The sequence below is a fragment of the Malus domestica genome, chromosome 05, assembly GCF_042453785.1.
Source record: "Malus domestica chromosome 05, GDT2T_hap1".
Lineage (NCBI taxonomy): Eukaryota > Viridiplantae > Streptophyta > Magnoliopsida > Rosales > Rosaceae > Malus > Malus domestica.
Genome location: NC_091665.1, coordinates 31,829,763 through 31,890,710, shown reverse-complemented (window position 1 = coordinate 31,890,710; position 60,948 = coordinate 31,829,763). Strand labels below are relative to the sequence as shown.

General features: G+C 37.6%; 4 protein-coding genes and 1 pseudogene across 4 annotated transcripts; 3 read left to right on the top strand and 2 right to left on the bottom strand.

The window, feature by feature from the left end:
- The first annotated feature begins 288 nt into the window (after nt 1-288).
- On the top strand, nt 289-935 carry LOC114825239 (large ribosomal subunit protein uL1-like; annotated as a pseudogene).
- Nucleotides 936-9,198: 8,263 nt separating this feature from the next.
- LOC114825238 (ethylene-responsive transcription factor ERF096-like) lies at nt 9,199-9,918 on the top strand. Its single transcript, XM_029103658.2, has one exon. The coding sequence runs from the start codon at nt 9,224-9,226 to the stop codon at nt 9,656-9,658; it is 435 nt and encodes a 144-aa protein (XP_028959491.1). The 5' UTR covers nt 9,199-9,223; the 3' UTR covers nt 9,659-9,918.
- Nucleotides 9,919-16,746: 6,828 nt separating this feature from the next.
- On the bottom strand, nt 16,747-20,753 carry LOC114824905 (ethylene-responsive transcription factor ERF098-like). Its single transcript, XM_070821877.1, has 3 exons — nt 20,663-20,753; nt 20,489-20,610; nt 16,747-17,523 (listed from the first exon to the last, which is right to left on the bottom strand). Exons 1-3 carry the CDS (start codon nt 20,751-20,753, stop codon nt 16,927-16,929), a joined length of 810 nt encoding a protein of 269 aa, XP_070677978.1. The 3' UTR covers nt 16,747-16,926.
- Nucleotides 20,754-22,951: 2,198 nt separating this feature from the next.
- LOC139196206 (uncharacterized) lies at nt 22,952-26,806 on the bottom strand. The gene is made up of 5 exons (XM_070821876.1): nt 26,661-26,806; nt 26,157-26,214; nt 25,588-25,716; nt 25,112-25,381; nt 22,952-23,347 (listed from the first exon to the last, which is right to left on the bottom strand). Exons 1-5 carry the CDS (start codon nt 26,804-26,806, stop codon nt 22,952-22,954), a joined length of 999 nt encoding a protein of 332 aa, XP_070677977.1.
- Nucleotides 26,807-42,001: 15,195 nt separating this feature from the next.
- On the top strand, nt 42,002-43,131 carry LOC114824904 (ethylene-response factor C3-like). The gene has a single exon (XM_029102611.2). The coding sequence runs from the start codon at nt 42,104-42,106 to the stop codon at nt 42,863-42,865; it is 762 nt and encodes a 253-aa protein (XP_028958444.1). The 5' UTR covers nt 42,002-42,103; the 3' UTR covers nt 42,866-43,131.
- The last annotated feature ends 17,817 nt before the right edge of the window (nt 43,132-60,948 follow it).

Genomic DNA, 60,948 nt, shown 5'->3' with positions numbered 1-60,948 from the left:
CTCCCTTCCTCTCTTGGATTCAGCTATATTCCTATTATGGTTTCGAAGGCTTTAATTTTAAATTTTCCCCCAACTTGGTTAGGATCCGTTTGTTTTTGGGAAAGAAAAAGGTAGCCGATGGTTCACCAGTATAAAAATAGGCTTTAGTATTCTCACATACGCACCTTCAATTCCATTTACTTTGCATTGGACGACTTCAATTGTCTTCCCGTGTTTCTTTTGTAGTTGTACGCTTCTTTTATCTTCAGGTCAGAATTCTTCGTTGGTCAGGCAACTTAAGCTTCAGCCATGAGCAAACTTCAGAGTGATACTCTCCGAGAGGGTGTTTCCATCATCATGAATGCGTCCAAGGAAAAAGAACGTAACTTCAGCGAGACTATTGAACTTCAGATTGGGCTGAAAAATTATGATCCCCAAAAAGACAAACGTTTCAGTTGTTCTGTTAGGTTGCCACACATCCCTTGTCCAAAGATGAAGGTCTGCATGCTTGGAGATGCTCAGCATGCTTAGGAGGCCGAAAAGATTGGGTTGGACTATATATGGATATTGAAGGGCTGAAGAAGCTAAACAAGAACAAGGGGTTGGTTAAGAAGTTGGCGAAGAATGCCTTTTTGGCTTCAGAAGCCGTTATTAAGCAGATTCCCCGTCTTTTGGGTCCTGGTCTCAACAAGGCAGGAAAATTTCCAACCCTTGTTACTCACCAAGAATCCCTCGAGTCTAAGGTTTCCAAGACAAAAGCAACGATCAAGTTCCAACTGAAGAAGGTCCTTTGTATTGGAGTTGCTGTAGGGCATGTATCCAAGGAAGAGAAGCAGATCTTCCAAAACATGCAATTGAGCGTTAACTTTCTTGTTTCTCTGTTGAAGAAAAACTGGCAAAATGTAAGGTGCTTGAACCTGAAGACTACTATGGGCAAGCCATATCGCATCTATTAAGTACTTTCGCTTATTTTGGGAATTTTTTAGGGAGTTTAATTTGTTGTGTTTTCTCTAATGCATTATTATCCCTTTATAATGTTACTTTTATGATGTAATGTTTTTGTTATGAATTTAAAGATTTTACTTGTTACGAATAAAGGTTTTACTTCTTGTAGGATGTAATGGTTTCATTTGTCTATACACGAAGTAGAGTTGAGATGAGTTTTGCATGTGAAAGTTGAATAAGGCATGCATTACTACTCCTCTCTAGGATTCAATCGTGTCATGTTCCTATTATGTTCTGGAAACCTTAATTTTAGATTTTCTCGACTTGTTTATGAGTCCGTTTGTTAATTAGAAAGGAAACTAGCCAGAACTGCATTGACTAGCATAAATATAGACCTTAACTTAGTATCATTTGAGAATGAATTCCATATAGATGGGAAGACGGATCTTATATGGACTAATAAGTAAGTTAGGGTACCGTTCATATTTTCAATTGGTTTTATGGTGAAAACATCAACTTTCTTTATGACCAGAGCTAGGTTATCCCATGTGTGAAGTCCCAATAGTCACGTGTTTCACGCCACCCAAGTTATGTTGTCCACATGTTTGGCCTAAAAATTCACCACACGTGAGGGACATGTTAAGAATAAATGCCACATTGATAGAAGAATGGACCATGCATAGACTTATAAGTAAGTTGGGCTACTATTTATATTACGAATTAGTTTTATGATGAAACCTTAACTTTATTCAGTATCCTCAACAAACTCATGATCTTTAATTTTTTTTTTTTAATTTTAAATTTTTTTTTAGGGTTGATCAATACTTTAGAGTTAACATGTGATCATTGTTTGTTCTCAAGTGACATTTACGCTGATTTTAATGATCAAGATGGATTTCCAAACAAGTCACAAGTGGATGGAATGGAAGCCTAGAATATGAACAAGGGAACAAGTTTGTGAGGTCTGAAAGCTGCTACTTACCTACCAGCTGGTTGAAGCCGGTCAAAACCAAACCGACGGCTAAACAAAGCGAAGAAGGATTGAATGAGATACCATGCCCGCTGGCAGCTCCAAGAAAGTCCCGCCTCCTAATTCAACATCTAATAACTTAGGTAATGGAGTTTGCTCTAGGGTGTTCTGTATCCCAGTCGTACTTGATTTGGAAGCAGTTTCCCCACACCATGTTGAGAGACAGCAAACTGGGTTAAGAATGAAAGTTAGGCTACCAAGAAAAGCATACAATAAAATCTAGATTTTGGTGTTTAATTTGTGCATTTTATATGTACACATATATAATGTTAGACTACCAACACACACACTTATATACATGGGTCACAATCGGGGGACACATTTTGTAGTGTATTTTAACGATTCAATCGTTTATTTTGTACGTCTTAAAGATCATGTATACCAAAAATACCTAAATTCGAAACTATATGACCATTGAATTAAACAATAATCATTTTAGAGTTTCTTTGCAATCATATTCGTTCATTTTCTTCATTACAAAATGTGTGTATGTGTGTGTAAAAAGACGAGTGTAAAAAGGTTACAAAGTTGATAGGCCAGTTGGACAAAATAGTATGCTCAGTGCTCAACAACAAGTTCAAATGCCATGTAAAGAGTGATTGTGCTCTAAATTTAAATAGTGATTTTTCATTTTACGGTAATATAATATCTTTCACAGTATCATTTGTAGATGAATTTTTTTAATTTAGCTCTTTAAAATACAACTTCAGTTAAAAAATAAAATTCTGTTAAAAAAAACAAATGCAACTTTAGTTGTTTTACAGCATCTCTTGAACAAGAGATGAAGAGATGCCGTAAGCACTTACCTGATGCTATGTGCGATGTTGCAACTGGGTTCATACGGTGTAAATGAAACATGTGACATTATATATGTTAATTAATTTAAAAACCTATTCATTCTGTGATCTCATCGATTGAGTCACTCTACTGTTTTGCACACACCTTCAATAATTAGTGTAGTTTTTTAATTTATGTGAAACAACGTCCTTGATTACGAAAGTAATTAGTGTAATTTTATAGGGAAAAGGATTCTTGTTGGATTCTTTTTCTGGAGATCTAGACGGTCTTATAATCGTGGCCGTTCGTTGTAGATTGTCGTTAGGTACTATTTAAAATAACTTCTAACTGCACGATATACGATAAACGGATACAATTACAAAATCTCTTAAATCTTAAAAAAAAAAATCTGACGAGAATCCTTTTCCCTTTTATAGGACCACGTCATAAACCAAACTTATTGTTTGTATGGTCTGGATTAAACTAAACCCACTTGTTAATATAATACTTTTTTTTTTTTTGGGAGTTGAAACGATAGCAACTTTATTAGAATTAAGAAGATGACATACAATCATCCAATAGGGTACCTGGATTAAATCCAGAGGGTCCTCGAACCAATGAAAATTAGAAGGAAAATCTAAGGCCTACTTAGCCATTCTATAGGCTGCACCATTGGCGCCCTCCTTTTTCCTGAAATCAAATCAATTAAAAAGAAGGAAAATTAACGACAAGTTTAAAAAAACTTATCTTTTAACCAAAAGTTTTTTTTAAATGTATAGTGAATAGTGCCAGTTAAAGGTAAAAAAGTGATTTTCGTTAAAAGTGAACAGTACCGGAAGTGTTTTGTTAAAACTTCCTTAAAAAGATGGAGATTGGGGAATTAAAATTTCTGACCGTTTGAAAAAAATTCACTATTATCTAATTCTAGCGTGCCCAAGAAGCAGTGTGGAGATTAAAAATAACCTAAACAGGCCAAAACCATTGCATTGCCTCGTTCACTTGATCAAATGTCCCTAAAAGTATACTATTAAGACCAACTCCAATGAGTAAGTTAAAACTTAAAATTATTTTAAACTCACCCAAAGATTCTACAATCATCTGGTCAAAAAAGGTTTCACGTTGAAAGTTATTTTTTTGCCAAATTTAACTTAGAAAATTAGCCAAGGTTAGTGGTTGGGACACAGCAGTGAGACCCAATTGTTTACGTTGTCAGCTACTTGCAAAAGAACCAACCAACAACTATTTTTTTTGATAGGACAACCCACGTGGTTGGAATCAACTCCAGATTCAATTTTTTTTTTTTTTAAATCAAAATTATAAATACATTAAATTTAATGATTGAGATTGAATATAAACAAACCTACCAAATTTAAATCCAGCGGTTAAAACAATTAAAAAAATTGTATACATCAAAATTCACCAAAAAAATTCTATAAATACCTATGTATTTGTTCAAATATCCACAAAAAATTCAACACAATCATTTTAATACCAGTAAACGACCAAAAAGTAAACCTTCCTTCCTAAAGCTATGAAATGAAGGAAGAAAACAACGATGGTCTACGATTAGCTAGCGCGCTCATCCCTAGCTTGGTTCTTCCACTACCCCCCTTCGTCAAACAATTTTTCTTTTTCTTCTTTCTATTCACCTATATATTTGTGTTTAAGAATGGGGTAGGCTCAAGGTGGTTTAACCATACGAGGCCTATTGAGTCTATTTAATTTTTTACATTATTCAATGTTTTCTGTATTATATAATTAATATTGCTATGTAAACTAAAACAAAATTTGCACACTAAATAATGTGTCACCAGTAAAAATAAGAACTTTTATCAATGTTTAAGTAATAAATTAATCATCAACTTCCATGTAATTTAGTTTACAAAATTTAACATACAAATTTAATCGCCCTAGCATTACCTTTCAACTTTTTATATAATATAATGTGAATAATCTCAGTAAGCCTTGTATGGTCTGTCCTTGTGGCTGGCTAGTTAATTGTATTTTGGGGAAATGTATTCTCTCCGGATCCTTTCCACCTAATTCTCATCATCAAACAATCTGAGCCCTTGAAATTTGATCAAATGGCTAAAGTTATTATAACTTTAGCCATTTGATCAAATTTCAAGGGTTCAGATTGTTTGACGAGGAGGATTAGGTGAAAGTGATCCCGAGATGATCCATTTCCGTATTTTGGTATCTTGCTCCCAGGCTCCTGGTTCACCAAGAAAGGAGCGAACAAAAACAAACATAAAACATGGCACTACATATTATGCTTAGGATGTCTGCTCTTTTATTGTTTGTATACTAATTCGTAATTATGAGAGAGGAATTAAATTAAGGAGGAATTGAATTAAGGAGAAATGGGAATAAGGAGAAGGTGGTGCGGTGGAGCTGTAAGGGATCTGTTGGGGTGGGTTGGTGGTGGGTCTTGGCAGTCTGGAAGGTGGTGCAGTGGTTTGTGTTCTAATCGTGGGAGGCAGATGGAAGGGGCTACATTTGAAAGGTAATTTCTTCCAAAATTCAAATACCTCATCCAAGTCAGTATTCCGGGAATATCAAGGGTTTTTTTACAGGTGTTGGATGGAGCCTACTACTTTTTTCATTTCCAGATTTAGTAAACGCGAAAATCACCTGAAGAATTCGATTTCCTTTCTTCTACCTCAATTCCTGTTTTGTAAACATGCCATGAGGACTTCCACTCACTGATTAACATCAGCATATAATCTTGTTGATTAACAACTTAAACGTATGCAAGATTATCATCCTTATCGTCTGCAAGCCAAATGATCTCACTTTTGAACAAATTTAACACATAATTTTTCTCCTAAATTTTGGACTTGTCTTGATCTATAAGGCCATCTTCAACCGATCAGGCCAGAGGGCCATATGGCTAAAAATAGCCTGAAATGATACAAAAATTGTCTCTAACCAAAGGCTAGGCCAAAGGACATGTGGGCCCCACCAAGCCAAAATTGTACAATCAGGCCAATCGGCTGGCCTAAACGAGCCAGCCAGCCCTGAACCGGCCCAACATTCAAACCCTAGCAACTACCTGGCGTCAGCATGACGCCAGCCAGCAACGGCTAACTGACGTTAAATGATCGCTAGATTTGGATTTTTTTTTTTTTGGGACAAAATTTAAAAAAAAAATCTAATTTTTTTCCTATAACTACCTAAGCAATTAAACAACATTAAACAACACTACACAACATTAAACAACACTACACAACATTAAACAACATTAAACAATATTAAACAATATTAAATAACATTAAACTTAAACAACATTAAACAATATTAAGTAACATTAAACTTAAACAATATTAAACAGCACAATCTCCACCCTAGTACTACTTGGGGGAGTTATTCAAACTTAAACAACATTAAAAAAAATTATTTAACAACATAAAACTTAAACGCTTACTCCATGCTTCTTTTGGCCTTAAGATGTGCTACAAGATCCTGTTGTAGGTACTTGTTTGTGGCATGCAAATGTATCATCCTATGGTGCCTCATGTACTCATTTAAAGAGATATTACCAGTTCTTGTATCCAAAGGTAAATTAGGCCCATCATATATTTTTGGACGAGCCCTCATTGACCTATTTGGATCATCTTGGTCGTCATCAGACTCTCCATCAATATAGCCATCTCATTCATCCTCCACAATCATGTTGTGTAATATGATGCACGACATCATGATGGAGTTCAATTTTTTTCGACTCCACCCTCTTGCAGGTTCCTTAATGATCTTCCACCGTGCTAGTAGAATATTGAAAGCTTTCTCAACATCTTTCTAGTATGCCTCTTGGTGTAAGGTAGACCACCTTTGGGCATCATCCATAGGGTTTCCAATTACTTGGACAAGTGTCGCGCACTTCGGGTAGCTGTCATTTGCCAAGTAATACCCCATATTGTACTGACGTCTGTTGATGTAGTAATCAAGTTGAGGTGATTTACCTTTTGTCAGGTTATTGAAGAGGCGTGAACGCCCAAGTACTGTAATGTCACTTTGGGATCCTGGGACTTCAAAGAAAGCATGCCAGGTTCATGTGTCAAACGAGGCAACCACCTCTAACACAATCATTAGCTTTCTCGATCTTCCGCTAAAGCCTCATTACCATCTGGAGGGACAGTTCTTCCACTGCCAATGCATGCAATCTAATGACCCTATCATGCTTGGAAAGCCATGATCTTTAGCTTTGCGAATGAGCCGATCCAGATCTGCTTAATTTGGTTTACGGAGGTACTCATCTTTGTAAATTTGAACAACTGTGTGACAGAATTCAGCAAGATTATCAAGGCATATAGACTTAGACATACCATATGTATCATTCATCACATCAGCTGGGGAGGCATAGGCCAGTATTCGGAGTGCAATATAAACCTTTTGATGAGATGAGAAACCAGGACGGCCTGCTTTATCCATCATCTATCAAAAGTATGGATTGACATGTTGGACATCATGAAATAAACGCTCGAAGACATGACGCCTCATCTGGAAATGATGTCTGAAATCCTCTTCGGTGTACAACGAGTTGGGGTTGAAGTAGTTGTTCATTAGAGTCTCATGCACCATCTTTCTATTTCGTGGTTTGTAAGAACGACCAACAAGAGATCCACCCTATTGAGGTTGTTCTTCAGTTGCCTCACACGCCATGATCCCAGCCATTGCTGCCATATATGTTGTGTTTCGCCATGCTTTATCTTCTTCATCGGACTCCTCATCTTCTCGTCTCATATGCGTCCATTTATCTTCCAATTGGGAATTGGATAAAGACTCCCAGTTGGAATGCAAAGAGGATCCAAAGTTGGAATTCATTGAAAACTTGAATTGAAAGAGATATTGGAGATGGCAAAGATGAAGGTGTGTGAATTATAGCCAAATATCCACCCTATTTATGAACATTGGAAGCTGAAGATAAGAAGTGTCACCCAGATAAAAATCCTATCTAAAATTCGCACAACCAATTACATATCGAAATGTGGCACTCGAAATTGTATTCGAAAAATTATTGAGATTACATATCTACAAGAAATCTGGAGAGTTACTCACATATCGACACATGGCACTCGAAATCCTATCCGAAAAATTATTGAGATTACATATTGACAAGAAATTTGGAGAGTTACTCACATATCAACATGTGGCACTCGAAATCCAATCCGAAAAATTATTGAGAATACATATCAACAAGAAATCTGGAGAGTTACTCACTTTAGCGACACATGTCACTCGAAATCATATCCGAAAAATTATTGAGATTACATCTCAAAAAAGTATTGAGATAGTCCAACAAGGCTATGTTTGGCCTATGACTCTTTGGCTCCCTAAGTTGGAGATGATAAGAAATATGGTCTGACACTATTCATTAAAATATTAATTTCTGGAAGGGCTATAAGGCTAATGGGAGCCCTCTGGACCTCTTTCGGTTGAACATGACCTAAGCAAAATTAATGACGAATTATGAAAATGTAATTGCACGACGATACCAACCCTCTCTCATTTATTGTCCCCAACACATAGGAATCATTGGCACTAAAATATACACAAAAACCATCATCTTCTGGAAAAAAACTTCTATGTGACTGAAACAATTAGCTGATCTCAAGTTCCCAACCAATAAAAATCTAATACGTGCCTATTTTCTTGTTAAAATTAAAAAAATTTGCCTCGTTTCGTATTTTATGATAGGCATAAATGAATTGGTCAACAATTTTTTCTAACATATTCCTAATGTAATAGTTTAAAGAAACAAAAATGTTACTTACTACATGTTTATACAATCATTCGTACTATCTTTATAATAGAGATGAGATCAACATGTATTGGTAGACCCTACCTCTGTTCAAGAAATGATACAAATGATAGTACAAATAAATGGTAAGTGTAGCATTTGACCGCCAACTTCACTCCAACCACCCAAAAACCACCCACCTCTATCACCACAATGTGATTTCACCGACGCACTCCATCTTTTCTCTCCTGTCCTCTTTTTCTTTCTCATGTTATCTCTCGTTCTTTCCCACTCTTATTCGACTTGGAACCAGGTGGAATACTGGATATACCTTAAGACTTGTCATCACCGACTTCCGATTTAAGATCCCTTCCGTTTGTGTTGCCGTCGCCGACCTCGAGTTAAGACCCCTTCAGTTTAATTAACCAAAACCCAAATGTTTATATAACTACCATTTTGAAGGAATTACGTAATCTAAAAAATTATGACACTGCCCTATTTGAAAGTGAGAATGAAACTACAAAAAAATAATAAAAAAAGTCCTGTCAGATACCCTCGGAATTGACCGCTTCTTGAAAGCCATCATGCACCTTGTATTCATTTGTCATAATACTTTGCACCTAGCAAACAATCTTTATCAAATGGCCATCTTGGTGAGATTTGTCAACTTCTACTTATACCCAATTAGGCACGTGTCCAAAACCCAATATAAATTCAAGAGTGAGGATTCACTAGTTTCACTTTACTAGGCCATGGAAAGAGGCGGCAAAGATAAAGAAGAGGGACAGAAAGATGTGAAGTATAGAGGTGTGAGAACAAGGCCGTGGGGGAAATTCGCAGCCGAAATACGCGATTCGACGAGGCAGGGAGCTCGGTTGTGGCTTGGCACCTTCAACACTGCTGAAGAAGCTGCAAGGGCTTATGATAGAGCTGCTTTTTCCATGAGGGGTCCTCTTGCAATCCTCAATTTTCCAATTGAATATGATTTGAAAGATGCTGATCAGTCTGCTGCTGCTGTTTCTTCGTCTTCATCTTCTTTGTCGTCGTCTTCGAGACCCCATAATGTGACCAGGACGGAATCCGGAAGAGAAATCTTCGAGTTTGAGTGTTTAGATGATAGTGTTTTAGAGGACCTTCTTGATTTTGACAATCATACCAAAACTAACGAAGAAAAACAAATTAAGTAGCATTCTTTAGTATTCTGGCTCTGTAAATTTAAGCACCCAAATTGTTCCGCACTCTATTATTACAATGTGCCTTCAGATTTTCTCAGTTGTTCCATAAACAATGCAAATGTAACCCGAGTTTCTTTGTTCCGGCGGCGGTGTGGGTTTTGAGTCGTTTAGATGAATGATGTAATAAAACACTGATGCGACTGCTTCCGTGTGAGTACAGAAGATGACATGTGTTATCAATCTATTGATCAACTATTATAGTGGCTTTTTTTTTTTTGTCTTAAATCCAACAATTACTTTTGTTGCTATAGTCACACAGTAAATCAAACATAATTTGATATTAAATTTGCCTCTCGCATGTACAAGTCAAACCTAAAACCTACCGGTGACTACACTATATTTGAAGACTTAAAGTCATAAATATAATTAAGACCTATTTGTAGCTACGTCCCATATAACTCGAAAGTTTCCACTTTATTCCGTGAAACTTAAAATTCGCTCCATTTTACCCATTGGAACTCGATTTTGATATCATTTTGCCTCGTGAAACACAAAAGCTATCGTAATGCCCCACCCCCGAAATATTTATTTTCGGGAAATTATTCCAATGATAGGCCCAATTCAATACTCTTGTTTAATTTACTACCATTACACATTATTCTTTAATTAAAGTTCCTTAATTACTCACAAAAGGTCAATATTGTTGTTTATATTTTTAATTTAACACCAATTTTTTCTCTTCATTCTAATTCCCAACAAGAGGTCAAAACTCGATTATCTAAGGCTGCATCTAACTCTGTTAGGCTGCCTATATACCCTTAAGCGGGATCAAGCCTTTTGTAGTTCACCATTCATCATTTTGTCCATTTCCGAAAATACTCTAATAACGAAAATATTCAACATTAGTTTTCACAATCGAATCACACCAAATGGTTACCAAAAATGGGTTTTAAAATATCAAAATCTGCATGATACAACAACATCGACCCATTGGCCACGCGCCATCACTGGTGGCGGTCGGCTGCCCCAACTAGCCGGAAAATTTAACTATTTCCAAAAATAACCAAATTTTACAGGAAAGTAGATCTTAGTGAAGGGAGCAATTTTCATACGTGTGGCCAAGTCCAATTTGGCCAGGAAACACCTCAAATTTCCCACGAACCGCCGAAAACCCTTGAAATAGGTGGTTTCGATCTGTCACCTCCGGTGCTCCACCGCCCCCAAGGTTGGTTGGGCTTTGTTCCCTCCCTCACTAGGAGTCAAACTATAGTGGTAGTCGACCGTGTTACTTTCCCAAATGGCGGAATTGCCGTTGTCCACCTCGTAGACCCATCGGTGCGGTTTTCACAAATACCAAGCCAATTTTCATCAAATTTGGGATGGAAATGGTAGAGGGGAGGTTGGGTAGGTGTTTGGTAGAAGTGGTTGACCATGAATCGCAGGAAAAATGGGCAAAAAACCCGTCGGATATCTCAAGCCTTCTAGATCAAGCCAAAATTACAAAAATGTCCCTAACCTTAAACGTTAATAACTCTTTCGTTATAATTCTGTTTCACGAACGGTTTGCTTCTACGTGTTCGTGAGATCAAGTTCTATTTAAAAACATAAATTGTGACCTCTGGTGTACGGATTTTAAATAATTAATTTTCAAACTTCACTCTTCGTAATTAGTTTAATTAAAATCTAAATTCAAATGAATTAATATAAATTCTCGAAAAATAATATAAAATCTCAATAATACAAATACGTAAATTATGATAATTTCCGGTAACAAAATTTTAAAATTCCTCAATTAAATTCTCATAACCATAAATCGATTTATTTTCGATTTTCTCCACATATTCATAAATATGAATATTCTATTTCATATATTTAAATTTTCAGGGTATTACAGCTGTCATTTTACTCTATAAAACTCAAAATTGCTCACATTGCCTTAATTATGTTAATTCCGTTATGTGTGGTTTGGTTTGGGTGCACAAGGCTAATCAATTTCTTTTTTATTTTATATTTTTCATCTCTGCAACTCAAGCACAGCAACCCAAAAATTTTCAATTCTTAATTTCTTCTTTTAAACTTAATATTTCTTATTTATTGTTGAATGTTAACGCATAGTGAAAATTTATAATCAAATTCATTGGTGCATGTGCATTGGGTGGTGGGTCCCCCGTACGTTTCAGAGGCCGACTTTTGAGTTTCCGAGAGAAAAGGGATTTCACAAGTCAAAGTGGAATGAATTTTGAGTTTGAGAAAGTAAAGTTGTGACTGTTGAGTTACAGGTGACAAAGTGAAATCAAAATCGAATTTCAAGGGACATAGCTAAAAATAAGTCTATAATTAAAATCAAAAGTCGGGACTCTTTTGATCATCTCTCCGCATGTAATTGCAGTAGCGTTTAAGTAAAGCCATTTGATTTCACCCGTTTCAGCCTGTGATGTATAAATTGCTATAGAAATTAGAATAGTAGAGTCACTTACTAAGAATGTCTAGTGATATTCCTTCACTTATAAGTTAAAGGTCTAAAGTTCAAATTTCGTAGATGGCAAGTTTGATATCAATTTATTCCCACCAATTAATGTAAATAGAAATGCTAGGGAGACCACATTTTTATATCATATTTCTGGACCATATGATGTGGCAAGTGATGTATAAAAGATACATAACAAAATAGAAATGCTAGGGAGACCACTTTTTTATATCATATTTCTTGACCATATGATGTGGTAAGTGGTGTGTATATGTCATGTTAATTAATAAATTTATTTCATTGAATATTTGATGGTATGCATCACTTGTCACATGTGACCGTACACCAATATAATATATGTAGTCTCTCTAGCATTACTTTAATAAAATTAAATACAAAGGTTTTTGTGTCAGGACTTAGAGCATCTTAGATCATACTAACTATTTTTATATTGAGGTGTATTCAATTGAGAATTTGAGAGACTCTAATCGATTTATAAATCCTTGAATTTTTATGGAGTTTAATTGATTTGTAGAGATTCCATATAAAATTTTGATTTCAAATATTCCCTCGAAATCTCATGGGGAAATGTGAGATTTGTGGATGCTTAAAATACACTACTAAATCTCTCAAATTCCCTCTAATTTCTCAACTTTCTCAAATTCTTGAAAAAAAATCAACTTCTAATTGAATACACTTGGAATGTTATAAACTTCTTTAAAATCCTAATTGAATACATCCGGAATTCTAAAGATTTTAAAAAAAATATATTTTAAAATTCTAATTGAATACACCTTGAATTTTAGAGAATCACTTAAAAGAATACCCATAGATTCATTAAAAGAATTAAAATCCCTCAAAATCCCAATTGAATACACCCCTTAAATTTTAGCTAAAACAAAAACAAAAAAAAATTATTTTAGACTTTCTATATATTTTTTTTTTACTCAAATCATGCTCCTGGTTTTCAAAGTCATAATTATTATAAGCAATAACAATAAAGTGTTTGTTGTTTGTTTTGAAAATAAATATTTTATTTATTCAAAAAACAATACTTGGCTACTCAAAAGAGATGAGTATGAGCTCCACACAAAATCGTTTATGTCCATTTATAAAACTTTGTATTTATGATCGGAATCGTTCATATTGTAAATCACTCTATAAAGGTCGCCTCTGCAAAAAATCAATTGAAACTAAGATCGTTTAGTCATCGAATAGTATAAAACAGATGAACGAAATTGGTAAAAACTTTACGAACCATCTATTTATTTACTATAATAGATTGACAATACGACCTTAGTTTTTAATTTTTTTTTTTTGTAAAGATAATCTTTACAAAGTAATTCATAATATGAACAGTTTCTGATCATAAGTACAAAGCTGTATGATTCGAACACAAAATTTTGAGTAGGAGTTCTTAGTCATTTTTTAGTAACCAAGCATTATTCTTGAAAAAAAAGGGCATTATAAATATATATTATGAAGAATTCAATTCCACAATAGTTCCTACAAACTAGATCTAAACATATTACAATAAAGCACCACCAATCGCAAAACAATGAGTAAACTTCAAGTGCTTGTAGAAAGTCGAGCTCATCAGGAACTATGACAGCCCGTCCCGAATTATTTTATCGTCAGTGTGAAATGTCTATTTTTCCCTTGGACGTTGAGGTGTGCTGTGTGTGACCTGCTTTTAGAGATGGTCCAATATGTTAAGTTTCTAAAAAATTTGGACCTAACTAGAACTTAAGCTTTTGTTTGTTTTGGTTGGTAACCCAAACTAGGACCACTCACATACACCCAAGCAACCCGTTGACCCTTATCTCAGATTTTATCCATTTTCCGTACAACGTACCGACAACTTCCAAGCCAAAGGTGTAGTTGGCATCTTTGAACTCCTAGTAAGTTCAGGAGTTGTTCTATACCATTTTTGGTACGTGAAACCCTCGAAAACCCAAGAACCCTGATTTGGAGTACTGTTCATGCATTCATGATTGTGAACTTTTCTAGGAATTTTAAGGTTATAGGGAGCCTTAAAACACCTTCACAAAGCTCGGGGAATAACTTTGGAGCGATTTGGATGTCGGGAGGCTCATGTTCGACGAGTTGTAGAGTTGGTCAGACTATCGTGCCTTTTTCAGGCACGATCCCGTGAATTTTAGGGCTTAAATTTGGTAAGGTTTTGTTCTTCTCGTTGTAAGCTTCATTTTGGTTTAAGTTTCATGAATTTTGGTTGAGAAATGAAGAAGATATGAAGTTTAGAAATTTTTCCCAGTTTCCGGCGACGGCGACGGAATTTGATGACTTACCGGAGAAGAAGACGAATATTCTGTCAACTTTGACGGAATATTCCTAACGGCAATTAACGGCTTCATGTATATTTAACGGTATATGCTTATATTTAATGGAATATTCCTTGACGCTGTTAGGGAATCCGTTTGGTGTGCCAGGCACGTGCCTGCACGTGAGCCGCACGTCTGGCGGTGCCTTGGCCGGCGAGTGAGGGCGCGTGGGTGATCGGAAATTTTTTCTAAAAATATGGGAATGTTTCTGAGGTTGAGTAGGTCATGGTGGTATATTCAAATACCCCATTTGAGCATTGTATGAGAAGTTATTTCCTAGTTTTGTGTATGTGCTTTAAATAACGTTTATTCAATTATTTTGCATATATGTGAGACCTATTCTGAGGACGAGCATCATCAATCGAGGCTAGGGGGCTACGACCCTTCGACATATCAGTGAGTGGGCTTTTGGTTTTCCGTATATACCTATATACTTGAGATTTTGCTCAGAAAATGAATTTGAATGAGTATACGTTTTGAAATACCATGCAAAGTATCTGCCTATTTTATTTATGCATTAGCAGTTGCATATATTTATGATTGGTGCTGCGGACGCACATGTAAGTGCCAGGTAAGTTCATAAATTAAAGATATGGGATTGCTTTAATTATGTGAGATATGATGTGATGCATTGAGAGCTCATAAACCTGCACCCTGGTGTTAGTGCTCCCGCCCAGAGTTAGGGCACAGTCCTTCACATGATGTTCACCTCCCGCACCATATGCTTACCTTAAATCCAAGTTAGGTGCACATGCTTGTCGTACATACCATTTTAGGTGGTTCTAACTCATAGGTGACTCGTGTTCATTCGCACAGTCTTCACGTGATCGTAACTCTAAAGCATATTTATTTTACACCTAGTCTTGTCGTACAGACCACTTTAGGTGGTTCTGACTCATGTGCAGGATTTGATATGATATGATTGAGATTGGTTATGAGCTATAGACTTAGCCATACAGTTTGAGTTAGAAGGATTCGACTGATGCGACATTTGACATTGATATATTTTCTCTGGACTACTTATGGCATTGCATTGAGATACTTTGACATGGTATACTTCTATGGATTTTCATCTTGAGCATGATTTTCTGTTCTAGTATATATATTTTTCTGGGAAATTATACAGGTTTTACCGCGAGGGGTTAGAACTTTTGAGAAATGAAATGATTTTGAAAAACTTTGTTTTTGCCCACTCACACTTTCTGTTTTGCGCCCCTCCAAGTATTTAGGTAGAAGTGCTTTGGTGGCTCACGGGGATTTCAACGGTGGTTCTGACAGAACATCATAAATGTAGGATCACCCTTGGGTGTTGTATAATTAGTACTTGTTATGCTTGATTGCACTTAGGCTATTTATGCTCTAGTTGTGTATTTCACACTTAATCTCGTACTAGCACTTTATCTTAGCTAGTACTGCTAGTAGTTTGGTTTTTATTCATTTGAAATTCCTTATATCTCTTTTGCTTCCGCATTGTGCACATGGTTACGTCACTCTCACGTGACGGCCAGCATGCCCTGATTTAGATCGGGGTGTGTTAGGAACCGCAAGATTGCACAGATCAATAAAATCATTAAATCTCGTGTTACACAGCGATCATGTGAGAACAAAAATCTCAAATCATATTGGGACAGGGAGAAAGATGCCCATGAGCCACCACGATCTCAGAGCACCAAGTGAAGTAGATCTAACAAATCAAACAACTCCACCCTTCACACATAGATCCAAAAGAGATGTACACCAAAACAAAAAAAATTAAAATGAAGCAACTCTCCTATAAAGAGAAATCAAACTAGCAAACTCCCCCTAAAGAGAAATCAAAACCAAACTTCAAGATAATTCTTGGAAATTGTCAAACAAAAACAATATAAAATGATAAATTTATGTCGTCGCTCTACATCCTCCATGGCAAGTAATGCATACGATTAACATCCAATGAAATAATTAATTGACGTAGCACACACCACTTGTCACATTAGATTGTACACTAATGTAGTACAAAATATGATATCTCTAACATTTTTCTAAATTTTTAAATGAAATGTGTTCAACAAATTGTGGTGTGTTAATAACTTAATAAAACTACCATTTGTATGTTGTCTAAGATGAAAATTGGTTGGGATAATGGATCATAGAAACAAGGGGTTCTCAGTCCTTTGTCTAAGATGAAAATTTTCTGTTCATCGGTTAGCAATATCCCCGCTTTATCAATTGGGCAGCGCATTAGTTTGGCACTACAATCTTCTTAAAACTATTCAATATCTCATCTTTCAAGATTATGATTGTACTCCGAATTAAATCAACCAAATGATAATTTCTATGAAAAAAAAAAATCAACAGTAACAGTTGGAGACTATGGAACAAATTCAGATGATGCAAATTAAAAGTACCTCTTATTTTCAATTTTTTGGAGGTAAAGAGTTAAATAGGAAAAACCCAAACAAAGAATGCTAAATATCCGTGAACTTCTTTGCTTACTGTGTTGGTTGCCCCTGCCTATGATGATCTTCTTTTGTATCAAGAAGGTCCTCCAAGAGATTGTTGTCCAAATACTCAAACTCAATAACTTCGTCTTCTTCCTGGCCTCTTCCAAAATTAATACTCCTTCCAGGATCCACGCCCGGAAATAAAGATGAGGAAGAAGCAGAAGATGAAGACGAAGATAAAGTGCTCATAGAGCTTGAAGGGTTGTGATATTGGTAGTCATTTGGAAAATTGAGTATGGCTAAATGGCCTCGAAAGCCGAAAGCAGCTCGATCATAAGCCCTTGCTGCCTCCTCAGCTGTCTCAAATGTGCCTAACCATAGCCGTGCTCCATTTCTCGTAGGGTCACGAATTTCAGCTGCAAACTTACCCCACGGCCGCCTCCGAATCCCTCTATACGGGTTTTGACCTCGTACCTTCGGCTCCCTCTGCTGGTTATTATTCTCTGGTCCTCTCTTCCCCTCCATACTAATGTTTCTTTTTCCGATGGAAAAAAATACTTTGATGTCAAATTTGATGGTAAAATATGGGTTGTGGCATGCAGGATATATAGTGCATGGTGGTGTGCTATAATAAATTAGTTTGGTCTAATCTGATAGGTGAATATGTGTTGGAATGTTTTCTTTGATTAGGAAGAAAAAGCAAATCTCCATTTCGCCATGAAAAGCGCTTTGAGCATTTTGTGACGATACATTGACGTATTTTCATTTATTTGTATTTATATATAAAGAAAGGTTAGATTTTTTCCATTATTTATAAGAACATGAAATGTCTCTTCTTTTTTGATGTAGAATTCAAACTCTCAATACGCCTTTCACGTGTGGGGAATTTTTAAACTCTCAATACGCGCCCTTCACAAATGGGACAACATCCTCTGAGATCATGAACAAAATTAAGGTTCTATTGAGAAACCAATTGGCAATGTAGAGGTTTCCAACCTCTTATAAACTCTTGTAAACTTTCCCTTTTCACCAATGTGGGACTCGTTTACCTTCACATCCTCACAAACCCTTACATGTGGCGAATTTTCAAGCCAAACATGTAGACAACATAATTGGATGATATGGAGCATGTGTGGTCGCTGAGAGCCTCACATGTGGGTCAACCTATTCTGATACGGTGAAGAAAATTGAGGTTTCACTATAAAACTATTGACAATATATAGAATAGTCTAATTTCCTATAAGCACATACAAAGTCTTTTCTTATCTGATGTGAGATTCATATTCTCAATAATATATATTTTGATGAAAGTGATATACAAATGTATTGAAAATCAAATACAATTTGAGATACAAAGATAAAAATACGTTCTTATTCAGGTGAGCTACAGGTCTTTGACTACGTTTGTTTAATTGATAAGGTGGCGACTGGATTGGCAAAGCAAAATTATGGAGGTGCACGCATTTATGGGAATTATTATGATGTAATGTGTGAGGTGGTGAGGGTTTTGATGGCTGGCCAGCCAGCCAGCCAGCTGCAGAGTGAGGTCATACTACTTTATTGTCCTAGTGGTGGGTGCCAAGCCATCTTTGGCATTTCTTTTTAAGACATTGGCGGCCGTATGCCCCCCTTGTTGGCCTTTTTCTGGCAGTTTGGTCAAACAAACTGTCGTTTTTTTTCTTTCTAAAATTATCCATATCCAGATTATATTGACAAATCGAATTGCATACATATCAGGACCAATGTTTAAGAAGCAATTGCAATCCTTTCACATGCACTCAGAAGACAGAAGCCCAAACCCACAATTGGAAGTTGAGATTAGCCCAACTTAATATGTTTAAACACTTAATTGTGATTGGTTTTTGATAAAGAAGTTAATTGTTAATTAAGTTGCAGCCCACCCCAAAAGCGTAGGAAAATATCTGAGAAACCATACGTAAGTGGTCCTACCCATTCTACCTTGTAGTCACTATTGAGAGTGTAAATGTCATTGAAAAAAAAAAAAAAAATCTTGCAAATAAGGAGTTGGGTTACGGCTTTCTCTATAACCAACTAGTTTTAGGGTAAATATCAACTTTCTTTAGCAACACTCAAGTGTCTGAAGAGTTTCAGAGCATTGTTACATGATATGAGGACATGAAGGAACGAGGGATTAGGAGTTGGGGTAGATTAGGTCCCAGGTTCGAGGCCTAGTGGGGGTGGGGCGGGGTTTATAAAATAAAAAAATAATAATAATAATAAAAGAGGGATTAGGAATGGAGATGTGAATGATTAGATATTGGATGAACAAATAACAATCTCTCCTATGTTTAGGATTCCTTCATTTTTTAGGTATTTCATACCCAAAATTAATTGGTCTCTAGGTGTTAATAAAAGAAGGATTGAGAATTAATACCCATTCATTCACATTTCCATACATGATAAGTAAACAGACTTTTACTTCTTATGAGCTTTCCAAGTGGCTGCCTAAATGTCTCATTGGTATAAATAAATGGTCCTATTAAGGTTGTCCCTGAGCAAGGGCGACAAGTGCAATGGCCCAAGGAGAAGGACTTATATGGATAGGGTTCGCTGCTACATCAAATCCTTTGTCCAATAATGCATTATCATGTGCAAGTTTCTCTTCACATGACAATGTATGATTGGGTCAAGATGTCACGTAGCTGTGAACTCGCTCCATATAAGTTATTATCTAACCTAACACCATATCTCAAAGAGGGCTCCTAAATTTTTATCTATTTGTATATCTATATGAGAAACACAATTTAAAATCAAAGGTGTTATTCTTACCATCTATTTGTACTATCTCTCTAATGTAGATGAGACTCATATGCATTGGTAGATCATACTTCTATTAGAGAGATGGTACAACTGATGGGGTTCTAAGAGGAAAGGGGAAAAAGAGATGCAAGAGCCTCGAATTCAGGTGAGGAGAGCCACAAAGGTGCTTGATTTCCAATATGGCACTAGTTCTCCTTGTTTTACTATAAATTATTATTGTAATTATAATTGCACATTTAATCATGAAGAACCCTAATTGTTCAAACTTCTTCCATCCTCCTCATCCTCCAACCACAACGAGATTTATTCTTGGCGTAGGTGACTGTAATATTATCCTTTCAAAATCATATTTGCCCTTTCTTTGGACTCCCTAACACAGCAAACCCTTGTCTATGCCCACTCCGGCACACGCCTAGATGCCCTTATCGGTTGTCTTCGAGTGGCTTATGAAGAGCATAGGGTGTTGAAGCTTGTTGATGCACAAAACCGGAGGTCTTGGTACAACGTAAATCCGACAGTGAATCTGCATGAAATGTAAATAACACAAGAGTTATCGTGTTTGGGCTACGTCCACACTGATTGTATTGTATTTCTCTAAGAAGTGAGGGAGAGAATGTGAGAGCTTTGCCCTAGATAGGAGAGGCTTAGGGTTTGTGAGGGTAAGGAGGCCCTTTTATAGAATAAGGGCTCCTCCCCTAATTACATATTTGCCCATTCCTTTATTACATAATTACATTTAAATCCCTCGAGTATTTATACGAGGTCTAAATACGAGGCCCTAAATAGAATCTCTCCCCTGAAGCTCTGTGTTGTTGTGCCGCCCCGTCACCTGCTTCAGGTACTTCTTCTTCTCCGCCTGGTCAATTCGTTTTCCTGAGTTAGAAAACACTAAAGCCCGCGCCGACACCGTGGAAGATAGAGACGACGAGTTGGAAAGTAGCAAAGCCGGCGCTGACGCAGTGGAAGATGGAGACCGTAGTTAATTAATTTTTCTGCTTTTTACTGAGACACTCAGAGGTATCTTGTGCTGCTGAAAACAGTGCATGGAAGTCAGCTCGCATGGAAGGATCAGTACAAGCAGTGAGAGATGCCATTGTGGCTTTTGAAAAAAATAAATAAATAGATCATTGGTTTCAGCCTTGACGCTTCCCTCCTGAATCAGCTGGATGGCAAGCTTTGATGCCTTACTGAATTTCGCAAGAGTCTTTATATGTGATGCTATCTTTTGCAGCCTCTTTCACCCGTTTGCTCTGAGGCATCCATCGTGGTCTTAAATATCAACCTTTTCTTTTCCGGCAGAGTTTCTTCTGGGGTCGATTCAGTGGGCTTCGGCCGTTTGAGGGCGGATTTGAGACTTGGTTTTGGGGTAGCTGCAGGAGGAGCAGGAGATAGATATACGAAGAAGAGGGGTTGTCAGCTCCAGTGGCGTCGAAGACGGAGAAGTCGAGTCGGGTCAGAGGTCTTTTTCCTGAGTTTGACTATCGCGACTGGGGAGGGAGAAATGGATAAGATCAACAGGATCAATCTTATTCATTAAGTTGACGTCAGGGAAGGGCGTCGGCTCTTCAAACGAGGGCATATAGAATGGACCCTCAGGTTCTAAGGCGCTAGGAGAATAAAGCTGCTGAAGGTTAAACAACAGTGTCTGCAGCTGTTGCTGCTGAAACGTTGACGACGGCATTCCCAAGGTTGGGGTCGACGATGGCGTCTCATATGGGGACGACGAAGATTGATCTCGGAACCTCATCCCTCGCTGTTGAATGTAGAAAGTGAGAATGGTGTAGCTCAGGTTGATCCCCGATAAACTGCTACAAGACCAAATAGCCACCATTCTGCCTCAATCTTGGCTCTCTACGCCCAGCTTCTCGCGTTTTAGAATCTTTACAGGGCTCTCCCCCCGGAGCTAGCCACCGAGCCAGAAGATTCTTTGTTAAATTAGGCTCAAACCCAGCTGCGACCCGACCCATACTTCCTTTGTAATGAGGTAAGCTTGGCGGGACCTCGTAGCTTCGACGAAGCTCTGCATAGTTGTGGCATCGAAGCTCCAAACCACCATCATTTCGACGATAACCACTGCCATTAACAACCCAACTCGCCATTGAAGCAGATGGCCGAACCTTTGACTCCATGTCCACTGCTGCGATGACGGCCAGCGTAGCCCCTTCTCCGGCATTTCTCCGATTCAAAGTCGCGAAGTGGGCGCGGTCGGGCTCCATCGTGGGCGAGGTTGTGAAAATGGGAAACGACGATCTTTAAGGCTCGAACCCAGAAGGTCGGACGAGCTTCGAAGAACAGGACAGGTCGTATGGGGTTAGGGATATGGATCCTGGAAATTGGTTCATTTCTTTCCGGCGGCTTCCTTTGTCTGATTGAGTCTGAGAGAGACGGTTAAGATGGTGGGGAAGGAGAGCCAAGATTGAGAGCGCGGAGGAGAGCGAGGAGAGAGAGAAGAGAGAGATTGAGTGTTTCAGATTCTGGATTTTTTATGTTTCTGGGTTTTTCTAGGAAATGATTGGAAAAAATGTGGTATCTTTAAAATGAGATCTGGGTGTTTTCTGTTTCTGGGTTTTTATGATTTTGCAGATTCACGGTGGAGGCGAAAAAAATGAAAGAGAACCAACACAACTTTTCGTATCAATTCCCACAGACGGCGGCAAATGTTGATGTACAAAACCGGAGGTCTTGGTACAATGTTAATTCGACAGTGAATTTGCATGAAATGTAAATAACAGAAGAGTTATCATGGTTCACCCCAAGGTTTGGGCTACGTCCACACTGATTGTATTGTATTTCTCTGAGAAATGAGGGAGAGAGTGTGAGAGCTTTGCCCTAGATAGGAGAGGCTTAGGGTTTGTGAGGGTGAGGAGGCCCTTTTATAGAATAAGGGCTCATCCCCTAATTACATATTTGCCCATTCCTTTATTACATAATTACATTTAAGTCCCTCGAATATTTATACGAGGTCTAAATACGAGGCCCTAAATATAGTATAAACAAAGCTTGTTTTGAATAATCAATTTATAATTTTGGATTGAAGAAGAAGAAAGATCGGCCACACAATTTATGTAAAAGGAAAACTTTTTATTTCATTGTATGCGGCTGCTCAAATAATTGCAGAGCACATAACCAACATTCTCTTACATTCCTTTTAGCACAGAATCCAATCTTAGCCATACAAGGTGACACTTGGCTAATACAAGGACATAAAAGTCTTACATAAGAGATTGAATCTAGACCTTACGCTTGTCCTATGAGAAAATGACATAAGCAAATAAAGAAATTTGAAAACAACTTAATTATCAACATTCCCTTCCAAGTTGTTTACTGATTTCACACCAATGAGTTCTCTAAGGTAACAAAATCGACCTTTAGGAAGGGCTTTAATAAAGATATCAACAAGCTGATCTTCACTCTTGCAGTAAATAAGCTCAATCACATTCTGTTGCAGAGCTTCTCTAATAAAATGGTACTTTCTGTTGATGTGTTTGGACTTTCGATGGAAGACTAGGTTCTTGGTCATGGTTATTGTTGATACGTTGTCACACATAAGAGGGGTAGCTTCTGCCTGCATCTCTCCAAAATCCTTTAAAGCAAATCTCAACCAAATGGCTTGAGTTGTTGCCTTAGCTGCACTGACATACTCAACTTCTACAGTTAAGAAAGCAACACTATTTTGTTTCACAGAAGCCTAGGAAAACACACCACTGCTAAATGTTAAAGAATATCCAAATGTTCTATTCATATCATCCTCACTCCCATTCCAATCACTGTCATAATAGTTAATAAGAATAGCTTGCTTCCCTTTCTCAAATTCAATTTCATAGTCAATGGTCCATTGTATATACCTCAGAACCCTTTTGGTTATCTCAATATGCTTCTTAGTAGAACAATGCATAAATCTTGCCAAGAGTGATTGTAGACCCTAAAAACTACCAAGCTTACGTGGCGCGCAGACCGAGTAATTAATAAGCTAACTACGTTCTTCGATTGTTCGCAAGGCGTGCCAACTCATTGGCCGGGCTCGGCTGAGGAGTAAAATGTGTTGATGTTGCGTTGAGCGCGCGGCTGACTTCTCGATCTTGCAACTGCAGCCGAGGAAGGAACATTTTCGGCCTTCGGGTTCTAGAGTCTAAAGACAAGGCTACTAGTTCTGCGAAGTTCACAAATCGTCGGTGCCAGATTCGATCATAGTGATTATATTCGTAAGAGTATAAGCACGCCGAATCGACACTAGAGTATAGGGACACAGGTACTCAAAGCAAATGTATGTCTTGATCGTGAAAGTGGTTCGGTCGTCAGAATGTCGAACTCTAAAACCTACTTGAGAATACCGAATCATAAACAACTCGGCGTTTGATATGCCGAGCTCTAGTAACACCTTCATTTCGTCGAGACTTGGATAGATAACCAGTTGACCTTGTTACAGTGCTGTTTATCCAAATTGAAGGTCTTCACGGTCGGCTGATTCTACTGCAACAGTGCTGTTTATCCAAACTAAAGATGTTCACCGGTTGCCTCCACACCAAACTGAAGGTATGTCGACGAAAAAAGAAAACAAAAATCTTAAGATTGTTGAGAGGTTTTGCGTAGAGCGAAGGTTTGCCCAGGGCAGTTTGTGTGTTGAATTGGAGAGGCCTTTCCCTGTTGCTACTGCCTATGTATTTATAGGGCTGATGTACTTTGCTTAGCACGGCCTGAACGATAAACAGAGGATTTCAATTGTACCTAAAGACTTGTAATGGAATATTCTGAGAAATAAAATGATGACCACATAAGGACTCTGCATACTAATCCTATTTTATTCCAACTTTGACTTAACTTTATCCCATCATTAAATTTGTTGGATAGTCACACACGGTTCTTTTCACGTCTAAAACAATCACCTTGTTTTTCTCAATGCCCATGCGCCCCACATATTGGAAACATCTATCCAATTTGCTACTGGAACTTATCCCACCTGCAAGTCACATATGCCTGCATGAAGACCATGCATCAAACAACTCTAATCAAACCCCATGCTGATATATTCAGCCGCAACCATGCATGAAGGCCATATGACAAGATGGAATCCAACTACAATCTTGTTGGATAAAAATCTGTTTGTTGATGTACTTAAACTCCAAGATAACTATTCTGATTGATAATATCTAGATATCTTTAATCAGAATAATTATCGTGAAATAAAAACATCTTTATCCTATGAGCGATCCAAATATTTTGTCCATCCAACGCCCAACTGATTCTGTAAATCGGGTCCAAACAGTGATGCATCAAACATAATGTCAGGCCTAGTACCAGTTAGATACAATAAGTTGCCCATAATTTTCCTGTAAACTCTTTCATCAGTTGAATCATTGCCATCATTTTTGCAAATTTTCTCATTCGTAAACTCTTTTCAAACCACATTTGCCAAGTAGTGATAGAACATATTTCTTTTCCCCAATAAAGATACCATTCTCTCAGTTTGCAGGATTCTCATGCTAAGGAAATGATGCAACAACCCCAAGTCAGTCATTTCATACCTATTCATCATATCAGACTTGAACTCTGTCATCAATTCTTCACGGCTGCCTATGTAAACCATGTCATCCACATACATTGTAATGATTATAATGACAGTGTCATCCTTGACCTTAATGTACAGAGTAGACTCACTAGGGCTTCTTTCAAAACCACATTTGAATAGATATGCATCAATTTCCTCATACCATCTCTTTGGTGCCTATTTCATTATACATTCTCTTTTGCATTTGTATCACAAAACCCTCAAGTTGGTCAACATAGACTTTCTTATGGAGGATTCCATTTAAGAAAGCAAACTTGACATCAATTTAAAATATTTTCCCACCTTTATGTGTTGCAAGTGCTATCAATGTTCTAGTGGTATCCATTCTTACCACAACGGCAAATGTCAGATAAAGTCCATACAGGCTTTTGAGCATACCCGTTGGCAACTAACCTTGCCTTGTACTTTTGTATAGAACCATCCAAATTGAGTTTGGTCTTAAAAGCCCATTTGGCTCCAATGGCAGGCTTGGTTGTAGGTCTGTCTATAACCTGTTAAGTTTCATTTTTCTCTATCATGAAAATCTCATTTTTCATAAATGCCTGCTATTAAAACCAAATCCATGCATCGTTGTGGATGATAGAGGCGCAAATTCGAGTAACCTATAAAACAACAAACAATCGTGAGCAAGCCTAAGACCTGGGGAGGGGGAGTGAAGGGTGTGTGTGTGACGACCAAAGGCTCTTCGATAGCTAAATTAGTAAGCAATTATAAGACTCAAGCAGTTGACATGTGAATTAGAGTGTGATGATTGCGTTACCAGAGATGAACCATAGATGAATGTATTTATACCGGTGGGGAGATAGACTTTTTTAATATTGAATCCTTGTTCTAATTGCATCATCTTTAGAAGTGTGATTACTTGCGGCGCACACCAATTCCTGGATTGTAAGAACTCTAAGACATATAGAGGATTTTGCTGATTCCATACCTGGATTAGATCATTGTGTCTTGCGGAACAAGCGAGGGCGGAGCCAAGTACAAGTACCCTGGGCAATAGCCTAGGTAGCTCTTGTAGATATAGACCAATTATTCCCTATATTTCATTTATTTATATATTTATCTCACTATTAGCCCATGTATATTTTTTATTTATTTACTTCATTAACCAATACTATTTATTTCCTAAATAACAAAATCTATTTTACACTTCTTATACTATCCATTTATGGTTAATCGTGACAATAATTACTTACTTGTATAGTGCTTTTAATTCTTTTCAAAAGCAACTCGTTGCATGTTTTAGTTTTTGGATTATTTTATGCATGATTTTTATCTATTTAAAAAAGTTGTACAGTGTGTTAATCTTTTTCTGTTTATTTATGTATCTATTTATCATATTAAAGGTTGAAGAACATAGAATAATTGGACGAGCTTTTCTTATAAGATTAACGTATAGTCATTTTTTTTAAACCAACTTTTTTTTTTTATATACTTTTTAGCTAGCCCATCAACTGTTAATTTTCTGGCTCCGCTCTTAGGAGCAAGCATGTTCATTCCAGTGAAGTCACTCAAGGAAAAAACTCTTTCATCTTCAACGGTGAGATTTCTTGATATCTTGTCCTTAAATAGCTTTCTCATAGTTGAGGCTTTTTAGGTTTTCCTCATCCATTTCCTTTTGTTTATATCATGAAGCCTCTTCATTTATCACACCCAGTTCCCTCTTTGAGTTTTTGAGGTCTGAAATTCTCAAACCAAAAACTTACTTTTACCAAATCAATCTTTGCCAAGCAAGTAGGCAAGACAAAGTCAAGCCATAATCCCATAATAATCTCCATTTCTTCTTACAACTTGTTCTATAACATTCACCTCCATGTGACATCCTCATCATAGTCTTTGCATATGGGTCCTTAACAAAGTGTTGAGATTCTTCGGAGGGTTCTTCTTCATTGGAGTCCTCCTTGCCTTCATCTGGGAATGGTCGATGGTGATGACTGGACCTCATCAGAATTGATGATCCTGGTCAAGTTTGCCTTGTAATTGTAGTCATCGTAGGAAAAGTCATATGCTAGGGGTGAAGGCTTGCCTCCCCTAAACAGTTGTACCTTTTGTACCCTATTCATTGGACTTTGATAATAACGTGTTTGCACGAATTTTTCTCATCTCTTGCTTCCTTGTTCACGGAATAAAATTTTAATACGATAAATCTTTCCAAAGTAAACGAACTTTGAGAGAAAATAAGTAACAAAGCGAAACACAAGTAAGTTTGTGTGCTTGGATAGAGCTCGAAGCTCCAAGTTTGTGTGCTGGGACAGAGCTTGAAGCTCCCCTCAGTGATGTTGATTTGCAAAAACATCACCTACCAAACTTAGTATTCATAAAGATTCCAATCACGATATCCAGAGTACCACCTTACTCCAGTACCAGGTATTGATATTAAACCCACATATTACCTTTTCATCTGTACTTGTCAAAATGCATTTATCAGATTAAGAATGAGAAAACCTTGAATGAATTGTACCTGAAATAACTTGGAAAAAATATTCCCACTTTCTTATCTTGCCCACTTTCTAGACCAAGGATTTTAATATTTGCAACGTGACGCTAAGGTAGGATTTCCTTCTTAGTTCGAATTGTTTGTTTGTCTCCAGTGAATCTTAAACAAAAATTCTTTGGAGACTTGATAGCTTGCATGTGGGTCGAAAACACCTTTAGAATCCTTTTGGGTTAAAACTTATTTTTAGGACAAACTTAGCCCAGAAAATGAGCTAGGACCAGTCGCTGACGTTGTCGGTCACTTTCAAAAAGACTAATGACTATTTTTTTTATCGAACGACCCACGTGGTTGTACTGTTGGTTCAACCAACGATCCATATTCAATCTCTTTTTTTTTTAAAAAATCAAATTTATAAATACATTAAATCAATGGTTGAGATCGAATATGAGCAAATTTAACTATAAAAAATGGATCTAACAACCCAAAATTAAATCCAACAACTAAAACAATTAAAAAATTATTTACATCAAAATTCACCCAAGAGCTCTATAAATACCTATGTATTTGTTGAAATATCCACACAAAATTCACTTTTGTCAAACAATTCTTCATTTTTTTTCTTTCTACTCACCTATGTGCTTGTGTTTAAGAATGGGGTAGGTTGTGCGGTTTTCCACTTTCTTTCATGTGGTTCATATGTGTGAGAATGAGATAAGTTTAGTGATTTTTCATTATTTATCAGAAATTTAAATATTTTTTTAGGTTAAAGTGTTCATAAATATAAATTATGATAACCTACATAAATTTTAATTTAAAAAAAAAAGTAAATGGAAAAAAATTAGGCTAAAATCATTCATTTACAATTTCGGGCTAAAATTGTAAGCCAAAACCATAAAAGTACAAAAGTTGTTTCCGAGTTAGAACTTAAATTTTCTGCACTAAAAATTTGGTCAATATATGCATATAATTTTATATATATGTGGGATAAAGAAACCCAAACTAATCCAATGTTACAACAAATATTAGAGTAAATTATTAAAAAATAATAATGTCGTACATTTATATAATATGGCGCACATCTAGATAATTCTTCTCTATCTAGCTAGTAATCAAATTTGGCGAATGGTCTATTATTCATATATTCCTGTTGAATTAAGCTCATTCAACTTATATTCAAAAGATGTGGATTTCAATTTTCTTGAAAATGTGCTAATAAAATATATTTCTAATTGCAAGTTGCAAATATTGCTTGTTCCATTATTTGGGCAATCTTGCAATGACCGAATGACATAAACCCACAAAAAAAAAAAACTCTCTCTCTCTACTCTCAAGAGTGAGCTTCCAGGAAAGAGCTAGGGCACGTACATAGTACGCATACCATAATCTTATCGATCAATGGTTTAATTTTTATGTCATTGAAAATTCGGGTAGAGCTAGATTTTTGCTCAGAAACAATTTTTTTTTAATTTTATCAAACGATATTATCTATATTAAGGAATAAGAGATGATCTTAATCTCATAATAGGTTAGCAATAATGTGATTTAAATTCGCATTTGACAATAATCGAACTTAAGACATCTCACTTACAAGTGAAAAAAAATACCACTAAACTGTAGAATAAAGTGACTGTTCAAAAACATATTCAAAATTAAGTAGAAATTAAAAAGAGACATAAAGAGAAGTTCTTGGAAAGTACTCAAGCATGCAACTTGGAACATTATCTTGATTTTTTTTTTGAAGAATCCCTTATATTAATATAATTAAGAAAAATTGTAAATCCGCACATGCTTAAATGAAAAGCTAAAAATATTGAGGTAGCTCATATGAGTGACGGTGAGATAGTGAGAGCATGCGATGCATTTAGCCCCGTTCAGTACATTTCAGGGCAAAAAGAATCATAAAATATGGATTCCTTATAGTATATGCTTGATGAGATTAGGGAAAAATTAAATGTCGAATATTAATTAATTAATAAAATCAAAAACTTTTATGACGTTCTTACATCATGGTCTTATCTAAGTAGCTTTCCGCACTTCTGACTTTTTTGGCAAGTGCTTCTTGCATTCTGCCCATATACGTATAATCCATCAGCTCAATTTGTCTTCTTAATTTGTATTTTACATGTGTGATCTTGTTGTTGGTATAGTTAACTGAAATGGTCATGGAATATTTCTTAATGCATTGTCAAATTAACTTCCAAATCCACCAATTAGTATTGATTAATTTCTTTCTTATTCAGATCATATCTTATGCAGGTGTCACTTATAAGACTGGAGATACATGCATTTACTCGCTTTAATAACAAAATTACACAAGGGATAATCATGATTTATTTATACAACCACCATAAAATGAAATTAGGGTTTTCTTAATCCAAATACTTTAAAGTTTCACTTAATCCGAATACTTTCGTAGTCTAACGTTCTTGATCAGAAACTCCTTCATAAAACACAATCTTATCGCACGTTCTAAATGTCTCTTATCGTATGGTTCATGCACCTAACGAAGAACTTCGATCCAAATACACCATATATGCCCCAAAAGTGTGGTGGTGATTATAACAATATTACTCACATCTCCTAACACAAGTTGAAAAGTTGGCCACCGCCGCCCGATACCCATCTGGATTTATTTTGGACCACACTAAACTGAAACTACAAACGATCTTTTTTTATTTGTTTTTAGCTTTATTTGTTTTTTAGCTAAATAGTATTTAAGAAAGAATAACGTGCCGACAGTGAAACTTAACAGAAAAAAATATGTTCGGGGATGTGACACATAACATTTGAGGCGGTAGGTTACGGTAAGCAAGTGGATGTTATTATATTCACAGGTTGGGATTTAAGGGATCCAATTTTAACAAAAAGTTATATGTTACAATAATCTTAACATAAAGAAATGTAGTCATCATAGCCCAATTCAACTGTTACAATTATAATAATCATAATATAAAATCCAACTGTTTTTTATTATTTTTTTAATTTTTTTATGAGTGGAATCTACTATCCTTACTCTAAAAAAAACTATAACTTTAAATTAATTAATCTAATGTTGAAATTTTTAATTAAGATCGCTCTTTCTTAAATCAAATATAGTCATCAACCTTTATCAAACTTTAACATTAAATTAATTAAAATATATAGCTATTCTTTTTAAAAGAAACCAACAAATGTCATGAATTATATAATTATGTGACAACTAGAAAATTGGTTCAGAAAGATAAATTGAAATTACTAAATGTAAATTAAAATTTCTGTGGAATTAGTTTACTATAGATAATAGTCATTTCATCCTAGGTTTTTCATTTTGTGTCAAGGTGACTTATAAGTTATGATCAATATGATTGATATCTCATACACATATAGGGGTGGTATTCAATTGTGATTTTGAGGAATTTTTTTTTAATAATAAATCTAGAGTTATTCAATCAGGATTTTAAGTGATTCTCTAAAATTCAAAGTGTATTTAATCAGGATTCTAAAATAATTTATTAAAATCTTTAGAAATCCGGATGTAATCAATTAGGATTTTAAAGAAGTTTATAACATTCTAGGTATCACAACCCGTCCCGAATTATTTTATCGATGGCGTGAAATGACTAAATTGCCCTTGGACGTCAAGTACGTTATGTAGTGTTGTGGCTTGAGTTTGGATTTTAAATTAATTTAGTTAGTTCCTAAGTTTTTGAAACTTAAAGTTCAAGTTTTAGTTGTTGTTAGTAACCCAAAACTGGACCACACACACTCACTCACACCCATACCCAACCCTGTTGACTCTTCTCTCTCTTTCCCTCTCGATTTTCTTCCATTGTCCGTACAATACGTACGGATAAACCTTAAACCAAACAATTTCTTCACAGATAGAGGTTTTGGAGGCCATATTCGTATTCCTGGTGAGCTCAGGAACTCATCCATACCCTTAGTTGAATGTGAATCCTTCGAAAACCCAAGAACCCAGGAACCCCGATCGTGGGTACTATTCATGCACTCGTGATCGTGGCCTTTTCTTCAAGTTTTAAGGTTCTAGGAAGCTTTAGAACGTCTTCATGAAGCTTGGGGAGTAATTTTGAAGCGTTTTGGACATCGGGAAGCTTGAGTTTGGTGAGTTGTAGGAGTGACCGGAATATCGAAGGATTTTCCGACTACTTCCCGTTGGTTTTAGGACTCTTGAGTGGTAAGAACTTGTTCCTTTCGTCCCAAGCTTCATTTTGGTTTAAGTTTCATGAGTTTTGGTTAAGAATCGAAGAAGATATAAAGTTTTATAATTTTCCCAGTTTCCGGCAATCGCAGCGGTGACCGGAGCCGGACTCCGGCAAACCAAGGAAGAAGGAGGAGAATATTCCATCAAAGTTGACGGAATATTCTAACGCCGTCAGGTAACTTTAACGGCATGTACTTATATTTAACGGAATATTCCCTAATGCCATTAGGGAATTTGTTTGGTGTGCCAAGCACGTGCCTGCACGTGAGCCCCGCGTCTGGTCTTGCCTTGGCCAGCGCGTGAGGGCGCGTGGGTGCTCAGAAAATTTTTCTAAAAATATGGGGATGTTTTTGAGGTTGAGTAGGTCATGGTGGTATATTCAAATACCCCATTTGAGCAATGTATGAGAAGTTATTTCCTAGTTTTGTGTATGTGCTTTAAATAACGTTTATATAGTTGTTTCGCATATAAGTGATACCTTTCCTGAGGACGAGTGCCATCAATCGAGGCTCGGGGGCTACAACCCTTCAACATACCAGTGAGTGGGCTTTTGGTTTTCCGTATATACTTATATACTTGAGATTTTTTCGAGAAAATGAAATTCATTGATTATACGTTTTGAAATGCCATGCAAAGTATCTACCTATTTTATTTATGCATTAGTAGTTGCATATATTTACGATTGATGATGCGGACGCATAGGTAGGTGCCAGGTAAGTTCATGAATTAAAGATATGAGATTGCTTCAGTTATGTGAGATATGATGTGATGTATTGAGAGCTCATAAACCTGCACCCCGGTGTTAGTGCTCCCTCCCAGAGTTAGGGCATAGTCATTCACGTGATGTTCACCTCTCGCATCATATGCTCACCTTGGATCCAAGTTAGGTGCACAAGCTTGTCGTACAGACCACATTAGGTGGTTTCGACTCGTAGGTGACCCACAATTATTCGCACAGTCTTCACATGATCGTAGCACTAGAACATATTTATTTTAAACCTAATCTTGTCGTACATACCACTTTAGATGGTTCCGACTCGTGTGCAGGATTTGATATGATTGAGATTGATTATGAGTTATATACTCAGCCGTGTATGTGACATTAGGTGGATCCAGCTGATATGATACCTGGCATTGATACATTTTAACTGAATTATTTATGGCATTTTATTGAGATACTTTGACATGGTATATTTCTATGGATTTTGTCCTGAGCATGATTTCTGATATAGCATATACTATATTTTCTGGGAAATTATACAGGTTTTACAGCGAGGGGTTAGAACTTTTAAGAAATGAAATGATTTTGAAAAGCTTTGTTTTTGCCCACTCACACTTTCTGTTATGCACCCCTCCAGGTTTTAGGTAGAAGTGCTTTGGTGGCTCACGGGGATTTCGATGACGGTTGACAGAACATCATAAATGTAGGATCACCTTTGGGTGTCATATAATTAGTACTTGTCCAGTCGGACTGCACTTAGGCTATTTGTGCTCTGATTATGTATTTCACTCTTAATCTAGCACTAGCACCTTTTCTTAGTTAGTATTGCTGGTAACTTGGTTCTATTTATTCGCATTTCCTTATATCTTCATTGCTTCCGCACTGTGCACATGGCTACGTCACCTTCACGTGATGGCCAACATGCCTTGATTCAGGTCGGGGTGTGTCACTAGGTGTATTTAATTAGGAATTAATTGTAAAAAAAATTTAAAAAGTTGAGCAATTGTAGGGAGTTTGAGAGATTTCCTAGTATATTTTAAGCATTCACAAATCTCACATCCACCATTGAGATTTTGAGGGAATTGAATCAAAATGATACTTGAAATCTCTACTAATGAACTAAACTCCAGAAAAATCCATGAATTTACAAATTCATTAAAATCTCTCAAAATTCTAAATTTTTTTTTAAAATAAACGATATTATATACACTAGGGGATTGAGGAGTGAGCTAAGCTTCAAAATACGCTAGCAACAATGTGGTTTAAATTCGTCTTTGACGAGAATCGAACCTAAAACATCTTAGTTACAAGTAAAGAGGAATATCACTAGACCATAGTTGTCACACCTCGATCCCGACATACGTCCAGGGTCAACATGTGACGTCACCAATTTCATGTATATCTAACATACCTCGCCTCTGGGATATGTACAAAGCACAACTCACAATACAACTGAGTAGTGATTTTTTGTACGCTTTATGGTTGCATCTAACCTCCTTGTTAGACTGCCTACGTACCCTTAATAGGGATCAAGCCATTCGTAGTTCACCATTTGTCAAACTCTAATCTTTTCGTAAAATATTTCTAGCAGAATCATAGAGTACCACATTGCACATCAACCATAAGCCAAACAACAATTATCACCTTATCATGCACGCAGGTATGCCATTCCCACACATATGCTTTCCAATTCATCCATCATATAAATCACTATGTTTCAACATGATATCGCAATTCACATCATGTATCATATCAAAGAACTGACGAAGCACAATACCATTCTCTATCCATATTAATTAACTAATTTAACCAAATAATAACAATCATGTCCATACCTTCTAAATTCATACTTTATGAAATCATAATTGAATCACTGGAAATCCCGAATGAGTCACCCAGACGTCCAACAGCTTTTCTAATTCAATTCACAAGATTCTCGAAACCATTATTCACAAATACACTAAAAGCTAAGGCTAGAGTGACACAGTTCAGCCAAGCCTACATTTCTAAAGAATGGGATTTCGGACCACTCAACGAAATTCAACAACATCGGGTTCCAGACCACTAAACGGAACCAAATTAAAATATGATTGCCTATCAAATGTACCAAGTACAACTAATCCTCATCACTCCTAGAATGCGTATAGTCCCCTATCGCGGATATACCAAGCATGATCACCCCTGAATACGTATGGTCCCTCATCGCGGATATACCAAGCAGGAGCACATCCTAACTCTAGGTAGTGATCACCCATCAATAATATACCAAGCCTGATCACTTCTAAAATGCGTATGGTCCACTATCGTGGATATACCAAGCATGATCACCTCTAACAGTCCCTTATCGTGGATATACCAAGCAAGACTGTATCCTATAACTCTAGGTAGTGATCACCCATCGCGGATATACCAAACATGATCACTCCTAGAATATGTATGGTCCCCCATCGCAAATATTCCAAGCAGGACCATAGGCATAGTCTAATCATGTAGGCGGTGATCACCCATCGCGGATATACCAAGCATGATCACCCTTAAAATACGTATGGTCCTTCATCGCAGATATGCCAAGCATGACCCTCTAAGTACCACTGCTACCTGGTGCAATCAATTCAGCACACAATCTACTCTTACCTCAATCCCTATGATTTGCAACGTAGGCGCCTACACTATCAACTTTTCATGACCACTAACTATCTTATCATACAAGCATAAAAGTTTTACATAATACTCATAATAAGATTCTAGGTTCACATTATCATAAAAACAATCATACACATCATACCAATCATACAAATCAAACCACATTTCATAAACGTTTCCAAACTACGGTCGAATCACAATTAATAAACATAGATCGATGGCTAAAAATAAAAATAACAATTCAATATAAATCACATTTAATAAACAAGTATAACTCAATATGGTGCCACTAAGACATAAATCGAGACACGCGTCAACACAATGAGCCCATAAGCTCCCTGAGATCTCAACAACACTCTAAGATAAACAACACACTAGAATAACTCGGTCTAGTTGACTAAAAAGTCAACTGTTGATCAAGATCGAGAGTAGGGTCCATAAACCTAGAAATCTAAACCGGAAGATCCACCATTCAGATTTTTGATCCGTAACTTTTCAAAGTCCACATTATACTTCTAGAATAACATACTACAATTTCATTGAAATCCAACGGTCGGATCTCCACCAATCACTAAATCAAGTGGCGGTCGACAATTGGTTTTACAAACTTAGAAATCCAATTTGGGAAGATCCGTACGCCAGCTTTCCAATCCATAAGTTCTTAATATCCTCAAATATTATGTACTATTACGTATTTAAGTTTGATGCCAATCCAATGGTCGAATCATCAATTCATATAATGTCTAAGTGGTGGTCCCTATCAAAACTATAGTCATACGACGAGTTTTCGTCAATCAAACGTCACATATGGAATTAGGGTATCTAAATTAGTCTAGGAAGGGTAAGTGGGGTCTTGGCCCACACGCCGCCTCACGTGGCGGCCGGTAGCCCCGACTCCCCGAAAAATTCAACTATTTCAAAAAATTACCAAATTTCATAGAAATGAAGATCTCAATGAGTAGAGCAAGTTTTATACCTATGGACAAGTCCAATTTGGCTAGAAAAAGCCCTAGTTTCCCTTGAACTTGTCAAAAAACCCTAGAAATTGGTGGCTTCGATCCATCACCTTCGGTGCTCCGCCGCCCCTATAGTTGTTGTGCTTTGTTCCAAGCCTCAAGAGGGGTGTTTTGGTGGTGGTGGTGGTGGTCGACGTAGCTTTCACGATTGGTGGATTTCTATTGTGGCACCCCCAGAACCGATGGTTCCGTTCTTCGTGATACGGGGCCAAAACCCCAACAATCTTGGGTGTAAACTAAATAGGGGATAATGGTGATTGATTTTCAGGTGGTGACAAGCTTTGGATCGCCGGAAAAACACCGGAATTGATGTTGGAACTCATAAATTTTCGTTGGGTTTATGGGTCCATCTATGACCTGGCTCGCTAGGCTTCCTATCCCCCTTCTCTCCTTCCCTCATTTCTCTCCTTTCCCCTCTTCCCATTGCCCTATCCTCTTCCTCTCTCCTTTCCCGATTTGGCCAACCTCCCATCTTTTTCTCTCCCGCAACCTCCTATTCTCTCTTGCTGCCCTCTGGCAGTTGTTAACCTTTTTTTTATTTATTTTATAAAAACTTTTAACTTCTGTAACGTTTCCTTTCTTGTCCCAATTCACGAACGCCCTTCCCCTATGCGCTCGTGGGTTGAGCCCAATTAAAAAAAACATTAAGAGTGACCCCCATAGGTCTACGGATTTAGTAATTATTTTCAAAACTTCAAACTTTGTAATTAAGTAATTAAAATCTAAAATAAATTTAAATTCGCGAAAATACCATAAAATCCCGCGAATACGAAATATGTAGATTACAATAGTGAAATCCAGGAACGGGATTTCACAGTAGTACTAAGTGATCCCTCAAAATTCTAAGGAAATTTTATTTGAACTCATATAACTACTTTTTACACTCAGCTTACTCTTTGCACCCATATTATTTTTAATTAAACTATTAATATCTCTTTAAACTCAAATTTACTACCTAAACTATCCTCACAAGCCCAATTCAATATATAAATTTATCTTTACACCCATTTTAAAATAAAAAACCAAAATCAAAGCATTCTTTCCTCAAACATTATCTCCTTCCAATATTTATTTTTTATAGAGTTTCCATCATCCTCTACATCGTTGCTCTTGGTAAATTCTAAGTTGCTTTGCGCCAACTATATAGATTTTCAATATTTTCATTAAGAAATAACTACATGCAATCAAATAATTCATTTATGGGGAAACGTATACTTGACATTTGATGGTAATGGTATGAAGTAATTTGTAGTGCCATGAAACAAAATAATAGGAGGTAGGAAAGAAGTAGCATTTCTAACATTCTGGTCTTGAATCATGCGTTCAGGAGAAAAAAGTTGTAAAGATTATTCTTCTTCCATTATGTTGTGAGAGGTTTTGAAGTATAAGAGAATATGTATGGTCAACATTTAGGAGACCAAGGAGCCTGTACCCTAAAAAGATTAAATCATATAAATACCTCGGCAATGGAATTGATCCACTAAGTTAATCAAATTGTACCTGTTTGAAATTAGAAAACTCAGAAGCAACAAAAATACATGAGAAGCAATTCGATGGAAGATAGGAAATCTAGTTGAGAGCAGCTCTATTTGGTGAGAAAACTTCTTGTTTATTTGTAATTGATATTGTTATTTTTGGTGTAAGAGAAAGAAGCATGTACATAAACATAAAAATTGTATTGCTGATCATTTTTTTAATAACATGATATCTACGATGCTGTCATTTTTTGTTAGGGTTTGATTATTGGGTGTGCGTTTATTGATAAACCTTATTTTATGGGAACTGTTATTAGCACTCCAAAAATCTCATTCTACACTCCTCACAAGTATATTTTTCTTTCTAATTATTAAAAGTTTAGAGTGCTAAATGAGATTTTTGGAGTGCTAATAATATTTCTTATTTTATTTATTGATCGTATCTTGTACTTGATGACAATTATGCAATAGGATTATATAGATATTTCATATATAAAGTTTAAATTGAGAGTAAAAAGAAGTTATATGGACTTAAGTAAAAAATTTCAAATTCTAATTTGATTTTGAATACCTCCCGTTAATATTTTTTTGTATTATTTTATTTTCATGGATATCAAGGACCGGCTACAGAAGTTAGAATTAACGACCTTTTAACAACTCAAGAAGTTGTTTGACTAAAATTTGTTAAAGATGTAGAAACCCAGTCGAAATAAAATGTCACCATGCACAACGAAGCATTGTAAGACATGACCATCTGTGCATGAAATGCAGCAAGTCAAAAGTCAATTGACCGACCGAATCCATATAAAATTCTCCACTTATGATATTTGAATAAATATGTAAAATATAAATTATCTATATTTAGCTATTATTGAGGAGTTTTTATCTCTACAAGAAACGTACGTCACTTGATTTATTACTTTACGTGTTATAATAAATATGGATTAAAAAGATAGTATACCTCACTATAAGTTAAATTTATGTGTTATGATTTAAATTAAATAGTAACAATAAGTAGCCGTGTTACAATATACCGAAAATTCCTTAAGTGCACGTGATACAAAACCACAGACCCACAAACTGGCATGAAGATCGTTCCAAGATCAGTAAGAAATTTAAGAATCGAATTTTAAAGTGTCGGTAATCTTAGGCATTATTGGTCTAAAACTTTAATTTCCAGCACCATTGAAAATGACAATTGATGCGTAAGGGGTTTCACTTTTTCATTCAACTATCTTGGTTTTTTTTTTTTTTTTTTTTTCTGTTTAATAATACAATTTAGGACAAATGGTACTTCTAAAATTTGAGTTGCAGATGAAATTTGAAAGATCCAGGTTCCTGTCCTTTTCTCATGTTGGCTAACTTCATTTTTCTTATGTATAAATTACAATATTGTTTAGGCGACACTCCTAGTTGAAAGAATCCATATAGTTTTGTTTAGAACCGCTCTTAAAGGAAGAAGTTTTATGTGAAATTAGACCTGAATCGATTAATGTTTCATGTATTGTACGTCTGAAAAATCCCTCAACACTTGTTTTCTTCTCTATTTTGATAAAATTTGAAGCTCTTTTTATGTATCAAAACTGAATAAAATAAAGCAAAATCAATAACTTGGAGGGACATTTGTAACTCAAAAACAAAAAGTGTAATCACCAACAGGATCCTCTTCGGATCATTTTAGTGAGAATCCTGGAGATCCGTGAATCATGTTCATTCACTATATATCGTGTGGTCAGTTTTTGTTAAGTACTGTTTATGTTTAATTTTAAATAAAAATATTTAAAATGATTTCTGACCGCATGATATACGATAAACGGATACAATTCACGAATTTTAGAGATCCCCACAAAGAGGATCCGGACTCGCGTAATCAAACCACATAACAGACAAAATTATATAAAAATGTTTCCACTTCAGATTATTTATGAAGTTAATGATGTCGGATTATTTTGAAGTTATTTATGTCAGATTATTTTGAAGTTATTTATGGCATCTTATATGCATATTTGGTTAAATTCGAGAGCATTTTTGTTCACCACCATAAACTATGTGGTATACACCTAATCAATTGACACGTGTCATTTCACTTAACTCTAGCTAATTTTCATATTAAATGTTAGTTTTTCAATTTTGAAAAAAATTAACCAAAATTAAATGAAATGACACGTGTCAATTGATTAGGTGTATGGTGAGTATACATCATAGTTTATGATGGTGAATAAGAATACTTCCAAACTTATGAGGTTTTATTTATTTATTTATTTGACAATACTTGGGCACCGACTGTTCAGTACCACAAGTATACTGACTGTGACTTGGCCCACAAACAAAGATACATGTGTATAATTTACATATATTAAAATTATCAGCTATTCTTGCAACCAAACATCTCTCTTCTCTAACCCCAACGATGGAGAAACACAGAACAATTTCATGTCCTTCAGCCCAGAAGCCAAGTTTCGATCCTTCCTCTTTGTTGTCCATATGCACCATCCATCTCTTAACAACCTCTATGGCTATAGATCTCAGTACTACTTATTAATTTTTCCTTCACAAGCAATAAGGTATATTTCCAGATCAAGGATGGAGGCGACGAGGTCTCCGGCGAAGGGAGACGGAATGGTGGTCGGAGGAGGGGTTTGCGGGATGAGATCGACCGAAAGAGGTGGGGACACTGGGCCTGGGAAGAAGCAAGGAAGAAGATGAGTGTTTGGTTATGGGTTTAAGATGAAAGTGGGGTGTTTGGTTAACAAGACAACGAGTATTTGGGGAGAGTTTAAACGACAGGTATTTTATTATTACTGGACCACGTCATTGGGTCACTGTTTTGGGTACTAAACAGTCAGTACCCAAGTATTATTCTCATTTATTTATTTTAATATACGATAGCATTAGTGTGTTAAATTATTGGTTGTTAAGAAGAGGAGAGATCGGTGACGGTCAACTCCGCACTCAAGTGTAAAGACATAATTGGTTTATGCAATAAAGCATGCTATAGATTTATAGTATTCAAAAATCAAGTTTTGAGAAAAGACAAAATCAGATAATAAAAATACCATCAATATTTCCTCCTGAAGCTTTTTAAATACTTAAATGATGTCGATGGATCTTATATGTATTCATATTTTGATTCCTCACACAAAACCCAATTTAGTAGTATATAATTTGTTTAATTCATTTATAAAAATATTCTCTTTTTATATGTGGCTTGTAGCAATACTTATTCCACTAAAACGACTTACACTCACGCAAATGATTCAGTTGGATAAAAGTATTCGTCCATACAAAATACAAAGTTCTATGTTCGAATTTTCTTTTTTGTAGTTTAATGAATTTGATGTAAATTACTTATCATTTATAAATATAAAAAATAAAAAAATAAAAACAACCTACACCCACGGTTTTAGGGCTAGTAGGTGGAGCAGATACTGCTTAGATAGAAATTATAGGGCGCAACAAGCATTCAAGATTCTAAATACGGAAAAAATGATTTTAATTATGGATACTTTAACGAAAAGCTCCTGGTACTATTTACTTTAACGAAAAATCATATTTTTACATTAAAAAATCAATTATAGTACTATTCATTTTACCATTTATTTTGTCCTCTTCGTTAAAATTCAAACTTTTTAAGTCATTTTCATTAGTTTTCTTTTTAATTATTTGAGTTATGCAAGTCTACAACAAAAAATCATTAATGGGATTAATCATGTCCTCTTTTTTATATAGTGGATGACTAATGATTGGAGTTAGATTCTCTCCTATCTTTTTTTTTTTAAATGGAAGGAGAAATAATCCAAACCCATAATAATTTCCTTAACCCTTATAATGTTTGTTGTTTGTTTAGCCGACTGGCTCCCATGGCCAGCTGCACCACTCCACAACTAAATTCCTTATATATGAAACAAACTGTTTATTCAATTCGTTATGCAAACCGACCCGATTACAAATAATTGTGGATTGAGCCTTGTGGATTACCATGATGCTACGGCAACTTCACAATCATATAATTATATGTAATTTGTTAATTTAGGTCAGACCCCGCCGCCGGGCCTTATTTGACCCACGTGCCTAAAAGTACGGTCCGTGTTATAACCAAAGAACGCAAGCTTCTGTAGATTTTGGTGGACAATCCTAAAACATCCTCCCTGTCCATAACTAGTAGCTTTCATTGCTTATTTTAATCATTTACATTATCTAATATCTGCCCTTGTAATCTTATGGGGCGTCTTTAGTTCAAAATTCAAAAACCTTCTTATTTTTCTTCATGTATATATAGGACCTTGGCCTTTTTGGTACCATAACAAAGAAACACCCACACCCTCAAGAAAAAGAAGGAACAAAAGGAAACCACAAATTTAGACACCCTTTCAATCCCAACCCACATGGAAATGGAGTCTGCTTTCTTCCAATTTTCAAGTCCTTCAGATTTCTCATCGGATTCCTCCTTCGGTTCACTAGACTGCTTTTCATGGGATGATGAATCACTACTACTTCCTTTCAATGGCCATGAGTTGATGAACTTTTCAGCGTCTAACATCAACGACTCCCTAGACATGTTGCTCTACGATGTGGTGGCCAGAGGCGCAAAACAGACATTTGTTGCACAGAACGAGGCGAACAGCTTCAATAGGGTTAAAGAAGAGGAGGTGACTTCAGCCAACAACCAACCCCTAGAAGAAAAATCCACAAAGGAGAAGGCTTATAGAGGGGTGAGGAGAAGGCCTTGGGGAAAATATGCTGCCGAAATAAGAGACTCAACAAGGAATGGAATTCGGGTTTGGCTCGGCACATTCGATAGCCCTGAGGCAGCTGCTTTAGCTTATGACCAAGCTGCATTTGCACTGAGGGGTTCTTTGGCTGTGCTTAATTTTCCAGCACAAGTTGTCCAAGAGTCTCTTCAGGAAATCAAGTATAAACACGATGAAGCGTGCTCACCTGTCATCGCACTCAAGAGGAGGCACTCCATGAAAAGAAAGTCGATGCACAAAAAGTGTAATAAACCAGTTAGCCAAAACACGGATCAAAGAAAAGTAAATGAAGTTTTGCCACAAAATGTGATGGTATTAGAGGATTTGGGCGTTGAGTATTTGGAAGAACTTTTGGACATAAGCTCCTGTGGAAGTAATAACTGGTGTCCGCAGTAAAAAGGAATCATAATATTCATCTTTCAGATATCTTTTTTTTTTTTTAATTAATTATTAAGTTAATTTTCTTTCCTTCACTTTTGACCTTCTCTTTTTATCCTCGTTGGTTTGACCATTGGATCAAAGGTCCTAGTTGAGAGTTGAGGGGTCACGATGCAGTTTAGATCTACGGCCTTAGTGAATTCTGTTAACTAATTCCCTCTTCTTTGTAAAGTTGAAAGAGACGTAATGTACAACATGTGGATTAACATAATTTTCTGTCTCAAGTATTGCAGTCTAAAATTTTACATGGAAACCTGTATAATCTTAAATATTACAAATATCTACATGGTGGCCTTAAAATATATTAATTTTGTCCTTATAGTATTACATGGTAACCTAGAATCTTAAATATTACATGGAAACCTATATTATCTTAAATACTGCAAACATATACATGGAAACCTGTATAATCTTAAATATTACAAATATCTACATGGTGGCCTTAAACTATATTAATTTTGTCCTTATAGTATTACATGGAAACCTATATTATCTTAAATACTGCAAACATATACATAGTGGCCTTAAAATATATTAATTTTGTCCTTTATATAAGTTAATGGATTAGGAAGCAAAAGTGTGAATGACCAACACCTCATGGCCTCTGGAATCCAAAATTTTACTTCATCATTGTTTTTAGAGGTCAAAGGTGGCAGCTTATCTTGATATTTTTCATATGTATTATCACTAAATTTAACATTTATGATTTGCAAGTGACACCAGAATGATGTCGTATTGTTTCCCACTATGTTTATATATGAATTTATTTATGCAGTTATTGTTACCTCGTGGTTACACAAACAAGCCAAAGATGTACAAAATTTTGAAAGAACCCTACTTTTAGGTGTTGATCGTTACCCTCCAACACTCAACAACTTGTGTTTCCTACGGTTTGATGCTTTGCACTCAAAATATTTGACCACGTCCCACTCCCCACTATTTCATTGCAATTCGAACACATATGGGCCAAGCAGCAAATGGGAAGACATAACGTCCCAATCCAAGGAGAAAACTTTGTAGTGAGTCGTTATTGATACTTAATAAAGATATAGTGTGAACAAGAAGGAAAAAAATTTCATAAAATTTGACACTCTTTTAATTAGAAATTAATGTAAAACAAAAAAAAATTGAGGTCCTCTAATTCTCCAGCATGTAATCTTATAATCATGTCAAGAAGTTATAGACGTCATATTCGCTTGCCACTAATGAGAGATGTTATCTTCATTTGCCATCAATGAGAGATATACCTGCAAAAGACATTTTAATGTTGACAGTGCTAGTGGCTTGTTTAAATAGTTTAAACTTTGCTAGTTTCGCTAGTAACATAGTTGCCAGGAAGGGATCATTGAGGGTTTTCTTGGCCATACAGTACACTCGTGCAGAGCAAGGTTATATTGAATCGACAAATAGGGGATCAGACGGGGTATGTAGCGGCTAAATGAAGAAAAATTATGGTCACCCCCATCATCTTCACCTTGTAGGAACTACGTGATCACCCCGAGGATCGATGGCTATGACATCCACGACACTGCCATTCGAACTGAATATGATAATTGGGGTTATCAATCGATTCATAACTTTTCAAACACAGACACGCAAGAAAAAAAAAACCCCACACTTTTTTATCTCCCATTAATGGCCGAGATAACATTCTAAACTACAGAGGGAGTTGATAAATACAGACTTCCGTTAAGTGAACCAAAATCAGTTGGTTCTCTATTACAGTGATTTCCTTGTATCATGGAGAGTCAACTAATATTAATTTACCTTCCATTCTGTACAAACATGTAAACTAGGAAACAATTTGTATAGGTGTTAATTTAGGATCATGTTTACTCTCTGTATTATATAAAACCCTTTTGTAACTATTCAAGGAAATTATTTGGCCAATATCACAATTAATTTACAATTTATTGAATAAATCACACGGAAACAACAAACATAATTAAGAAGAGGTGTACGAAAGACTTAAAGCTATGTATTTATCATATCACAAACCACATAAGCAACGAGACTATCATTCCCTCCATTATTCTAATAAGAAAAAGAGCGGCTATCCTTCCAATACTAACTGTTATTTCTTCCTTTCGCAAATAGTAGGAAAAAAAAAGCTTGCATGAAATCATACATCTTATCTGTATGTTTATCTCGATCATCACATGATAAAGAGGGGTTTTGTATGTGATGGTATAACTAAGTTTTTCTCCATGATATGGAGATTGGAGAATATGTGTGCATAAAGAATTTGTATGCAAAGAGAATTTAAAACGCACTTCCATTGTTTGTACACGTATTCCATTTTATGGGCCAATGAATTTCCTTCATCTTTATCTTATGGGCTAATTTGGTCATTAATTTTTGGGTGCACTATGACAATCTAATGCTCTATGAAGGAAGGTGAGCCTGACCAAAATCCCTATCAGCATTAAGAAAGCCCAGTTCTAAATATAAACCAAACAACTTAATAAGTCAGCCAGGATGGGTTTAAAATGGGTGCAGGTGGAGAGTGATTCATCACAATCGATTCCTGCTATTAACTTGCTGTGCCCTTGCGGCAAGTGTGGAGAACTTAAGCTTTGCTTATGGTCCAATATCCTAATCGATAGGGTGTTGAGTTTCTACTCATGCGTTCCAGGTTTGAGAATCCTCCATTATTATACGGGATGTCCGCCTCTAAGATTCTACTATGTAATCAATCAAATAAAGGCATCGCTCATTTTCAAACAAAAAAAATTATCATAAATAAAATAATAGCAGAAGAATTACTTGTGGAAAAATAATTTCATGAAGTACAACAAATAGAAACATCATGTGTTACCACTACAAAAAATCCCTTTGGCAGACGGAAAATTTTCATCAACTAAAAGGACAATTTGTCGCCGGAAACTTTACTCGATGGAAGTTCGTCGGCATAGAATAGTCGGGCATAAATCATCATAGGGCCTTACACGGTGTATAAACTCTTATGTTGGGTAAAGAGAAGTTAGCGCGACGAAAGACATCATCGGACGAGAGTGTGTTGACCCAATTGACCTCGACAGAATCTACCTAATTGGTTAGACATAATTAAAAAAATGTGGTGGGCTTAACCCGACGACACAGTTGTCACGTTTTACGATGACACCTCCATTTGGGTAAAAAAAACATTATTATAAAAAAAACTTAAAACTATTAAATAATTTATTTAATTCTAAAATAAAAAAGTTATTACAAAAAATGGAAAAAAATTAATTTTAATTTCAAAAATTTTAAAAACAATTAGTGTAAAAATGGAAATATAATATTTACAACCCAAAACAAAATTGTTCGTACAATTATATTACAAACAAAAATGCAAACTACTGTGATGGGGGGTCCTGTGGCTGATGAGGCAGTTGTTTGGGCGGCTGCTAAGGGGCTCCTAAAATGGCGGAAGGAATGGTTGCAAAAGCTCGATTAGCAGCTTGGGAACCTAATGCCAGAAGCTGACAACAACTGGGATACAATAGTGAAGTACAAGTGCCTTTGGCGTGCCAGCTCCTCCACCTGCTGAAGTCTGGAAGTTTGGAAGTCTAGATTGATGAAGTAAAGCTAGATAAATAAGAAGACTCGACTTCCCGAACTCAACCCAGTCCTAGGTACTAAACATCCTTGCTTTTCCTTCCCTTAACCCGTCCATCAACATATGGAGAGAAAACTCTAGATCAGGTGTCAAATAGTCCATAGGCATGTCTGAATGTTGCTAGAAGAGGTTAACGAGGTACTCATCTTTTTTCTGTACCATAGAAGCCTAAAAAAAATTTAACAAAAAAAAAACAAGGGAAACAAAGTAAGATTATCAATTATAATTTAAATATTATCTATTGTAATGAAATTTACAATAAATGAATATAAATAAATACTTACATAAATATCCTCCTTGACCTCGTTGTCATAATTGGCGTATCCTCCCAAACCACCACCTCCGAGAAAGGCTCATGAGCCACATATTGTTCCTCGACTTGGTAAGATAAGGGTAAAAAACCAGAGCGGTGATGTGTCGGTGGATTTTTCAACACACGTGGGTGGATAGTTATGACCAAGGAAGAAAATATCGGTAATATCGGAAATATCGGTAATCCGAAAACACAGAAATATCGATGGAAATATCGGGATAATATCGATATCGATAAAAATTACATGGAAACCACGGAAATTGTAAGAAAAACTTGGAAATTTTTATTGAAACTTTGCAGGATGTTTATTTAGTCAATTATCTATTAGTTTATCACAAAAAATTGGAAGGAAATGCATTGCATGATGGATTTAACTGATTTAAGTTGATTATATAGCGAGCTGGCAAACATTGTAAGTGTAGAAAATATGTAGTAATTAATGAAATAAGTTTAAACACACCATAATCATTTATATATAATGAATTAGTACAATATTTTACACTTTATACATTGTATGGTAAGATACATGAGTGACTTAGTATCACATAGAGTGAACGTGGTGAGTAGTTCAAAAGTAGATACTTGAAAAGAAATTAATCAAATTTTAGTATGATGTAATTATTTGGACTTGATTTAAAATAGAAATTTATCATATATAATATATGTAACTGAAAAAAAAATAATCAAATTTTAATATGATGTAATTATTTGGACTTGATTTAAAATAGAAATTTATCATATAGAATATATGTAACTGAAAAAAAAATAATCAAATTTTAATATGATGTAATTATTTGGACTTGATTTAAAATAGAAATTTATCATATAGAATATATGTAACTGAAAAAAAATTAATCAAATTTTAATATGATGTAATTATTTGGACTTGATTTCTCTTTATACACATATATTCTTCTTCCTATTTTCTAGTATTTCAGTTTAGTAAGTGATTTTAAATTTCGGAGACGAAATTCTTTTAAGAGGGGTAGATTGTTACACCCATCCCAATTTAAATTGTATTTTCACTAAGTTTGAGTTTATCTTGTTTTTAAAATTATTTTTAGATCTTAATAGGTGTGCCCAGGGGGCCCACCTTGCTTTTGTGTCCCCGTCTCTCTTTTCTCTCAGATCTCTCTTTTCCCTCACTCTCTCATCTCTACCGTGCTCTCTCTCTGCACTCTCTCCTTCTCCCCGTGAACCAACCCACACGCCACACCCTCACTTCCACACCACTTCAATGGCGACACCTCCTCATCGCTCTCTGCACTCTCTGCACTCTCTCCTTCTCCCCGTGAACAACCCTCATTCTCCCTCTTCGCCCTCTCTGCACTCTCTCCTTCTCCCCGTGAACAACCCACACCCTCACTTCCACACCACATCAACGGCGACACCACCTGATCGCCATCTCCGTCTCTACGTCTCTGTCTCTGCCTCGGTCTCTCCGTCTCCGTCTCTGCCTCGGTCTCTCCGTCTCCATCTCTGCCTCGGTCTCTCCGTCTCCGTCTCTCCTCGGTCTCTCCGTCTTCGTCTCTCCCTTGATCTGGTTACTGGATCCTTCTTCTTCGATCTGGTTTCTGGATCCATCTTCTTCGATCTGGTTTCTGGATCCCTTTCTCACCTCCCGGCGGCGGCGACGACGAATATCGCGATAATATCGCTAATATCGGTAATATCGCGATATTAGTGATATTATCGCAATATTTTAAAGATATTTTATTTTTACTAAAAAAAATATCGCCGGGTCATAACTTATGACACTTCGAAAATTGGAATTGGATTTTTGATTGAATAGGGGTTTACCCAACGGAGGTTTGTCGGGCAAAGGTTGTGTCGGTGGATTTTTCAAGACACGTGGGTGACACGTCAAAAATTGGAATTGTACTTTTGATCGAATATGGGTTTACCCAATGGAGTTTTGTTCGGCAAAGGTTGTGTTGGTAGATTTTTCAAGACACGTGGGCGAATATTTGTGACACGTCGAAAATTGAAAAATGGACTTTTGACTGAATAGGGGTTTACCTGACAAAGTTCCATCCGGCAAGGGTTATGTCGGTGGATTTTTCAAGACACGTGGGTGAATATTTGTGACATGTCGAAAATTGAAAAATGGACTTTTGACCGTTAAGGGTTTACCCAACGGAGGCTCGTCGAGCAAGGGTTATGTCAGTGGATTTTTCTAGACACATGGGCGGATAGTTATGGTACGTCGAAAATTGAAGTTATACTTTTGACCACATAATAGGAGTTTACCCAACGGAGCTCCGTCGGGCAAAGGTTCCATACTTGTAACAAGTTGAAAATTAGAATTGGACTTTTGAATGTTGACTACTAGTATTAGCCTTGAAGCATATGCAAACATGTTTAAGGATTGGATCGTAGAAACTACTTTCATAGAATGCGTGTCCCTTTCTAAAGCTTCAATTTCAAAACATTTATTGTTTTTTCTATACCTTCATTAATTAAAATGTAAACTTTTGTGAACAAAGGCTCAGCCGTAGTTTATAACTTTAGGATCTGTTTGTACCATACTTAACCAATCCCGAAACTACTGAGCACCGGTCAACGTTATACCGTCAAGGACCTAGAAGAGTTTCCCTCCAACCAGGAGGCCAATCATAGCGCGACACGTGTCGACATCAGAAGCCAATCATAACGCGACACGTGTTAACATCAGAAGCCAATCACAACACGACACGTGTTAATGTCAGAATGAAACTAGAAACTCTCTTCTATAAATAGAGATCATTCTCTCACAATATTCCCTAATGTCATTTGTACTAAATCATTCACTTGTACTCACTAAATGAGAGCTTGAACCTATGTACTTGTGTAAACCCTTCACAATTAATGAGAACTCCTCTACTCCGTGGACGTAGCCAATTTGGGTGAACCACGTACATCTTGTGTTTGCTTCCCTATCTCTATCCATTTACATACTTATCCATACTAGTGACCGGAGCAATCTAGCGAAGGTCACAAACTTAACACTTTCTGTATTACCAAAGTCCTCACTGATTTTATGCATTAACATTTGGCGCCGTCTGTGGGAACGACACTTATTCCCACTCTCTTCAGCTTTGTCAAGCTAGTTTCCACCATTTGTACACTCTCTTTTGACTAGGCATCCTTCTCCAACATGGGGAGCGAAGGAAGCCACAACACACAGAATGACACCCTTCTTGCACCTAGTGCGAAGCAACGAAAGAAGGAAGGAAAAAGGGTTGTTCTTCAAGCTAAAGTCGATGAGCTAGAAGCTCAGAACAACAAGATAGCAATGAAGAATGAGGTCCTCCATGAGCAGTATGAGAAGCTCTTTGAGACGCTCCACGAAACTAGGCGTACTCAAACATGCGAGCTCGTTACCCCTGTGGACATCAATCATCACCTTGGTGCCCCCTAACACGGAGGGTCACCTTTCTTCGACATGGGTATCCCTGATAAGGAGTGAGCTAATCATCAAAACATTGATCAACATGAGACTTCTCTCAACCCATCTGTTTCGACCCAAAGCAAGAGAAGTGGAGGAAAACACCTTCTTGCAGAAGGGTTGGAAGGATCGAAAGCCGTTTATCGTGACTGCGGAAACTTCCTAAAGCAACGTCGAGAGAATCCCCTCCACATATGCTCGAAGATCAATGACCCAAGGGTTTCTGAAAGACTCGGTCCCCTTCCACGACCCAAGCCAGTTGCTAATCTAGGGAAGGAACGACAGGTCCTAGAGGAACATGAAGGTACAAGGGACTCTAAGGTATTCCGACAGACTCGCCCTAGAAGTCAGTACGGCGAGTCCAAGGAAAAATTACACGTCCTTGCTCAAACTTTCCTACTTCCAAGAGGCGATGGAGACTTACGAAAGAAAATCCCAGTGGTACATGACTCCATTCAGGACCCCCTTGTCCTACAGCTCATTGAGGAAGTAAACAAGTTGAAGGCCGAACGTCAGGCCGAGATACCTGACTGGAACCAACCCAGGCCTGGCCCTCTCACAAGGAGGATCTTTGACACCCCCCTTCAAGCGAAGACAAAACAAAAGCTTGGTTTACAACTCTATACTGGAAGGGATGACCTAATTGAACACCTTAACCTCTTTGAGTCCACCATGGCATATCAGATGCACATCGACGAAGAGCGATGTCTTCTCTTCCCCTCCACCCTCTCTGGCAGATCTCTAAACTGGTATTGTCGTCTTCCACCTGAGACAGTAGACTCATTTGAAGAACTGAGGAAACTGTTTGTCTCTCAACACATCTTCCAGATCGATCGCTTGTATTATGCAGATGACTTGTACACTATTCGCCAGAAGCCGGACGAGTCACTACGAGAGTATGCTGGTCGTTTCAGCCATGAGTATTCTCGCTGCGTTGAGGCAGATGACAAGACCGCCTTCAAGGCCTTCACGGCAGGCTTACGTGATTGTTTCTTCAAGTACATGATCAATGCCAATACTTGGAAGACTTACTCTAAGGTGATGGCATAGGCTTACAACCATGCTTTTGCCGAGGCAAGGACATATCAAGGGAAACCCCCCACAACAAGTAGGGAGTGGAAGCCAGATCCAACCAAATGAGAAGACCTCGACCTTCCAAAAGGCAGCGGTGCCTCCCCCTGTCTTACTTAATACTTTGCCAAGTCAACAGACATATCAATCTCAGGGCAAAAAGAAAGATTTTCATCCTCACCAGTCTCATTTTAGTAAAAGGAGTAAGGGACACTACCGCGATAACCTAGGGTATCGCCATGATAATCCCCGACCTCAGGCAGTCAACACAGTGGGTCAAACATGTGTCAAGACAGCCCCTACCCCGAGGTATGAGGCATACACACCTTTGAACGCCACATGCATGGCCATTTACCCCAGCATAGCACACTTGATACCGAAGCCAAAGCCGAGGCACCCGGATTACAAGCCCACGAAGAACACAGGCACGTTTTGCTGCTACCACGAGCGTAACGGCTATGACGGCGAGAAGTGTATCACCCTTCGTGATCATATTGAAGCTTTGGCACGTGAAGGAAAAATTGATCAATTCCTCCTTCACCCTTCAAGGGGTAACCGTAACCAACGCCAGGTAAATGTGATATATTCAATAAGTGGTGGCACACCCATATCTAAATCTTCTAACAGGGCCATGAAAAATAGTGAACGAGCTTTAAGGTTTGGTCACCAAGTGTTTCACGTGGAAGACATCAGGGGAGGTAAGTATCAAAAGCCTAACTGGGATCCAATATGTTTCTACCCTGAGGAAGAAAGAGGTATCATCTACCCTCACAACGACCCACTGATCGTGGAAGCTCACATAGCTAACTTTGAAGTACGACAAATCCTGGTAGACATGGGGGCTTCGGTCTATATCATGTTTGCTGAAGCTTTCAAGGCACTTAATGTAGCTGAACACTTGCTCGACCACTCGATTTCCCCTCTGATAAGCTTCTCTGGTGATATCGTGTAACCTTTGGGGAGCATACACTTACCTTTCACCATTGGTACATGCCCTTACACAGCTACCATTACCACTAACTTCCTGGTGGTTGATTGCCCAATGACATACAATGTTATCTTCGGACGCACAGGCATCAATGATCTCAAGGCCATGGTATCCACACATATGTTGTTGATGAAATTTCCAACCCCCTATGGCAATGGTTACATCAGAGGAGATCAACTTAGTGCACGATCATGTTACAACACTTCGGTCAAGCAACAACATCTGCCTGTGCCCAAGGAAACCCTTTTGATACATGACCAAGTCATAAAGACCAGCCCAGACGAAGCCAACTTGGATCTTCACGGCGGCAACAGTCAACCCGACGATCCTCGAGATGACTCTTTCACCCAGCAAACACAACCCGCTGAAGAGTTGGAGAAGGTCTCTATCTCAAAAGATTATCTGGATCGCATGGTGAAGATTGGTACCACCTTGTCACCACCCATTCGGTTGGCATTGATCTATTTTTTGCAAAAGAACACTGAGGTCTTCGCCTGGTTATACGAGGACATGCCAAGCATCTCTCTCGATATAATCTGTCATCGCTTAAATATTGACCCCAAGACCAAGCCAGTGAGACAAAAGCGAAGATCTTATGACGTTGAACGGTACGAGGCAATAAAGGCAGAAGTTGAAAAACTCAAAGGCATAGGCTTCGTCCACGAAGTCAATTATCCAACGTGGGTAGCAAATGTTGTCCTTGTTAAGAAGAATCCGACCAAGGAAAATCTCATGTTCCAAAAGGTCTTGTGGAGAATGTGTGTCGATTACACCGACCTAAACAAAGGATGCCCGAATGATAGCTTTCCTTTTCCTCTCATAGACAAACTTATAGACTCTACGGCAGGGTGTGAACTCCTGAGCATTATGGATGCTTACTCAGGATACAACCAAATCCTCATGAACCTTCTGGACCAAGAACACACAACCTTCAGTACTGATAGGGGACTATATTGCTATAAAGTCATGCCCTTCGGCCTAAAGAATGTAGGAGCGACTTATCAGAGACTGGTCAATTCAATGTTCACCGAACAGATTGGGAAGAGCATGGAAGTTTACGTTGATGATATGCTAGTCAAGAGCAAACATGTTGACCAACACATCACCAACCTATCTGAAACTTTCACCATTCTGAAGAGGTATCGAATGAGGTTGAACCCCAACAAATGTGCCTTCAGCGTAGGCTCTGGCAAATTCTTAGGCTTCATGATAAGCTAACGAGGCATTGAGGCTAATCCCAAGAAGATCAAAGTAATCCTCGACATGAAGGAATCGGTAACTTCAAAAGACATTCAGAGCCTTACTGGCAATGTGGTAGCCTTAACTAGGTTCATCTCTAAGGCCACCGATAAATGTGCTCCTTTCTTCAAAACACTTAAGGGAAGTAAGAAGTACATTATATGGACTGATGAATGTGCTGAGGCATTCAAGAACCTCAAAGACTACATGAGTAAAGCCCATTTGCTTTCCAAACCTGAGGTTGGTGACACTCTTATTATCTATCTGTCGGTATCGGCTTTAGCAGTAAGTTCCGTTCTCATTCGAAAAGATGGTAATGTCGAAGGGCTTGTCTAGTACACTAGCAAGGCCTTACAAGATGCGGAGACACGATACTCCAACATTGAGAAATTGGCTCTAGCATTGGTCATGTCTGCTCGAAAACTTCGCCCTTACTTCCAAGCACACTCCATCATCGTGTTTACCAATCAACCTCTTCGACAGATACTCCAAAGTCCTGACACTTCCGGGCGAATGATCAAATGGGCGATAGCATTGGGTGAGTTTGACATCTCCTACCAACCAAAGCCAGCTAAGAAGGGCCAAGCAGTGGCAGACTTCATTGCCGACTTCACATATCCTGTTGACATTGTTTCCATGCCTAAAGAAGTGGTTTCATTACCCTCAGAAGCTTAGAAAATAGAACCAACAGCCCCAGCATATAGTCTATATGTTGATGGCTCGTCCAACCAACAGGGTTGTGGAGCAGGACTAGTCCTTACGACCCCTGACAAAGTGGCGATGAAGTATGCTCTTCATTTCAAATTCAAGGCGTTGAACAATGAGGCCGAATATGAAGCCCTCCTAGCAGGCTCACGTTTGGCCAAACACTTTGGGGTTAAACGAATTGATATCTTCAATGACTCCCAATTGGTGGTTAACCAGGTCAACAACTTTGACACTAAGGATAGCTTCATGGCAGCATATCTGGCACAAACATAATTGTTGCTCAAGCACTTCCACTACCAGATCACCCAAATTCCTCGAGCGGCAAACAATCATGCAGATGCTTTGGCTTACCTCGCCTCAACGGTAGAAGACAAGATTGGGAGAAAAATTCAAGTCGAATTGTTGGCAGCACCAATCACCATGGCTGCGGAAGTGTGCAACTTACAACAAGGAGATAGTTGGATTACCCTGATTTATAGATTCCTTGCTTATGGCACCCTTCTAAATGACAAAGTCCAAGTTAAGCAGATTCGATACAAGGCTACCCGTTACTTGATCATTAATGACCAATTCTACAAGCGGGGTTTTAACCTACCATACCTAAGATGCCTTACGCCCGCAGAGGCGAAAATTGTCCTTCGGAAAATACATGAAGGAGTCTGCGGAGATCATGCTGGATCTCGATCCCTAGCACACAAGGCTTTTCGCCAAGGATATTACTAGCCAACACTCCACCAAGATGCCATCAGAATATCCCGCTCATGTGATAAGTGTCAACGCTACGTAACTATTCCTCACTCCCCTCCCGAGCCGCTCACTCCTATGATCAGCCCTTGGCCCTTCGCCCAATGGGGACTTGATTTGATCGGCCCAATGCCTGCACGGAAGGGCAAGGTTCGCTATGCAATCGTTGTAGTTGACTACTTCACAAAGTGGGCCGAAGTAGAACCCTTGGCAACCATTACTGAGTCAAAAATAGAAAACTTCGTATGGAAGAACATCCTTTGCAGATTCGGCATTCCCAATGCGATAGTCACTGACAACGGGCGACAGTTCGACAACAATAAGTTCATGATGTTTTACTCTAAGTTCAACATCAACTTATGTTTTGCCTCCCCAGCTCATCCCCAGTCTAATAGATAAGTTGAAGCCATCAACAAAATAATCAAGTGAATTTTGAAAACCAGCTTGGACAAGGCTAAAGGTTGTTGGCCAGAATTTGTACCCTAAGTTCTTTGGTCATACAGCACTTCGTATCGGACATCAATAGGAGAAACCCCATTCTCACTTGCCTTTGGTACAGAGGCAGTTGTCCTAGTTGAGCTTGAGCAAGCAACGTTCCGAGTCCAGAACTATGTGCAAAGCGAAAATGACAAACAACTTACCCTCAACTTAGATCTAGTCGAGGAACACAGAAACCAGGCTCACTTGAGGAATGTCGCCTACAAGCAGCGCATCTCTAACTACTATGACTCAAGGGTCAAACCTCATTCTTTCAAAGTGGGGGACTGGGTATTGAAGAAAAGATTACTCCGCGACAGAGTCCCGAGTGAAGGAACACTTAGTCCAAACTAGGATGGACCGTTTGAAGTTGTTGGCATCAATCGCCCTGGCTCCTACAAGCTTAGAAGCTCCGATGGCAAGACCATTGGCCATCTATGGAACGCTGATCACTTGAAGTACTATTACAAGTAAACTCACATTGTACAAGTGTTAAGCTTCAGCCGTTCGGCATTCTATGTAACGAAGACTATTTGACATGAATTCAATAAAGAGGTGATTTAGACAACTTGATCATAATCCTCTTACATTCCTAGCTATGAAACACTCAGGTTCAAAGCTTCAACATGAATGCTTCCAACATGAAACAAAGTCTCAGTATATGTCAACAAGACTATACAAATAAACGAACAGCTTCACAGTATATTCGTTCAATCATATATTCCAACACATTCATACATAAGCCAACTGTGCTTTGAAAGAGTTCAACATATTTTGTGTCATTCGACACTTGCTACAATGTGCCTGGACACCTTGCCCTTATTCTTACCAACCAGGTGATGAAATGTGAAGAAGGAACTCATCTTCATTCCACCAACCAGGTGATGAAATGTACAACCCGTACTCTCCTTCATACCACCAACCAGGTGATGAAATGTACAACCCATACTCTAATATCATTTGGCAACTTGCCACTCATGCCACTAACCAGGTGAAGAATGAACTCATCTTCATGCCACCAACCAGGTGATGAAATGTACAACCCGTACTCTTCTTCATACCACCAACCAGGTGATGAAATGTACAACCCGTACTCTAATATCATTTGGTAACTTGCTACTCATGCCACCAACCAGGTGAAGAAGGAACTCATCTTCATGCCACCAACCAGGTGATGAAATGTACAACCCGCACTCTAATATCATTTGGCAACTTGCCACTCATGCCACCAACCAAGTAAAGAAGGAACTCATCTTCATGCCACCAACCAGGTGATGAAATGTACAACCTGTAATCTCCTTCATGCCACCAACCAGGTGATGAAATGTACAACCCGTACTCTAATATCATTTGGCAACTTACCATTCATGCCATCAATCAGGGGAAGTAGGAACTCACCTTCGTACCACCAACCAAGTGATGAAAGCAACTCACCATTCATTCCACCTACCAGAAGACGAGTGGTACAACTTGTACATGTGAACTCCTAGCATTCACAAATAAACAAAAACCCTCAAGCTTGACAACTCAACTAGGGGAGCACTTATGCCCAACAAGAGTTATAGTCACCAACAAAGTCTTATTGCAAGCTAACAGCAATTTCAGTGCATGGCATACGAAGATCAAGCTATTCAGCTTTCTTGCATCTGCTTCAAACATTTCCCCTCTGTAACAATGCAAACACTACAACTCGTAGAAAGCTTCACACACTCTTGATCAAGACAGTGTAAAGCAAAACCAATTTATGGTGCCAACAAGAGCTTCATCAATGGAGGGGAACCACAATTCTCAAAAGCTTCACACACTCTTGATCAAGACAGTGTGAAGTAAAACCAATTTATGGTGCTAACAAGAGTTTCATCAAAGGAGTTCAACCACAATTCTTAAAAGTTTCACACACTTGTGTGAAGCAAAACCAATTTATGGTGCCAACAAGAGCTTCATCAATGGAGGGCAACCACAATTCTCAAAAGCTTCACACACTCTTGATCAAGACAGTGTGAAGCAAAACCAATTTATGGTGCGAACAAGAACTTCATCAATGGAGGGCAACCACAATTCTCAAAAGCTTCACACACACTTGATCAGATGGTGTGAAGTAAAACCAATTTATGGTGCCAACAAAAGCTTAATCAAAGGAGTTCAACCACAATTCTCAAAAGCTTCACACACTCTTGATCAAGAAAGTGTGAAGCAAAACCAATTTATGGTGCCAACAAAAGCTTCATCAATGGAGGGCAACTACAATTCTCAAACCTTCGAAGCAAATTCAATTTATATGGTTCATCCAAACCTTCGACTACTACAAGGTGTGGCTTGCATCACAATCTCTTGCTCAACAGTGTGGAAGCAAAATTTGTATATGTTGTCTTTCCCACATTTTCAAATTTCTAGTTTCCCAAAAAAAAAAAAGGGAAATTCAACAAAGCTTCATCAATGGAGGACAACAACAAATTCTCAAAAGCTTCACACTATTTTAATCAAGATAGTGTGAAGCAAAATCAATTCATGGTACCCAACAAAAGCTTCAACTCCAAAGCTTCACCTACAAAACTTCAACTCCAAAGCTTCACCAACAAAAGCTTCATCAATGGAGGACAACTACAAATTCTCAAAAGCTTCACACTATCTTGATCAAGATAGTGTGAAGCAAAATAAATGGTACCCAACAAAAGCTTCAACTCCAAAGCTTCACCTACAAAACATCAACTCCAAAGCTTCACCAACAAAAGTTTCATCAATGGAGGACAACTACAGATTCTCTAAAGCTTCACACTATCTTGATCAAGATAGTGTGAAGCAAAATCAATTCATGGTACCCAACAAAAGCTTCAACTCCAAAGCTTCACCTACAAAACATCAACTCCAAAGCTTCACTAACAAAAGCTTCATCAATGGAGGACAACTACAAATTCTCTAAAGCTTCACACTATCTTGATCAAGATAGTGTGAAGCAAAATCAATTCATGGTACCTAACAAAAGCTTCAACTCCAAAGCTTCACCTACAAAGCTTCAACTCCAAAGCTTCACCTACAAAAACTTCAACACAAAAGCTTCACCCACAAAAGCTTGACCCACAAAAGCTTGACCCACAAAAGCTTCACCTACAAAAGCTTCACCCACAAAAGTTTGAACCATAAAAGCTTGACCTACAAAAGCTTGACCTACAAAAGCTTGACCCACAAAAGCTTGACCCACAAAAGCTTGACCCACAAAAGCTTCACCTACAAAAGCTTGACCTACAAAAGCTTCACACTATCTTGATCAAGATAGTGTGAAGCAAAATCAATTCATGGTGCCCAACAAAACTTCAACACCAAAGCTTCACCTACAAAGCTTTAAAAATATATATATATTTATTTATTCGGAAATTCGAAAATTCAAAAATTCGAAAATTCGAAAAAAAAAAATTGCCTAGGCCTCCTCTTCTTTGGGCCTAACAACTTTCATAACAAATATTTATGAAGAAGGAGTTTTGGGCTACCACTTAGAAAGGAAATGCCTCATTCGTCAACTCCCTCGACCGGAGACTTGGAGGACTCCTACCATATGCTACTGCACCTTGATACTCAGAAGTCTCACGACCACTCAGTGACTTGGATTTTTCAAGTCTCCAAATGAGAAGTTTTCCTCATTCGGGAAATTAAGGGAGCACTACCTCAACCTACATGCTTTACTCACAAAGCTTCAACATACAAGCTTCAACAAAAGGAAAAATTCAAATAACTTAGTGAAGAAGGCCTTGGTGTATTTAACACAATACGTTGAAATGAAGCAAATCTTGTTTATTGATATCTCCGATAAGTTACAAATATGTACATATACATGAATCAAAATAAACAAACAAGATGGAGCCTTCACAAAGGTTGCTCAGGAGAAGTCTCAGCAGTCGGCAGAGCCCCAGAAAGAGGAGGCACTAGAGGGTGATTATTCGGAGCCTCAGTACTAGGCAGAACCCCAGAAGGAGGAGGCATCGAAGGTTGATCATTTGGAGCTTCATTACACGGTACAGCCCCAGAAGACGAAGGTAATAAATGTCTTTGGAACAAACCCACAAACCTCTGATGATCAAGCAAAATCTGACCATCAGATTCTTGCAACTGGTCAAGCTTCCTCTTCATGTTTGTAGCATAGTCATGTGCGAGCCTGTGCAACTGTTGATTCTCATGCTTGAGCTGCCTGATCTCTTGTTTGAGACTTATCACTTCAGCCGCCAATGATTCAACTTGACGGGTTCGAGCAAATAGACGTTGGGCCATATTAGACACAGAACCTGCACACTGAACACTCAGAGCCAGAGAATACTTAACAGCCAACTCATCAGACCGTTTGGAAAGTAGTCTATTATCTTTGGGAATGAGAATGTTCCTAGCCACCACCGTAGTTGTCATATCATTCTTCATCACAGAGTCCCCAACGGTAAGAGGACCAGTAAGGGATAAGAAGGATGGACGCCATATGTTGTCTTGAGAAGGCATGGTTGCCTCTTCACCAAAGTTCAAGTCAAAACGACAATCGGATGGGCCAGACATTCTCAGAAATGATGAAGGAGAAATGAGGTGCAATAAATCTCTAAAGTAAGGGGGAAATTCCTACAAGCAATAACTCTCTGAATGTACTCCTTGCACACAATTGGTGCCCTTATAAAAGAAAGGGCAATAGGGCCGTTGATTTAAAAATCGAAGAGGCACCACTCTCCTAATTCCGAAGAGGCACCACTATCTGGATTTCGAAGAGGCACCGCTCTCTGAATCTCGAGAGCCAGATCCTCGACATGATTGCTTGTTCGAAAATCAAAGAGGCACCGCTCTCCGAACTTCAAGAGCCAAATTTCCTTGGATAAAGCTTGTCTGCAATCTTCACACGCAACATCAGCTTTCTAGATACCACAGACCACTTTTTCAAAGCGCTCTGACAAAGTTAAAACATGTGAAGCTTGCAGCTCCCACTACATTGCTATGACCAAAAAGGGTAAAGGAATAACATTATTACTTACTCAAAAATCGAAGAGGCACCGCCCTCCGAATCTCGAGAGCCAGACTCCCAACAGGATTACTTTCTCAAAAATCGAAGAGGAACCGCTCTCCGAATCTCAAGAGCTAGACTCCCAACAGGATTGCTTTCTCAAAAATCGAAGAGGCACCGCTCTCCGAATCTCAAGAGCCAGATCCCCGATACGATTGCTTGTTCGAAAAATGAAGAGGCATCGCTCTCCGAACTTTGAGAGCCAGATTTCCTTGGATAAAGCTTGTCTGCAATCTTCACACATAACATTAGCTTTCCAGATACCACATACCACTTTGTCAAAGTGCTCTGACAAAGTTAAAACACGTGAAGCTTACAGCTCCCACTACATTACTACGACTAAAAAGGGTAAAGGAATAGGACTACTACTTGTTGTTAGGGAGACTCCTATATATGTCGACCTCCATTCTCTACAGTCAGGCAAACCTGCAAATAAAAAAAAATGCT

Excerpts from the sequence above, each read along its gene's own strand:
- LOC114825238 (XM_029103658.2), top strand. The coding sequence starts at position 9,224 with ATGGAAAGAGGCGGCAAAGATAAAGAAGAGGGACAGAAAGATGTGAAG.
- LOC114824905 (XM_070821877.1), bottom strand. The coding sequence starts at position 20,753 with ATGGCATCTCTCACTGCTTGTACTGATCCTTCCATGCGAGCTGACTTC. Across the intron at positions 20,611-20,662 it reads AGATACCTCTGAGTGTCTCA|CGCCGGCTTTGCTACTTTCC; the intron begins GTAAAAAGCAGA and ends CCACTGCGTCAG. Across the intron at positions 17,524-20,488 it reads AGAAGAAGTACCTGAAGCAG|ACCAAACTAATTTATTATAG; the intron begins GTGACGGGGCGG and ends CTATCAGATTAG.
- LOC139196206 (XM_070821876.1), bottom strand. The coding sequence starts at position 26,806 with ATGAGAAAGCTATTTAAGGACAAGATATCAAGAAATCTCACCGTTGAA. Across the intron at positions 26,215-26,660 it reads GTTGATGGGCTAGCTAAAAA|GGTACTTGTACTTGGCTCCG; the intron begins GTATATAAAAAA and ends GCTATTGCCCAG. Across the intron at positions 23,348-25,111 it reads TCCTGCAAACTGAGAGAATG|GCTTCTGTGAAACAAAATAG; the intron begins GTATCTTTATTG and ends GTGTTTTCCTAG.
- LOC114824904 (XM_029102611.2), top strand. The coding sequence starts at position 42,104 with ATGGAAATGGAGTCTGCTTTCTTCCAATTTTCAAGTCCTTCAGATTTC.